We start from the raw sequence: 60,948 nt of genomic DNA on the forward strand, positions 1-60,948 counted from the left end.
GTGTGTTTCCACCTCTCCTTTCCCTGTTCCTGGACAGAGGACGTGGTGCCTGCTCTGAACTGCCAGCCCCAGTAATGCAAGGCTGAGTGCAGGGTACCCCAGTGTTGGTGGTGCAGATGCTGGGCTGCCCAGGGAAGGGAAAGGGCAGCAACAGCTCTCTGTCCTGGCACCTTTTGTGGGGGAGAAAGCACTGGAGACTGAATTTTGGAGGTGGGGTCCTGAGAGAGGGCAATAGTCACCCAGCAGCTTCCTGTAGTACCTCCAGCCCCTCCAGTTTTGCTCTTTTGCTGGAGCTGGTAAGGCAGCCACCTTTGGCAAGGCAGAGGCTGCACTAAACTGTTGTTTCTTCTGCTTCTCCTAAATATCACCAAAATGCCATGGGCTGTCCTCAGGCTCAGCCATGCCTGCTGCAGCTCAACCAGCCTTACCCCAAGGCAAGTGGCTGCTGCCATCTCTCAGCACCCAGAGCCTCCCAGGGTGAGGTGGGGCTCGGGGTGGGAGGTCTGTACCCCCACACCAAAGCACCTGTCCTTGCACAGAGCCAGGAAGGGAAAACAGAGTTCCCAATAATAAAGGACACAAGTCTGCCAGCCTGCTCCTGTGGTCATCACACATGAAGTCCCCCAGGACAGGGGTGATCAGGATGAGGCCCCACTTACACCAATTCAGCATTTGCTTTTCTCCTTGTTCTATCCTTCCCTGCATTTAACACGCTGCTGCACCAGAGCAGCAGGTGGGCTCGAGTGACCTGACATACGGCCATCTGGAGAATCTTTATTTATTACTCTCCATACACATCTCCTCTGTATCTTGACATCTGTGCTCCAGCACAGAGCTGGGCTGCCCGAGGAGGCGGCAGCTCCGTGTGCAGAAATGATGCTGCAAGGGAAGAGGTGCTTAGAGACCATCAAGACAAAAGTCTGCTCAGTAAAAAGGATGCAACCCAAGAGATCTGCACAGAGCAGGTTTTTCACCTTCTCCAGACCTGGTCACTCCCCTCCACAGGAGGTAAACACAAAGGCTGCCAGCACTGGAGTGAGTGCTGTGATTCAGCAGGGCAGCCCTGCTGCAGAACTTACAGGAGGGGAGGATGAAGGTCAAGCATCTTGGAGCCACAGCACCAGGAAATAATTTCCAGGACAGAGTGCTGGCTTATCTGGGAACAGCCAGCTGATTCCTATTCCTCCCGAGGGATCCCTTACTCCTCCAGGGAATCTGCTCAGACAGAAGGGGTGGGATGTCCCACACCTTTACAAACCATCTCCAATCTTCAGAGGGATTGTTACCCACCGCAGCACTGCTCAGCCACAGCGACAGCAGTGACCAAGCATGACCAACACAAGTCCATTTCTCACCTTTAGCCAGTGTCCTTCTGGCCCCTGACTTCATTGCAGAAAGCCACAAGAAGGGTGTCTCATCTCCTTTCCCAAAAGGGAGCAGATTTCCAGGCACAGGGAATAGCTGCAACTCCAAAATTGCAGCACGGGATTGCAGGGAAGAAGAAACAACCCCAAAATCCAAACAGCGCAGGGACTTTGTTAACATTCAGGAGACCTGAAGGAGACCCTGGAGAACCTGCAAGTCAGCAGGTGCTGAGACACAATCCTCTTCCACCTCAGCTCCATTTGCCCATGCTGCCTCTGAGTCCCCACTGGTACAAGCAAAGCTTTCTGCTTGTCCATGCAATTCCCCCAGACTTTGCTGGGTTTGGACTGCTGACACAAGAAAAGATTGAATAACCTAAGCCACACGATGAACCTCGAGTTCTGAAAAGTCTCCAATGCTCAGAAATCTGCTCTATCTGCTGTATTAAAAATAGCAGGACTTGAACTCAAGTGTGTGTTCCTGTCCCACTGGTTACAAGGCAAGGCTTTCCCTGCAGCCTCGTGGAGCAGGGCCCCTGGATCACCTGGGCACCCAGACTGGGACACACACCTCTGGCAGGTGCATCCACACCATTTTTAATACCCTCTGCTGTCCATTTCAGGTTTGAAATTGCTGACAGGCCTGCAACACCCCTATACCCAGTTAGAGCAGCCTACCACATGCTTTCCATTTATTGTTTGGAACAGTCTCTGCCATATTTACCAGGTCTGGCCTGTCACTCCTCCTCTGGGTCCTCCAGTTCTGACATCCTCCCCTGCCCCCCTCCAACACAATCTTTAATTCTTTAATTCTATTAATACCACCTAATAATTACTTTGTTCCAAGCCTGCTGAGTAATGACTGCCAACGCTTCTATTTCATTACTATTCCTGTAAAGAAACCAAGCTTTTAACACGCTGAATTTCTGCAGAGGAGTGACAAGAACTGTGCTCACTGTCCTCCTTGCCCACATCTTCCACAGGGCAGGAAAAGAACCAGGAACTTTATTCTCCATGCATCTACAACAGTCACAACTGTGTGATCTGGTTCAGAAGGATAACGAATTAAAATTTAAAAAATCAAACCCAGTTCAGAGAGCTCAGAAAAAAAATACAAGCGGGAGGAAAAGGCAGTGACCAAACAGCATCTACTACCTTCAGGTATTCTTTCTTATAAGCCACTACCTCATGTTCTCTGGCTCAAACCAACATTCACCTCAGTTCCTCCAGAGGTGCTGGGCTTTGGCTTTTCCTTCACTCATCAAAATAAAGTCTGGTTAACTTAGAATTCAACCTACACGGATGAGAGCAATTCAAAGCAGGAGCGTAAGCAGCGCAGAGCACGGAGGAAGAGTGAATTAATAGCTTCCTTCATTAAAGCTTACCTTCAAAGAAGTCAGCAACAGAACTCGTCATCACCATCTTCTCGCAGACATTTATTTTTATATTCACAAGAGGATGAATGTAAGAGAAATTTATGGAGATGCTAAATCAAGGCTTTTGTTCCTAACTAGAAAGAAGTTGCTCTCAGCAGTTTAATTATTGTCTTAGTGCAGGACTGACGTTTCAAACACTGTGCTCTTTCACTAACTCCTTTAAAATCAAATTACTTAAGAGATTAAGGTAACACAAGGTAACAGAGCTAATGCCTCCTCCAGAAAAAACACCTCTGGGATCATTTCACTCAGTTATCCCTTGTGCAGCCCCTACACCCATCTTGATCTGATCACACCTGGTTCCCAGAGGCTGTGCTGAACAAGGAGCACAAACCCAGGCAGCAGCAGAGCTGGGAGTAATCAGTTCACCCACTTTCCAAGGCTATTTCATCCCTGCTGAAGCCAATCACCTCTCAGAGACTTACAGCCTCCACTTTCCAAAGGACAAGCACATCAGGACAACTCCACAGGGTACACTGAAAAAATGAGGCTGTTTTATTGATTATTAGATTCTGCACTGGCAACAAGCATCAAGCTAATACAGACAGACTTCAATCAAAGCATGAGCTTTGAATCCGAAGTCGTAAAGTGACATGATGCCTTAATAAATTAAGGAAGTTAATTCCTCCCCATCATCAAGTCTTCACTTGAAGTTCTTTGCAAATTCCTCTCCTTTCTTAATAGAAGCCTTCAGCTCAGACATGGCCGCAGCAACCATCTTCTCTTCAAAGGGGGAGAGCTTGCCAAGGCCTAGGTTCTTCTCAACTCCTTTTTTCTGAGGGAAAGAGGATTTAAGGATTAACCATTCATTGAATGACCTAAAGAGTAGCTTAACAGCTCTAAGTATTATCCAGCTGAGACACAGACCCAGCCTGGGACCGGTGTCATCTCTAGTCTGCTAACCCTGTGCTTCCTGGAAAGCCTCAGAAGCCTCTTACTATCTGTGGCAACTTCTACAGCCCTCACAAACTTCTCATTCACTGTGCACAAGTGTGAAACCAGAAGCCAGCCCAGCAGCTCATTCAAGAGGAGACTGAACCAACTGATCCTTCCTAACTCCAGACCCACCATCTGGCAAGAAGATCTCCTCTGGTGTATGTCCTTTGCTTGCCATCTCAAACTGCCTCAGAGTGGCACTCCCAGGTTTTCAAGATGTCTACATTCCCTCTTAATATCCCTCTGCTTGCACCCCCTCACCAGCCTGCCCCTAAGACAGCACACACCACCCTTTGCATCCCAGCAGCCACGACAGGGCTGCAGCATCATTGTTTTCCACCACTCCACCAGGGTATGAGTGACAAAAGGAACACTTCTCTCAGAGTGCAGCAGAGGACCTGAAAGCAAGCTATTAATGCTAATCCCATGCTGTAGCTCCCCATGTGCCTCAGTTTCTGAAAGATTTGCTTGTAGCACATCAAGCTGAGGAGACAGGATTGCTGACTCTGGTTAATCATATGAAAGCCCAGAGTAAACAGGCCTGACTTGAGGCAAGCGTGACCTCTTAAGCCGAGTCTGAATCGCTGGTTATTCACTGATGTGCAGCCTAAGAGCTGATAAAAGCAGCAGCATCCTTGTCAAGCTGAGCTGTGTGCCCAAATACCACACCCAAATATTCCAGACTCTTAAAGGCACACTCAGGTGTTAACTCCAGCAAGAGCAGGCATTCAGCTAAACTGAAACTACTGAGTAAAACCCACATGACACAACCAGAAGGTGCTGTTTATAAGGCTCACGATGTAAAGTACATACCCCCAGCTGCAGAGGTGTAGAGAAGTATGGGCTCTCTGTCACGTCTGATCGAACAAAGGCACATTCAACAACCCCCTGCTTCCCATTCATGGCATCCAGCAGGGAGAACACAAACCGAGCACCAGCATAGGCCATAGACAAGGTGGCAGATCCTGGAAGAGTTAAACCACTTTCAGAACAGCTCACGTTGAAATTTGATACTTCCTTTAGCATCAAAGGTTTCCATACTGGTGTGTTTACAGAGCTGTAATAATGAAGTGTCATTGACCTCAAGCTCATGGCCAGTTGGATAAAGCAGCAGCTTTTGGCCAGCTACATTTATCTAATTGACCAGATTTATAAAAGAAACAGCTTAATTTGACAAAGAAGATTCTTTTTAAAGTCATAGGTGGTGTGGGATCAGTTAGTATTTAGTCTCACATACTGAGCTGTTTCTAGTAGCACAGCCCAGGCAGCAGCTCATAACCTGTAAATAAGATTACACTGCAGAGCACTGCACCCCTACAGACAGTCAACAAGAATTACTTGGAAGCTTTACTCAAGAACCCACCTGCTCCTGCTTTAGCCTGGACAACTTCAGTGCCAGCTTCTTGAATTCTTGCTGTAAGCTTCTCCAGCTGATCCTGAGGAAACTCCACTTTTGGTGTGCACTGGATGGGGAGAAAAAAAAAAGTTACCAATACCAGAACCCCTCCAGATTTAGCATAAAGCACACAATACTTTTTGTATCACTGCAGTTGTTACCAACAGTTCTCAACTGGGCAAATGGGCTTCCCCAGCTCACAGCTTGTGTGACACTGACCAGCTGCAAAAGTCATCAGGGCTGGGGTTACTGCATGTCCTGGAACAGGAACCCAGCCGTGCCCAGCTTCCTCAGGGACAAACCACAGCTTCACAGCCAAACCAGGGCTTGTCATGATTCCTCACTACTGTGTAGTCCTGTGCACTACAGATACCCTCCAAGCATTAGGAATTTCAGAAAGCCATCTTGTATTTATTCAGGTCACTGTGGCATTCTGGAAGTCAATCCAGCTTCCCAGCAGTATTTAGAAATTCACTGAACCTTCACATACAGCTGTGCCAGTAGCTTAAGCACAGTTGTGTCTGCCCCCATAGACTGTTTAACCAAAGCACCTCTCAGCATTCAGCTGCTCCAAAGCCCTTGCTCTTATTCCCTAAGAAAATCCTTCTGTGAAGGATACTTTACTCCCCACTTAGAGCACAGCTTTTCCCCCTTTGTTACAGATTGCTCCTTGGCCATATCCCAGCATCTCCCCATGAGACTGCACCTGCTTTAGAACTGCATTTCAGCCTGGCTGAGATGCTTGGACTGACTACCAGTCATGGCTGAACAGGCCTCCCTGCACAGCCTGAGCTGTGCCTTTCAATGCTGGAGGTTCAAGTGGTTTCCAGTCCATCACAGCAAAATCAAGTCAATTTTTCTGCTGAAGCCAGGTATTCCTGCCATGAGACACCTGCCACAAACAGTGCCAAGACACCTGAACACCCACACTCCCTCTCAGTTCTTATCCCAAACTCCTTTAGAGGAAAGCTGGAACTGTTTATACTACCCAGAGGGGCTCAGATTTCGATTGTTGCCTTCCACCTCATCCTGCACCCCATCCCAGAAGGAAAGCAGCCATGAGAGCAGCAAAGACTCTCTGTGCTCTATCCTAGCACATTACCTGCCATCACAAAGGCACTTTACATCAACCCTAACACGCTGACGAGTGTGCTGCCACACACAGCTGTCACCCTGACTTACCTGAGAGATCAGAGGGATGATGGTCTTCCCAGCATGGCCACCAATAACCGGAACAGTTACTCGAGCTGGATCCAAGCCCTAAAGGAAACATGAAACTTTCCAGCTTCTGAAGCACACAGGCAAGAAAAACAATTGAAAACACCACACTTCACTCTCTGCCCTGGATATCAGGACACACAGGGCAGGAGTTCCAGAGGCAGTTACACTCCATGGACAAAGCCTCATCTACAGAGTGGAACTCTAGGTTACTCTGATCACTTCATGCAGGCACAGGATATTACTACTGCAGGTTTGGATAAAGAGCAGCACAACATAAACACCACCAGGGCTATTAAGAGCAGTAAACTGTTACAGCTCCTGATACTTTGCAGAGTATCCTGTGACACACAGCACAGAGCTTGACTTGCAAACACACACTACAGCTCAACCCTCTCCTCTGGTTGCATGGCACAGTTGGGAATGCCAAGGGAATTAAGGCCAACATGTAGCTCACTTGCAGGGCACAGCTATGAAAAGGAAAGGTCAAAGTCTCTTGAACCACATTTTGCAAGAAACCTTATCTTCAGGCTCCTCTAAATAAGGGAGATAAGGAATCATTGCCTTTGCCTCTAGCTGCAAAGAAATCCGAGCTCCTTTGGCTCTCTGCAGTGATTTTGAAAGTGTTTCTTTATAGATCTGATGATCAAAGCAGGCAGTATCCCTCCCCCTGCATGTTAACCATGACCTGCCTTTAGTTCAGCCACAAAAGTATTCGCTCTGACGATGTCCAGTGTCGTAACACCAAAGATTTTGTTGGGATTATACACACCGTGCTTCTTGAAGACTTCTGAAGTTATTGGGATGGTAGAATTTACCTACAAGCAAGAAGAGGCAAGCACTGAATAAAAGCAGTTTAATAAACTTAGCATGAACTTAACAGGCCAATTAACAACCCGAACTATACTTCCAATTTGGAATCAACTGTAGCCAATTACTTTAATGCCTAAATTGAAGAGCAATTTACAGTCAGGCTGGAATAAAAATCATTAATTTTAAATAACCATTAAGACAATAAATTTGTTCATTCCCATTACAAAGGCTCCTCCCTTAGTGAGCTAAGGCTTTTATCCCAGCTAATACACCGGCTTGCATTATAACCAGTCACGCAGATTTGGAGATATTAAGCACTTTTATATCCAAGTTCCCTCTGAATTAAATACAGCCAAGAAAAATGGGTTAGTAGAACCAGGCTTTTAGTGCTTTTCTGCAAATACACTGCAGACCTTAAAGATGCTGGTGAAAATTAGTAGGAATTTGGATTACTCCTGTATTCTCAGTCTGGAATTTGATGAGGTTTTTCCTCTACATTCCAAGGTCTCCAGAAAACACTTACTGGGTTAGAAATAATACAGATCATGGCTTCTGGACAGTGCTTTGCACAGGCAGATGTCAAAGAGGCAACAATGCTGGCATTGGTGTTGAACAGGTCATCACGGGTCATACCTAAAACACAGCCAGGGCAGGATTGTAAGTTACCCACAGCTACCATCATGGGCAAGAAATCTAATCAAAACCCAATATTCTGCTCTGGACAGACATACATCAGCTTCTGGTTTCACAGATCAAGAACAAATTGTCCAGTTGCAGTAATGAACTGGCTCCAAATGTAACTCCTCTCACTAACAAAGAGATCAGCCCTTTTCAGGAGCAACCAGCCCAACTGCTCATTGTCAGAACTGGGTTCACTGAGGCTGCCTGAAGTACACTGTGACCACACAACCCACACCAGTGGTGCTCAGAGCAGCACAACTGCTCTCAAGATGAAGTCTCCTCCCTCTTTTAAGTCACTTCCACAACTACAGTTTAAATGCAAACTGCTGCGTGGAAAACATTGCTGGTTGTGTAAGTGCCACCCCCCATTTCTATTGCAGCAACTACTTTAACCATGAAAATGAAGATTCAGGAAGAGCTAGGCATTAAAGTCTAGAATTTTGTTATGTTCCTAATAGGATACTGGAAAGCAGAGTGGAAATGGAGCAGGTCAGAAACAATCTAGGAAGGCTAAACAGCATTTATTCAGCGATGCCCCGAGAAGTTGCTGTACAATTGACACAAAACAAAATGGATTCTTTCTCTTCTGCTGAAAAATGAAACAAAAGAACCAGTTTTTATGCCTTGAGCATTGCTCTGGGACTTAGGAGAGGGAGACTTAGGATCACTTGCATGAAAAATCTTTGCAGCTCAGCCCCAAGTAGGAACTCCAGAAATCAGTTCAGCCCATTTCACAGAGGACAGTCTAAGAGAGGCTGAATGAGCTGCCTGACACCACAAGGAGCTCTGGGGCAGGGGCATTAACAGACCACTTAGACCCCAAGAGACACAGCTCTATCTGAGTAGCAGAACTGCAGAGATCCACTTCAAAGCAGCCCTGGGGCTTTCCAACAAAGGGAACATACCTGGTTTTCTAGGAACTCCCGCAGGAATAACAACAACATCACAGCCCTTCAGACATTCTGGCAACTGCTCAGGTCCCATGAAGCCTGAAATGGAAGACAGTCAGGCATTATGTTTTCAACAGTTACTAAATAGCTGACACTTTGAAGTACAAAATCATGCCCAGAGGCATCCAAGTCCTTTTATTAATTTAACCTTCAATTCAGACTTAATGCTGAAAAGCAAAGAAATGCAATTATGGATGGATCCCATTTGATGTTTTATCCTTGTTTCAAAACTTACAGAAGGAGAGTGGTGAGAATCTCACATTCACCTGTTTTCCAAACTCCCAGTTCTTCCTGCTATGTGTATTTACTCTCCAAAAGCCTTGGCACTAGAGTCAGTGCCCCCAAAGAACTGCAGACAGGCACATTCATGTAAAATGTCACCTTTTGGTGATCTTCAGATAAAAGAAAGATGAGCAGGTTAAGTTTTGATTTCATCAGAATCCAAGAGAAAAGAAGCACATGGAATTCACGTGGACATCCAGGGAGTGTTAAATCTGTTTGTAGCCAAACTTTTAAATTCAACACTCTTGAGATAATTTCACTGAGTGTTTCCTGCCAGATATCACAAATTCCCCTTCAACAGTGCAACCACAGCCCATTTTCATCTCCATACACATCAATCTAATCAGCTAAACCTTAATTAATCATTCACTGCTTGAGGAAAAAGCTACTTAAATTGATACTAGGCTTCAGGATCAGTGGGTTAAAGATTTCCCCTCACAAGCAATGGGCATTCAGGGTCAGCCACCCCTTTGGGAGGATCCCTTTGGAACACAGGCCATTCCCATGGTACCTTTGACACTGGCTCTGGTCTCAATGTGGCTGAGGTCAGCTGCCACGCCGGGAGTGTGAGCGATGTCGTAGAGGCTGAGCTTGCTCACCAGAGGGCTGTTCTTCAGGAGCAGGGACAGGGGCTGCCCAATGCCCCCTGAGGCCCCCAGCACTGCCACCTTGGCATTGTTCTGTGCAAAAGAGACAACAAAGACGTTGTGGAGGTGTTCTGGCAGTTACCCCAACAGTGACCTTGGGGATTTCACCACTCCTTCTTTACTTTTAGTTCTATTTCTCAATTTTTTACCAAGCACTATGTAAACTTGATAGTCTAAGCCTACAGAAAATGACCCTCACAGCAGCCTCCCAGAGATCCTTCAGGTTTATTGGTAGGACAAGTTGGAGGAAATGGTTACTTGTGATCTGAAGCTCAAAAGGGAAGCAAGGCTAGCACAAAGGAACCCAAAGGATCTCCCTTCTCCCAAGGGAAATGCCTGCCTGAGACCAATACCTGCCACCCTGTGGGCCCACGCCTGATTTAGGGCAAATGTGGTCCATAGTTTTTCTAGTTTATGTTGCCAGTATCAAAAAAATATGCCTTCCATTTGGCAAATCAATGCATTTAATGGACTGCAGTAAATGTAATAACCACTGCATATTTTGTGCACATTGTGAAGAAAATGTTTACACCTGAAGTAAATTCAAAATAGCACCTGCAGGTGCCTCAACATTGAGGACTGAGAACTTTAAATGACTACAATTTCCAGCTTTAATCATGGCTGAGAATCAAGAAAAATCCACTCTACTTGGCTGCCTGGTGAACCAATTTTATCCTCACTCAGGTACTGGCAGGGTGTAATTTCTCTCAGAAATGCCTGTTTGCACAGTGTTGCTACACAAGAGGAAAGCTACTTCCAGGGGCCAGAACAACCTTAAAGTGCAACACTCTGCCAAGGTGATGGAAAACTCCTGTGGAGATCTAACAAGCAATTACTGCTGAGAAAGCCATTCTTTATCACCAGATAAAGCCATAATAAATAGCTCCACGTCCCTTCATGAACAGCTTAATTACTGTGCTATGATGGGAAATGATCTACCCAGCAACTGGACCAGACTAACCTCAGCCCAGTTTTCTTGCTATTGTAAGAAATATAATTTTGCATAAAAGTCCTTAAGAGGAAGCAAAGTCTGGCATGAGTCACTGCTGAGCCCCGTTTGTGACTGAGCTGACACCGTGGGGTCAAAACCTCACTGCTAATACATACAGTTCCCATTAAAAGACTTTGACAAGGCTCTCCTGTACAGTACATCTTCACAGCTGCAATAATCACTCTTTTACATCCCACCAGGACTATTAACATTGGCTAGAGGTCGGTCTCTATCCATGCAGCCACAGCAGCAGAGGTTTGGGGCCAGCACAGTGGATTTCAGCACAAGAAGGATTACTGCTAAACCCCAGCCAGTTTCAGTTCTTAACACCTTCGCAACGCAGGGGCATATTTGCACTAGAGGGAGGAAGCAGCAAACCCATCACCCTCTGCACACCATCAGAGAGAGGAGTTCATACAGGATTATCACACTCACAGCTGGCTGGAGCAGGGCGGGAGTTGTTGGGCCAAGACCCGCACGTCCCCGGCCCCAGAACGGCGGTGTCACCGGGCACAGCAGCACCGAGCCGCCCAGCCCAGCCCCGCTCCGCAACCTCCCCGCGCCCCCTCCCCTGCCTGAGGCAGCAGCACCGACACCGATACACACCCCCAACCCCTCTCCGAGGAGGGGGCTGGGCTCCACCCGAGCCCCGCAGCCCCTCACTGGGGAGGGCCCCGGCTCCACAGTCCCCTCACTGAGGCCCCTTCACCGAGGGTGTGCGGCCCTCACCGGGCTCCACCCGAGCCCTGCAGCCCCTCTCCGAGGAGGGGTCTGGGCTCCACTCGAGCCCTGCAGTCCGTCGCCGAGGAGACCCGGGGTTCCGCAGCCCCTCACCGAGGAGGGCCGGGACTCCCTCCCGGCCTCACAGTCCCTCACCGAGGGCCTGCGCTCCACCCGAGCCCTGCAGCCCCGCAGGAGGAGCTGCGTCCAACCTTGGCCCTGCAGGCCCAGAGCGGAGAACGACCGGGCCTGCATCCCCGCCCTGCACCCCTTCACCGGGCAGAGCCTGTGCTCCACAGCCCCTTCACCGAGCAGCACCGGGGCTCTTCCCGGGGCCCTCCCCGAGCTCCGCAGCAGCCCCAGAACCGAGGAGGAAGCGCGGGGCTTCCCCCCGAGCGGCGGGGAGCGGTGCCCGTGTGCGGGCGGGTACCTGTGCGGAGGTGGCGATGCCGCGGCGCAGGGCGGTGGCGGTGCTGAGGCGGGACAGCATGGCGGGCACGGCGGGCGCGAGCGGCGGCTGCGGCGGCACCGGTGACTCCAACGACCTCCACGGCCTGCGAGGCGCATGCGCGGCCCCGCCCTCAACTCTCGCGAGACTTCCTCCCGCGGCGGAAAGGGAAAGGGGGGAAAGTCTCGCGAGATCCCGCCTGAGGTAACCGTGGAGACCGGCGGGCGTCGCTGCCTGCGGCCGGGCGGGAAGGGGGGAGCGGGGTGTCGCGATAATCGGCGACAGCCGAGCGGATGGGGGATGGCGGGGGTGATGGTCTGCGAGCCCCGACACCTCTACAACATCATCAACCAGTACCGGTGGAGATCCCGGCTGACGGAGCCCAACTACCTGTGCCTGCTGGGTGAGGCCGCGGCGCAGGCCTGTCCCTGCTGCTGCTCCTGCCTCTGCCTAACCCTGTCCCTCCTCCTGCCTGCTCATGCCCCTCCCAGCCCCTGCCCTGCCTGCTGCTTCCCCTGCCTGCTTCTTGTGCCCCAGTTCCTGCTCTTGTCCCCGCCTCACCCCGCCTGCTGCTGTCTTCCCCTGCCTGTACCTGCCCCTGCCTGCAGCCAGCCACTGTGCTCAGCCCCGGCAGATATCCTGAGCCAACGGGGCTCGTGAGGAAAAGCACACACATCACTTCTTGTAATTTCTGGGACCTTGCACTTGGGGCCTTCCTCCCATCCCATTTCAGGTGCCATGACCTGGTGCTGCTTCGGCTTTCCTCAGGTCCAACTCTCCCTGCTCTGATCAGTCCCATGGATACACACTCTCCCCTGCTGCTCCCAGAGGTGCTAGAGCTGGACAAGATTTCTCAACGATTACACAAAGATTCCTGATAACCACTTCCATTTTGCATAGTGCCAATACCCCCAAAAGGGTGCCTGATGTTGCAATGTCATTAAATATTTTGGTAAGGGAGTCAGCCAGTTTGGGAGTGGTGGTGGGGTCTTTCCAGTGCCCCTCTCCCCAGAGCAGCAGAGGCAGAGCTGCTGGGCACAGGTCAGAGCAGGCACAGGGCAGAGCACAGGATTGATGCTGGGAATGCTGCAGGAGCACACTTGGGTCAGGACTAACAGTGCTGGTTATCACGTGGTGTTACACACAGACCCACATCAGCCCTGGAGTTTGTTATACCCACACCAGAAGGCCTCAGTTTCTAAAAAAAACCCAAATCACAGAATCATCAAGAGACTTTCAAGATCATCCAGTCCAACAGCTGACCCAGCAACACCATAACCACCCCTAAACCATATTGCCAAGTGCCACATCCCCAAATCTCTTCCTCTGAGTGATGCCAGTGCCTGAATTCCCCCTACCAAAATACAAACAGGATTCCACCTTTAAAAGCCAATTGCTCTGTCTTGGTTGGTTTTTTTTTTCAGATGCCCGTTCTCAGCGTGAATTCGATGCGAGCCACATTATTACAGCCCAAAGGATTGAGCGGGTGAGGGGCTTGCTGTTTGCGTGAACCGTCCTTGGATTTAGCAATTAGCAGGAAGCCAACAGTGGTTTGAAACCCACGGGAAATGTCCCAGCCCCTGCCCTGCCTCAGCCGTGCCCCGCGGCTGCCACTGGGGGGATGTATTCTGTCACTCCAGCAGCCCGAAGGATTGGCACATTAGGAGCTGAGTATCAGGAAAAACATTGCACAAGAACTCACACAGTGTAGCCTTGCCTCACAAGGACAGTGCTGGCATCTGCATCGCTGCTGCTGATGGAGCAATCAGCGTCATTTGCATCATTCCTGACTTCTAACCGAGGCTGTCAGTGTGGTGCCCACCCACAGGAACAAACCCAACACGTAGCTAGAGAGTTGTAACTTGCAAGATGTCAGGAGCGTTGATGCCACCAGAGAAGAGCGGAGCCGTGCTCCTGATGGAATTCCTCTGTGATTTTGGTAGAATCCTGCGGGGGAGTATCTGATCCCGAATCCTGAGGAGCTGGACTATGTCAGATACTGCGTGGTGTATGACCACGACACCGGCTTTTTGGGCTGCAGTGACAATCAGGAGGAGAAGAAGGAAACAGGTACGTGTGACCTATGTCAGTCAAGACCTCACTGCTTCATGGAGATTCTTCCCATTCCTCATTTAATTTTATGAGCTCATTGGAAGAGATGTAAATGTTCCCAGTTTTAGTGAAAAGCTGTGCTCTGCCTCTGTTTTTTCACTGTGTTGTGTATGTTCTCAGGCTTCAAAAATCCAGGTTTTATTTCAAAGCATGCTGGCAGCCCTGGTTTCCCTTCTGTGGATGATCCTCTGAAGCTCCTTGTTGTATGTGAGGAATCTTTTCTTGCCACATTTCCTTGAGATTTGGCTTGTCTAACGATTGCCTTTCAGGGAGCAGTGCTGCTTCAGAGCCTGAAACCATCGGCTCAGGTTCCATGTGTTCCCAGAGTGAGTATTTCCTTCTTTGAGGGTCACAAAAGGCTTTCACTTCATGATATTTAAAAAGACTTACCTTTGAGGGGGGTGGTCATTTGATGGAGTTCACCAAGAAATGTGAAGCACTGGAAACTTTTCCCTATCATTGTTCAGTCTTCCTTGAACCATGGAAGTGTTTGGCTTTCACACATCCTTTGGCAAGGAGTTCTGCTGTGGGCAGAACTACTTCTGTATGTTTGAGCTTTACAAAGGTACAGGAGTTTTAGCAAAGATTCACATCACTTTTTAAAGAAAAAAAAAAAGTGGGGGTGTAAGGGGTGATGAATAAAGCAAGCAGGTTCCTAAATGCTCAGTGGTGAGGCAGTAAAGGGAAGGTGTGAAGAATCAGAACTGGGTTTCTATTGTGCTGATCTATTTCTAAAGCAGACATAGCTAGAGGGAAGCAGGATGGATTCCTTGGGAGGAGGAGCAGCCATCTCACATAATTTACTTCACTGAGGGGAGTGTTTAAAACATTTGTGAAAAATTTAAGACACTTCCTTTTTTCCCTGTTTGCCTAAAGCAGACTAAAGAAAAGGGCCTCCATAAAATTAAGATTATTAAATTTAAATTAATAAAATTTCCCTATTATGGGAACTTATTACAAGCATTTCCCAAAGAAAAATGGGGAGAGGAAAAAAAAAAATCTAGACCTACAAAAGAAGCCAGAAGAGGAATAAAAGATCAGGATGAGAGGTGAAAAGCAGCACCACCTGTACCTGACCTGCAGCAACAAGTAAAGGATAAGTCGAGCTTTTAACAAAGTTTTCTTCAGAGCATTAGATGGAATTAAAAAGGATTTGCTGTGGGTGTCAGGGAGGCAGACAGAAACATTGAACCTGCCCTGGCAAACAGCTCTTGGTTCTCTTTAGATACTGGGGAAGGAGATGCCTTACACCATGCCAGAAACTTGCAGCGCTTCACTCGCCACCCCGTGCTCCTCCTGAAGGGAGGGTACAAGCGTTTTTCAGCTTGTTACCATTTCCTGAAGAGCCAGAAGACACTGTGGATGCCTCAGGTGAGATGATACTAATTTGCAAGTAGAAGACATTTGTATTCAACTGATGATGGCTGGTGAATTCAAGTTAGATGGTGTTGCAAACCTGATATCACAGTAATTTCAGACAAAGGAATTAAATGTAATTTGAGTTACTGTGCTTGCCCTGAGTCTCACCACTGGTTCTTTTACAGCCTCTTTTTCCTCTCCTGTTGTGTGAAAGGAAGCTCATGGAAACAACTTGGGAATGCTTCCCTGATAACCCTGAAACTGGCCTATGGAGAATACAGATAACTGAACAAACATTAGCAAATGATGAAAAGAAGCAGACTCCTCTCTTACACGTGGTTATCTGGCATAGTACACAGCAGATGTTTTCAAACAGAAGTACAATTCCTACCAAGCACTGTGATCCATGTCTTTTCATCGGGAAGGGTCACAAAGCAAGTGCTGGTGCCTTGTTTCAATAGGCCCAGGAAGAAAACAGCCATCCACTCACTGGTGTCCTAATTACTCGGTTTCACCTATAAACATCAATCTACTTAGCTTATGAGAAACAATTACCCTTTATTTCACATTTAGGACAGGCAGAGCAGGTTAAGAAGGTGCTGGACAACAGAGCATTTCATTCCAAGGTGCATTTTGTTCCCACTGTTCCCTTCGGGTTCCCAGGGAATAGCCCATGACACAGTGCTAACCTGCGGATGCTACAGCGCAGGAGAGAAAATCGATTCACTTTGTGCTGCTCTGTGAAGGGCAACTCACTGCTGAGCTTCCCCCTCAGACTCAGCTGGACACAGAGCACCTCCTTGCCTCTCAGTGGAAGCTGTTGGTGATGGTTTAAATGGTTCAGCTGCTCCTTTTTGCTCCTGGAGCAGTATCCAAGTATCCAAGCAACCCTTAGGGATGTCGCTGTTGGTTACTCGTGTGTTTTCCTTCTCAGCCTCCACACTGCCGACACTGGATGCAGCTGCAGATTTGTGCTGTGCTGCTCCAGGGCACCTGCAGCTCTGCAGGTGGCAGATGATTTCTTTTAGCCCTGCAAACAGTAACCAAGGGGAACATCAAATGAATCTGTCATGCTGCAGCCCCTCCAGACAATGGAAGGGATATATTCCACCTCCTGTTTAGTTAGGGTTTGCTTCAAGTAATGCTGCAACAACAGTGAGGCTGCTAATTATTCTCAGTAAAACTAGCAAAGACTTCAATACACAGCAAATCCAGGTGATTGAATGAATCATTACACTAAAATATGTCATGAGCTGCTGACTAAGTGCCTGTTCAATTCTTCACATGACTTCTGTTTAAGAACTTATCGAGCTAATGGGAGCAAAGACACTCTCTAACCTGAGCCTGTGGTTTCTTTCTGGCAGGAGCTAGACACCTTCCAGCCATACCCTGTAGAAATACTGCCTGAAAAGTTATATATGGGCAATTTCAAGCAGGCCAGTGACAAACAAATTCAGAGAGATCTGAAGATCAAAGCACTGGTCAACGTCTGTGAACAGCCTGTAACACTGTAAGTTAAACAGTTCAAGGCTTACCCTCACCAGTGTCTGTGGTGTGAGAAAATGAGATGACACAGAGTTTATTGGCAGAGGAGTCCGTGTCTGTGGCCTTCCAAGGAAACCTCTGTGCAGATTCCAGTGCCATTTCATGCTCATTCTTCTAATTTCTACTCCAGAGTTAGCACAACAGCAACACAGTCCTGCAGCCCTTGACCATGCCACGGGTGAATTGTGTAAGAGGAGGACTGGGAAGCCCTTGGTATTTCAAGTCTATCACATACCACCACTCTTCAGGAAAAACTTGTATCTCCAAATAGCTTTCAGAGCAAAATCTTACAAACACATCAGTGCAAAAGCTAAATCACCAACATGTCACATTTTTGGTCTTCCTTACCTACTGTGTCCGTGACCAGTCAGCTCAGTCTGCAGGCCTTGCTGGAAATGCAATTTCACACAGTGAAAAACCCAGTGACATTTCTCAAGGTGGTGACCCAAACAATGTAACAAATCCAGTTACCCACCCCAGGACAGGTGCACCAGCAGACATTTATCATGCCTTTGGCTCCAGAGGAGTGTTTCTGCACTGTGGCTAATATTCCCATGCCCTCTACATGATGTGCTTTCACATTTTGGAAATTCCTCACCAATTTTTTACCCTGTGAGCTCTCTGAGTCTGTGGAAGGAGATGCTGCCATAGAAAACCACATGAAGTGAACTGGGGGGCTCCACAAAACTGCCAACACACACTCTGAAAGCACACCTGCTTTCAGTTCATCTGTTTTCATTTATGTCTCAGCTGCAGGTTAAGACATCAATGCTGATACCACTGAAATGGAAAATCAGTGATTAAACTGGTTCTGTGTTACAAACATCTCTGTCTCACCATAACAAATCCCTTATCATGTTAATGATGACGATGATGAAAAACTCACACATGTAACAGCAAACAAAGTGATCACCTTGTCTCCAACAAACACATCTTGTCAAGGCTGCTTCTCTGCGCCATGTGGTCTGTGTGCTCTTTTTCCAGGTTTGCAGAAGAAGGCAAATCCCTCCATGTATCTGTTCCAGATTCACTCGAAGCAGATCTTTTTTCTTCCTTCCCCACCATTTCTCATTTCATAGGTGAGTGGATCGTGATCTGGAATTCCTGAGACCTTGCTCACTGTAGGATATTAGATGGGAGTGACAGGAAGCCCAGACAGGAGGGTAAGCAAGCCCACACCCTGATGGATACCAGAGCTGCCTCACTAACCAGCCTGATGGACAGACAGGAGATTTTACAGGGCATCTGACTCTGATGTCCCTGCTCACTTTAAAGGATACCTCACTCTGATAACAGGAAGCTTTCCACCCAATCTGAAAAGGCTTTGCTACCAGGGCTTCATTGAATTCCCTCTTGTTCCTTTGCAACAGCCCTTTGACTCTCACCAGCCCAAATCTTCAGCCACCAGAGCTTTATTTGAACCAGAGTGTGACACACATTAGAGAACTCAGCAGGAGGCATTGATAATCTTTGTGATTTCTGGCCCACCGTAGGGCCCAGGAAGACTTTCAGGTTGGACAGCATCAGCCTGCCTACATCAGATAGGACAAGAAAAAACACACTCTGCAGCTCAGTGCCTGCAGCTGCACGGCAGACACAGCTCCTGCAGCTCCATCCTGATGCTGTCCAACCATGTTATCTTCTATCATGCTTATCAAATAACACCTGCCACAGACCAAGGCCCTGCTGAGCTGTGTCGGACAGAGCCAGAAGCAAAAGACCACCCTGTCCCCACAGACCTTAATCCAAGTACAATATCAGACATGACAACTGCACACAAAGAAACAACATTCCAGGATATAATTTTGTAGTTCTGAACTGAATGTCATTATTTGGTGCACCTAAATGTTGACATTCACTTACTTGCCTTTCGTTGTGCCTCATGCTTTTTCCCAGTAGTATTTCAGAAGTTTCCTTCTCACATCACACCCAGTTTGTGGCTGTTTCCAAACCAGGCTACAAGAGTCTATTAGCTGCACTTGTGGAAGTGTTACAGTGTTTACCTGATAGTGGAACTGTTTACTTGGCAGTGGAGAGCAGATTACTCAAACTAGAACACGAGACTAAAGCTCTCCACATATGCCAAGAGGAGTGTGCATGTCCTCATGCCAAGCGTATGTTGGAGTGAGGCCAGTTCTACTCAGATCTTAGGACAGAACTAGTATCTCACAATAGAAATAAGTTTTAAAATGCTGGTTTAGTGCTTGAGGGAAAAAAAGAACAAACAAAACATCTTGACAATACTAAAAGAAAAGGCTTTGCTCTATGAATTCTGGAGTTCAGTTGCTAATATTTTAAAAACATCATTCTGTCTAGAGAGGGAGAGAAAGAATTAAAAGGTTATTAATTAAATATGCAACCTTCCAGGCAAAATAAAATTTCAATACCTTTAAACCTGTCTGGGGAGAGTTTGTGATGCTGACCACAGCTAATAGGTCATGAAAGGCCACTTTTCCTCAGATCCCTGATGTGAAGGTGACACTGATGTGTAATGAAGCACTGATGGATCATTGTCATTGGTGCTGTTCTTCGAGGCTGTGCTTTAACTGTGGATTTTTAAGAAAGGCAAATGCTTACAGAAATGGGAGCTGGCAGTGCCCATCTGCTGCTGTCAGGGTTCCTGAGGGCTCCTGTCGCTCAGGCTGCAGCCCCTCTTGTCAGCTGTCACCAAATTAGTGCTTGACTGTGCCACGGGAAGCTCCATTTCCCAGATCACTCATTTGTGATTGGCATTTCTTGCCTCAGATGCTCAGCTGGACGTGGGAGCAGTGCTGGTGTTCTCCAGCCTGGGGATAAGCCGGTGCAGCACAGTCACCATGGCCTATCTGATGCATTCCTGCCGCTTTTCCCTGCAGGTATGTCACTGCACAGTCCCCACAGAAACTGTCTCTGCACTTATTTCTCTTCCTGAAGCCCCATCACTGTAGTAATAAGACCTTCTCTGTGATTTCATGCACAGTATCCACCTGATAATGGAAGTGATTATTTGATTTGGGATTGCATCTTCTTTAGACCATTAAGGGGGTGGCTTGAGTGTGATTTTGGATCTGTGAGTCCTTACTCTAGAACCTGTGATATTTTTGTTTTCCCTACTTAGCTAAAGGGCTATAAAAGTAAAGCTGTGGGTACAGAACATGGTATTTCTCTCCTGGACTTGAGGAAAAGAGTGGTAGCTACTGCAGTTAATCCTATCTCTTAATTCCATGGCATTACAGGGAAGTTCAGAACCCAGTGTTTGCAGGGCTCTCATTTACCATTGACTTCAGCACTGACTTCTTCCAAAATCCTATTTTATTCCTCTAGAAGCAATCCCCTCCCACAGACACTCCTGTATAGAAATCTGGAATGGGATAATACTTGCCTGGGAGGGATGTACAGGTTAGATGGCCAGCACAGGCTGTTCCATAGCTCTGAATGATGAAAGAAATGAATGAAGAATGGCTGAGAATGGCCTGGCTGTGCAAGAGCCTGGTGGCCTCTGCCCTGGGTGCCAGGCCTTTCTCCCTTTGCATACCACACAGGCATCATCTCCTGGTGCTTCCCAACATGGAGCAGGAGAGTTCCCTTGGGAACCCAGCCTCTCCTTAAAAATCTCACCCTTGTTTGGGATGTTTGGGACGTTTGGGAGCTGAAAGGATTGATCCAAACTTCACTAAAGCTGGGTCTGTATCTAATAAGGTGATTGGTTTTGTGCAAACACATCCAATGTAAGAAGAAAGCTCTTTCCATGGCTGTGTGCCAGTGGGTAATTAGAGGCTGAGGGTGCCAGCAGGGCTCAGACACAGTTCAGTCCCTGCACTAACAGGGCTGTGATTGCTCCTGCAGGCTGATAACCAGCCGCTCACTCACTGAATCACAGAATGTGCTTCTAGTGGCAGTGCAAAAGTCAGAGGCTGAGCCCTGCCATTCCTCTCAGTTGGCATCAACAGGTTGGTCTCAGAGTTTTATTAAATGCTAAAAAAAAAAAAAAAAAAAAAAGGTTGGAAGGTTGACAGGGCAGTGCTTGCCCACTGTTGGCTGGGCAAAGCTTTCCTGGGGGATTACCGTTCCAGACAAGTTTGTTTCTTGCAGACAAAAGCAGTGCAACAGATTCCCATGTGATCCTCTAGCCAATCCAGGCAAAGATCTTTGAAAGCTTCCAAAAAGGCAAAAGCAAGGCAGATTTGGGATGTGCAGCCCCTGATTTTATTAGTGATCAACATGTGAGGAGATCTGTTGAGTCCAGGGGAACTAGAGACACCCACACTGTGGACCCAGAGGAGTAAATATTCTCAGAGCCTGCAGAATCAGCAAGATTAGAAGAACAAACCAACGGAGCACTATCTGCTGACCTTTGGTCTCATTACACTTACGCAAGCCCCCAAGTGCAGGGGGCAAGCTCCTTTACGAGCCCGAAGATGAGCACTGACAGGAAAAGCCAGGGATGCAGCTGGAGTAATGCTGGTGGATCTGCCCTGTGTGTGTCAGAGTTTCTAGGTGATTACTTGGAGCTAACAAATAATTAAGATGGCTGTAATTAATACAGTGGGATAACTGCAGGGTCATAACTGCTCTGCCACATCGGGTCACACCGATCTGAAAACGCGATAACCTTTGTTGCTTTATAACCTTTATAGCTGATACTTCACTGCTTTGCTTATCATCTGTGGAAGGAACAGCATTTTAGAGTAGAAAATCCAGGACTGCATTGCTCTGCTCCATCGGAGTAAAATAAGACAAGATACCTGACAGGTAGTGAAAGCAGCCTGAGATGTCCTCGTATCCAGGAGAGCAGAGCATGAAGGGGACAGGCTTCTCTCAAGTCCACATCTGGATCCAGCCTGTCCCCACTTTGGTAGCCAAACTCCTCTCAGCAGGTTCTTGCTGTCCAGCACAGGCAGCAAATACAAAGTGTTGACTGAAGCGTAGCTGCTTTGTGAAAATACCCGAGAGTCACTTTCTGTTCAATGCCTAACACTTCTTTATTTTCCTTCTGTTTACAGAGAGCTTGGAAATACCTTCTGAAATGCCAAATGAACATAAGACCACACCCGGGCTTTGTGGAACAGCTCTCAGCCTGGGAGACCCAAATCTATGGGGCCCCAGCCACAGACATCTCTGGACCAAATTACTGACAGAGAACATCCCACAAGGAAAGCCACTTCCCCTCTCTGGGGAGAAAGTTACTTGAATGCTGTGTGAAAAAAGACCCAAATGTAACAGAAAAGCTTTCCTCTTTAGCTCCATGTCATTTTGGGTCAAGATTTGGAGCCTTCTCGGGGACTCACCTGGGCTGTAGGAGGTGGCAGTTTGGGGGATTCAGGTGCTGCAGGATGTGGCCCATTAGCCACAGCTCGACTCTTTTGTAAGCAAAGGGGATTATGACTACAGCTGTGGGGCAGTCAGTAGGGTTATCTCTGTAAAGGTTTGTTATCCATGGTCTGGAATGTAAATTTGGAGTAAATTTGGAGCCTGTGCCCACTTCCAGCCCGGAGAGGTGACTGCAGAATGTCCCTGTTTCAGAAGTCCCTGTGCCCTGGGAGTGCCTTCTCAGCTACCCACAGATATGATGGCCTCTCACTGCTGGCTGGATTGTTGACACCACCACCCTTCCCATTTGTTGCCTTCTAATCCTATAACCAAACCTCTGGGCACAGCTGGTAATTTTAAAGCCTCAGTGCTGTCACATGAAACCTAAACTCAGCGCCGTCCTCTCTCTTACAGCACTCCGAATTCTGTTCTCTGACATCCCAAAATAAAACATGTCAGAAGAAACACTCCCGGGCTTTGCCGCACTCTGTGTTTGGGATTTAGTGATGGGTTCGGGTTCGGGTTCGTCATTCTGACACGCGCGGCCACGGCCGGGAATACACCCCGGGAGCCGCCCGAGCTGACAGCGAGCCCGGCGCACCTCACACAGCCCGCTACTGCCGGCGAAGGGCTGCGATTTACGGCAATTGGGCGTTTTCGGGCTCCGATGGAGGGGGAAGCAGGGAATAGAGCGGCCCCGCCCCGGGGCGTGTCCGGAAGGGGGCGGGCCCAGCGCCGCCGGTCGCCGCGGGCCGGGCCGGGCCGGTCGCCGCCGCCATCGCCGCCATGGCCTGGGGCGCCTCGCTCGCCGAGTGCCTGCGCGAGTGGGAGGAGCTGCAGGACGGCTACCAGCGCATCCAGGTACCACCGGGCCCGGGACACCCCCGGGCAGGGGCCGAGGGAGCGCTCCGGCCGAGCGGGGCACGCCGGGGTTAGCGGCAGCGGGGTGGGGGATCCCCCGCGGGTGTCCCGCAGCATCCCCAGCGGGTACCGCGGGCAGCCGGGCTCTCCCCTCTGGAGTCCGGGTGCTTTCCCCCCCCCCACCCCGTGTCCCAGCCCTCGGGTACGAGCCTTGTGCCTTGGGGCGAAGCGTTTCGGAGCAGGGCAGGGGTGCCAGGCTGTGCCAGGGCTCGGGGCTCGCTAAGAGCGGGTGCCCCGGTCTGATGCCCCAGCCCGCCGTGGACGTGGCGTGGAGACCTCAGATCTCCCGGTTTTCGAGCGGGGAGCGGCACTGCCTGGCGTGGCACGGCCGGACTGGGTGCGCAGATGCCGTTTCACTCCTTATCGCTCCTCTCAGCCCGGCTCCGGGCAGCCCGGAGCCGGCCAGCCCCGCAGGGAAAGCGGCCAGCGGAGCCCAGGTCTCCCGGAGTCCAGGCACGCTTCGGGCAGGCACCTTGTCCCCACTGCCATGCCCTGTCACCGCCGGGGCTGGCCGGGAGCTCCGTGCCAGGAAGGTGACTGGTATCAGAGGTGCTTCCATCTGCTTTGTGTAATCCCCAGGGCGCTGCCTGCCGGGGAAGGAGTGGGCAGGGTTCAGCTCATACAGGGTCACCCAAGGGAAAGGTTGGCCAACCATCTCCTGCTGCCGCTCAGGTCACTCGGCTGCAGCTGCACCCGTTCCCTTTCCCCCTCCTTCCCCCTCGGGAGCGGGGCGAAGCGGATGTTGTTGCGGACACGTCGCTGCTGTGCCCAGATCTGGGGCAAGGGAGGCTTTGAGAAACCTCCTCTTGCTCCATAAGGGTTGCGTGGATGTCTCGGGTCGCCCACTTCGAGCCCTGCGTGCAGCCACGCAGCGCCGGCCCTTCCCTTTGGAAACCTCTCCCGGGATGGCTCCTGACCCAGGCTGTCTCCGAGCGTGGAGCGCCGATGCTGGCACGGCTGAAGGACTTGTCACAAAAGCCACTTGCTCACAGTTAACTCCAGAGCCAGAAGGAGGTGGCTCTAGATGGCAGCGGGAAAGCTTGATGGTCAAGCAGGGAATGTCCTGGGATAAATCAGGGGCATAAATCACTGCTGTGGAGCTGGGACTATCTGGGATTCATTCCCTCCTTGCCGCTGCTTGTCACCAGAGGGGGAAGGTTTCCCTCCTCTGCTCTTGGTTTCACCTTTCTCCTTTGGGAACAACTTTAAGATCTGGTGATCGAGTGGTTGATAAGAGCTACAGAGGTTAAAACTTGTGTATGCCAAGGTCTAGTCCAAGGGTTGTTGTGAGCAGCATGTAGTTCCCTGCTGGAGGTGGTGTCCAGGCTGCTGTGGCCAAGGTGAGGCTGTTTTCCAGCTGACCTGGACAAGCAGCAGCATTGATCCAGCAGCTCTCCTCTTTCCTTACTAAATATAGTGGAGAAATGCATCCAGCCTTATCCAGGTGCGGTTGGGTTACGGGGCACTTGGCTGCAGCCCTGCTGGGAGCCCGTCCTCTTTGTCCAGCTCACTGACAGGCTCCTTCCAGCTTCCCAAGGGTGCTCAGGTAGAGCCCCAAGGCCACGAGCTGGGGCTGAGAGACCTGGAGGCACGAAGAGCTGCTTGTCCTGTCCCAGCACTCAGAGGCACTGCTCTTGCCACAGTTGTACCCTGGCCCAAACAGCATTTATTCCCAAATCTTTCCTATCTGCTGTGTGCAGTCATTGGTGTCCCAAACATGGGAACATCCTGTGGATAGCCTGCTTGGGATTGGGGATGGGCATCCCCATGGAAGCAGGGCTGGCTGCAGGCTGTCCCCAAACACACCTGGCCTTCTTCAGCCACCCCTCCTCTCCCCCAGCAGCTGCACAGGTGAAATGAAGGATGTTTTTTAACAGAAGCATCATAGAGGACCCAAGGACAGGGGTGTCTGGGCAGGCAGCTCTAATGCATGATGGTCTCTCCTTCCCAGGACAACCACAAGCTGTACAAGCAGAAACTCGAGGAGCTGACCAAGCTCCAGGATGGGATCTCCAGCTCCATCGCCCGGCAGAAGAAGCGGCTGAAGGAGCTGTCGCTCTCCCTCAAAAAGTGAGTCAGTGCTCTGTGACAGCACAGGAGGGGAGAGCAGCAAGGACGGGGCTGCTGAGCTCACCTCATGTCTCAAAGGCTGATCTTCCCCAGCCCCCCTTTCCTCTGCCCTGATTTGTGCCCCGTTTGCAGTTCAGAGCTTGCGAGGGCTTTGCAGGTACCATGAAGCGCTCCCCTCCTGCACAAAGCTCTCCCCATCCTTCCTGAGGGTGAGAGACCCACCTGGCCTCACCTTGCTCCCTTCTCTTGGGCAACACCCCAGCCTGACAGAGGAGCTCGCCCTGCAGATGGAGTTGTGGACTTGCCTCCCATCCACCCTCCCTGTCCTTGGGGTGTCCTTGCCCGAGCCAGTCACCTGTGGAGTGCCAGCACGTGCCGATCACATTACAGAGGCTCTCCTGATGCCAGTGCCTGTGTTGCCTCCCCAGATGCAAAGGCCAAGCGACTCCCGAGCAGGAAGCATCCATCCAAGAGACCCAGAACCTGATTAAAGAGAGGCAGAACGTGTTCTTTGAGATGGAGGCCTATCTGCCAAAGAAGAACGGGTGAGAGGCACCTCAGCTCCACGTGGGATACCACGGTCACCCTCCACATCCCCGTGGCTGTAACGCCGCAGGCACAGACCCCAGAGCTGTCACCCTGCTCCTGGCGGTGTCACAGCTGTGCTGCTCCACTTGGGCTCCCCAAGGATGCCTGGGCAGGAGCCAGCAGTGCTGCCCCTCACTCCTCTTCCTGCTCATGGCCTTCACCCCCCCTGGGGCAGTGGTTGTGCTTGAGGGGAAGCCCCAGTGAACACCCCAGTGCCTGTGGGAGGTGGGGTGTGTGCTCCCCCACCCATCCCCCTGCCCATGGGAGGGGATTCCAGAGGGTTTGTGCCTGGCAGCTCTGAGTGGAAACACCTGGGGGCTCATTCCTGGCTCATCCCTGGCCCTGCTGATGGCACAAGAGGGGACAGCTCCACAGGCAGGTCCCCGTCCCAACGCTCTGCTCTCTCCCCAGGTTGTACCTGAGTCTGGTGCTCGGCAACGTGAACGTGACACTGCTCAGCAAACAGGCCAAGTACGGCCCCTCCTCGCTGCACCTCTGATTTTCCTGGCTTGGGATCCCTTTGGCACCAGGAACAACAGCTCCTCCTGGGCAGACACGGGGCTGGCTTGGCTCACCTGGTGTAGATTCCCTTCCCGAGCTGTTTTCTCCATCGTTTCCCAAGAATCAGCCAAATTCTGGGCTCCCCCTCACGTTGCTGCCACTGGGCTGGGATGGACCATTAGTGCTGACAAGTTAATAGGATCCTTCACCTAAGCTGTGTCCACGTTTCCACCCTGTTAGGGACTTCCAGGACAGACAGAAAGTGTAGTCCCCTCCTCTTCCCTTGGGGAAACACCAGAAGTTGGGTTGGGCCCGTGAGAGCCTTTCCCGTGGCAGAGGTGCCCAGCCAGGAGCCTGTGTCCCCTCTGTTCCCCAGTCCTCCCCCTGGAGACCTGTGCAGATCCCAGTCTGCCCAGCTTCCCCACCAGGGCCACCCACTGGGGTGCTCAAAGGTATCCCAGCTGTGTGGAAACGGCCTGGTGCTCTCTGGTCTCAGAAATGCCCCCAAGGCAAGGCTTTTCCCGAGTGTGTCCCAGAAGTTCCCAACAGAACATCGCTTCTCCCCAGCCAGGTGGGATGGGAGGACACAAACTTCCAGCAGCCCCCTTGCTCCAAGGCTGTCCTTGTGCTTCCCTGCAGGTTTGCATATAAAGATGAGTACGAGAAGTTCAAACTCTACCTCACCATCATCCTACTCATTGTCTCCTTCTCCTGTCGGTTCCTCCTCAACTCCAGGTGAGTCTGGCTTGGTGCTGGGCAGAGATGTCCTCCCAGAGCCCCCTTGTCCTTTTCTCCCATCCTGGAATGTCCAGAGCTGAACAGGAGATCCTGATAAAGCATCTGGACACTGCTCTGGAGGTGAGGTGGCCTTTGTGGCCATGGTGGGTGGTGAGGAGCAGGTCTCTGCCCTGGGGGGTGGGTGTCCCACGGGCTGTCACGGCGCCTGTGTCCCCAGCACGTGCCTTTACACCCTGCTCTGTGTGACCCAGGGTGACAGACGCCGTCTTTAACTTCCTCCTGGTGTGGTACTACTGCACCCTCACCATCCGCGAGAGCATCTTGATCAACAACGGCTCCAAGTGAGTCCCCTGGGCCCGGGGAGGGGCGTGCAGCGGGCTGGGCCTTCTCTGCAGGGCTGGGGGAGTTGGGACCTGTCACAGGGGAGCAGCTCCCTCCTACTCAGGGTGTGTGGCAAACCCTGCTGGGAGCTGCAGGAGGGGGCAGGAGGAACCTCCCGTGTGGAGGTGGTGCAGGAGGGTGGAGCTGGAAGGGCCCTGGTGCTGCCTGGCCCTGAGGCCCTGGGTCCTGCTCCATTTCCTAACCAGCCCTGGGAGCTGTGGGGTGGCTGCAGCTGGGCTGCTGCACTCTCCTGGGGTGCTTTTGGCTCTGGATTCATGCTCCAGACCTGACACCACTTCTGTATCCACCCTCCAGGATCAAAGGCTGGTGGGTTTTCCATCACTACATCTCCACTTTCCTCTCAGGTGTCATGCTGACGTGGTAAGTCTGTGTCCCCTGTCCCGTGGGGGGCTGCCTGGGCTATGGGCAGCTCTGGCCAAGGGGCCATAGGGGCTGTGGAACAGGCAGGGCTGGCTGTCCCCTCCCTGCCCCACGGTCCCCAGCCAGCACCTTCTCTCCACAGGCCAGATGGGCTCATGTACCAGATGTTCAGGAACCAGTTTCTCTCCTTCTCCATGTACCAGAGTAAGTGCTGCCACGTGTGTTGGGACAGGCACTGAGCCCCAGGTACTGAGCACCTGCAGAGCTCTGCAGCACGCAGAGACCCGGCTGCAGCTGCTCACAGCTCCCAGCTCACCTGGCGGTTCCCTTGGCCTCAGGTGGCCTTTGTGGGATGATGCTGAGGCTGAAGGTGATCCCTGGGCAGCTGCTGACAGCAGCCATGCTCTCCTTGCAGGCTTTGTGCAGTTCCTGCAGTATTACTACCAGAGCGGGTGCTTGTACCGGCTGCGAGCACTGGGGGAGAGGCACAACATGGATCTGACCGTGGGTAAGTGGGATGTCCCCTTGCTGGTGGTCTCAGGCTGCCAGCAGCCTCCTCCCAGCTCCAGGCCAGTGCTCAGCTCTCTGGGATCTGTGGGTTCCACTAAAGGAAACGGTGACACTTTGGTTTGAGGTCACTTTTATCAGTGGCAGGAACAGTAAAAGCTACAAGTCAAACCAAAGCTCCCTAAGCAGCATCTCCCACGGGGCAGCACCACCCCACAGGCTGACTGTCCCCCTCCTCCTGCTCTGCTGGCACCACCAGCCCAGAGCTGGCTCCCTCAGGATGTGAGGTGGCTGTGGATGTGGCTCTGGGCATCCAAGCTTTCCCCAGGAAGCTCCTTCAGACATGAGCCATCCTCCAACACCCCATGCACTGAGGGCTGCCACCTCCCCGGCCCCTGTGACACTGAGGGCCGGCTCACTGGAGCCCAGAGGCCTGTGTTGGATGAGGAGTCCCTGCCACTGTCCCCCCCACCAGTGCCCACAATGAGGCTGGAATGGCAGGAACGTCCCAGCCAGGCCCAGTGTGGGCACCGAGCCTCCCTTTCCTCCACCTCTGGAGGAGCTGGGCTCCATCCCCTCTCCACCAGCCCATCCCAGGTCCTCACAAAAACCTTCATCCTTTGCAGAGGGCTTCCAGTCCTGGATGTGGAGAGGCCTCACGTTCCTGCTTCCCTTCCTCTTCTTTGGGCAGGTGAGGCTGCACCTGTCCTTGCATGATGCCAGAGCCTCGGGTGGCACCGGGATGTGCCACATTCCAGCTGTGCTCGGTGGCCTGGACGTGGCACAGGCGCCACAGGCTGCCACAGCCCTGTGACACGGGATGGTGGGGCAGGGAAACGCTTCCAGCAAGTGCTGAGCCTTTCCCTCCCAGGCACCCACCACCTCCACAGCTGGGGAGATGAGACAGGGAGGAGCTGGGGTGGTTCTGCTGCGTGCTCAAGTGCAGAGGGGCTGAGCTGAGAACCCTTCCAAGGCCTTTCCAAAGCCCTTCTGAGCTCCAGCTTGGAGCTGCTGCTGCGAAGGATCAAGTCCTTCCTCAGCCAGATGGTTGAGGTCGATGGCCAAAGGCTGGTCTGAGGCTTCCTCATGGCCCTTGGGCTCCAGCTGGCCTGAAACAGGGGAGATGTTCCAGGGCTGGGGTCCTCTGGGAATGAGCCCCTCTGGCCCTGAGCCTGGGTGGGGTTTCACTGTCCTCACACAGGGTCAGTGTGGGGTTTACACTCAGAGGTAGCAGCTGGGTGAGCGTCAGCCTGGGATTGAGCCCCTGAAAGCAGCAAGGCCCCTGAATCCCCTCTCTCCTGCAGTTCTGGCAGCTCTACAACGCCATCACCCTCTTCCGCATGATCCAGCACCCCGAGTGCAAGGAGTGGCAGGTAAGGAGGCTCCTGGGAATGCCCTGGGAGGAGGTGGCCCCAGGCAGGTCCCTCCTGCTGACTCCTGCCTGTCCTCCCACAGGTCCTCATGTGCGGCCTCCCCTTCTTCATCCTCTTCCTGGGCAACTTCTTCACCACCCTCCGCGTCGTCCACCAGAAGATTCAGAACAAGAACAAGGACACGAAGGAGAATTGAAGTGGGGCAGTGTGGGGGCCTGGACTGTTTCTCCCCACTGGCTCCATCCCCTATCCCCATCTCCTTGATTCCGTCCGGACTCTGGTGTCTCATCCCATTCCTTCGAGGCCTGGGTGTGGGACAGAGCTTGGGGCCTGCTCCTGGACAGTCCATGTGCTCACCATGGGGCTGGATCCGTGCTGGAGTCACTCACCTGGAGTCAGTAGCACCCTGCACCTGCTGTCCTGGCTGCCTTCCACACCCAAAGAGCAGGATTGCTTGGGACAGCCACTCCCCTCCCTTGTACTGGGATGTTCTCTGGACACTGGTGCTCCCCACGCCACTGGGACAAGGCAGCATCCAGGCACTGCCTCATGTGGCTCCTGGGGTGCTCGAGGCTGCCCCTTTCCCCCCAGCCCTGCACCCAGGGCAGCCCCTGGCAGTTGAAGGCAGAGTTCCTGGGGCAGCCTTGTCATTCCCAGGGCACTGGGGCTGTGCACAGCCCTGGATTCCAGCTGTGCCCCAGTTCTTCCCTCGCCTCCAATCCGCAGGGAAGGGGCGGCTGGGGCATGGGAGGGGTGGGAGCAGCAGGAGCCTGGTCCAGGCCTCCTGCTGGAGCTGTGCAAGCAGCACCCCGGGCTGGCATGTCCTGAGGGTGCACATGTGAAAATAAAGGGAAGGAGCTGCCCCGGGGCACCGGGACAGTCTGGGAACAGCTTCCACACTCTGCGGCTTTGGTTCATCGGGAGGTGGGTCCTGGCACAACCTCCCTGGAAGGAAGGTGGAGGTGGGGGTCAATAGGACAAGAGGAGCCTCAAGTTCCACCAGGGGAGGTTTAGATCGGATATTAAGGAAAATGTCACATAAAAGGGTTGTCCAGCCCTGGCAGAGGCAGCTGTGGAGTCACCATCCCTGCAGGGATTTAAAAGCCACGTAGATGTGGCACTTGGGGACATGGTTGAGTGGTGGGTTTGGCAGTGCTGGGTTAAGGGTTGGACTCCATGATTTGGAGGGGTTTTCCAGCCTAAACGAACCCATGATTCTATGAAAAGTCATCTCCCTGTGCCCTTCCACCAGCCTGGGGTGCAGGTGGGGGCTCCGTCCTGTGGCACCCCAGCCTGCACAAGCTGTGGCCACCTAAGGAGCCCAGCAGGACCTGCAGGTGGGGAAGAGACACCCTGTACCAGCTGTACCAGCACTGGGAGCTCTGGAAGAACCAAAGCACAGGTCGGGCACAGCTGTATCCCAGTCCAGAGCCCCCCACTGCCATCCTCCCTCCCCTCCCAGAGCCCAGCACTCATGGGAGGGGCTGCCCCAGCTCAGTTATCATCCACTGCTCCTCCTGCCTCCCTCTTCCCTCTGGCTGAGCAGAGAGAAGGCAGGAAGCAAACTCCAGACACAGTATTTTTATTCCAAGGGCAAATGTATTTAAATAATTTACAATCATTGGAGAGCCTGAAAGTCTAGGTTTTTTGTTGGTGTCCCCCCCCCATGCTTAAATCACAAAGATGTTCAAAATAAAAACAGTATTTAAAAAATGACCGTACACGGCGTGAGGGAGGGGCTGGGCTCAGGGGAGCGAGCAGGGCCCGATGGAGACCCCGCCTCCCAAACCGGGCGTGTTCCCGAGGGAAAAGGAGCCACCCCCTTCCCGCTGCTGCTGGAGCGGGAATGGAGCGGGATGTGGTGGGGCCATGGGACAGCTCTGTGCCCAGAGCCAGCTGCCAGCCCCACACCCTACAGCCGGGCACACAGGGGTGGCAGGAAGGAGGCAAAGCCTCAAGCGCAGCCCGAGCACAGCCCCCGCGCCCCTCTGCTGTCCCTGCAGGCCAGGCTGGGCTCCAGCCCAACAGCCGTGTTCAGGGAAGGAGCCCGGAGCTCCCTGGCAGTGTGTCCATCCCTCCTGCCCCACAGCGGCTGTGTCCCTGATGTCCCTGGCCTCAAGGCAAACGCTGGTGCCACGGGGCGCACGCTGAGGTGCTGGTGGCACCCAGACAGCAGCCGGAGCTACCCCCCTGCCCCTCTCAACCTTTTCCACCCCCTGGCTCCACAGCCTGCCCCGAGGGGCTGCTGAGGCCCAGGAGGGGTTGGGAGCGACACCGGGGTAGCTGCGGGCTGGGGACGACACCGTCAGCCCCAGCAGCCGTGGGCGAGCAGGCACTTCCAGCTCCCCCGGCCCGCGCCTGGGGACCCGTTCTCTGCCCGGCCCCGCCAGCCCCGCTCTTAGCTCCACACATCCAGGGAGTAGCGGCCCTTTGTCATCAGTTTCTTTACATAGTCCACGGCCTGGGGCTGGCTCATGCTCCCGAACTCGGACACGATCTCGTAGAAGGCATTCTGCACGTCCCGGGCCATGTTCCGGGCGTCGCTGCAAACGGGGAGCGCGAGTGAGACACCACGGCAGAGCCACAGAGCCCTGGCACCTCCCCCCCTGCACGGGGCTGTGCTCACCCCAGCCCCCCACCCTCCTCTCAACCAGGACAGCGTAACCCTCCCAGGGCTTGCAAGGCACAGCTGGGGAAACTGAGTCACGCTCCTTTTCCTGAGAATAGGAACATTGTCCTCAAATCCCTGTTCGGCCTCCAGACCTACCCACACACATAGATATGAGCCATTCCCTCGTCAATCAGCTTCCAGACGTTTTCCTTGTTCTTCTTCAGTAAGTGCTGGACGTAAACCTGGCAGGAAACAAGGTGGGAGTGAGGAGAGAGGAGCAGAGCCCTCACACCACAGGCTGTGGAGAGGGAGGGAAGCCAAGGTTGTGCTCAGGGCTCTGGGAAACAGAGGAAGTGCTGGGTGCTCCCGCCTGCCACGGGATGGGATGGGATGGGCAGCAGGAAGAAGTGGCAGGGGGAACAGCGTGGTACCTTCTCAGCCTGGTCCCTGGAGAAGGCCACGTTGAGCTGGGTGAGGACTCCCTCCTTCTGGAAGCGGGCCAGCTCCTCCCGGTACAGGTAGTCCTCGTGCTCGTGGCGGCAGCCGTAGTACAGCACCGTCTCACCCACCTCTTTGCCTGCAGGGTCACACAGCCCCTGTCAGCTGGGCCCTGCCAGCCCCAGGCCCTGTCCCCTCCCCACCTCCCCCCTTGTCCTGCCACTCCCAGCAGCCCCCAGCCCTGTTGCTCTCCCCTCCCCTGGGCTCACAGAGCTGCATGATGGCTTCTGCTTATAAGGGGAAGCTCCAGACCGATTCCCAGAAGTGGCCACAGGCTTTAGAATTGAGTCTGAGTGACTTGACTGTGGTTATTCGGAGGTGTGGTGGTGGCAGATGTCACAGAACTGTCTCAGCTCTATCCACCCCCAAGCATCCTCCAAGGCCAAGAGAAGGACCAAGCATCCTCCTGTGGGCAAAACCACTCGGCTGCTGTTCACCCTGCCCCACTTCTCTGCTTTTGGCTGGGCCCACCAGCAACAGGAGCAGCAAAGCTGCACCTTGGAGGCACCCACTGAGTCCTGCAGCAGCTCCAGCCCCCCAGGGGAGCTCCTGGGCACTCACCTTGCTGCTTCAGCCAGGCCCGCTCCTGGATGAAGCCGATGAAGGGGGCGATGCCAGTGCCCGGCCCAATCATGATCACGGGCGTGCTGGGCTTGAAGGGCAGCCGGAACTGCGACTTTCGGACGTACATGGGCACCAGGGAGCTGCTCCCGTTCTGGTCAGGCACCTTGTTCTTGAGCCAGTTGGTGGCCACCCCTTTGTTCAGGCGGCCTGTCTTGGTCTCGTACTCCACCGTCACGGCACAGATGTGGATGGAGTTGGGATGAACCTGCAGGGAAGAGATGCTGGCACCAGGCAGAGAAGGAGCCCTGGCAACCCCACACTGCTTCCTTGTGCTCAGGAATGGGGAGAAGTTTATCCTAGCATTAACACTGGGACAGCTATTCCTCCCTGCATGCCCCTCAGGGGGCTTCTGTCTTGTCCTCAACTCATCACGGGGCCACTGAGCTTCCCTGGATATTGCCAACAACCTCAGGGCTTCAGGCACAAGGAGTGACTTTTGACCAGCCCCTAAAATGCCACCTTGCCAGGCAAACGGGCAAAGAGGAGCAGGGCTGCAGGGAATGTGATGGTACCAGAGCACAGCTGGTGCAGCGTGGGACTCTCCACAGACCCTGTGGAAGCTGGGATAACTCCATGCACGGGCATCACTAAACCTGCCCCTCTCACAGCAAATGTCACCAGGAGAAGCTCGCCGTGCCCACACCCCAGCTGAGGGGAGCTGCAGCTGAAGCGGTCCCTCCACAGCCACATTCCCTGCTGGAAGCACACCCACCTTGGAGGAGGAGGCAATGGAGTAGTAGCGGGCCTGCAGGCGGGGCAGGAGCTCGCACAGGTGGTCGATGGGGGGGCGCAGGGAGGGCATGTCCTGCAGGATGGCCAGGATGTTCCTGCGGGCCTCCACCACCCAGCTGAGGTACAGCGCCTGCGGGCAAACAGGGCATGACAACCTCCCCACACGGCTGGCAAACACCCCCTCGGCTCTCTGGGTGCCTTTTGGGGATCCCCCAGCGCCCAGCTCAGCCTGGCTGGGGAGGGCAGTGCTCCCACCTTGCCCTCGGCAGCGGACGAGGCCATTTTGCGGAGGCGCTCCTGCTCGCTGGCGTCCGTGGCGTACTGGGCCAGCTCGTACAGGACGTTGGTGCGGGGAGGGTTGGTGATGTCCAGGTAGTAAGTCAGGGCTGTCCGGTACGACGTGGGGCAAGGGAAGGGATGCTTCTTGTTGGATTCCTCTGGGGAAGTGGGAGAGAAAGAAAAATTTAAAATCATCCACCTCACGCTGTTATGTTAAGAGGTTTTGTGCCGGCTGCGACAGAGCAAAGCGGGCTTCAGGGAAGAGAGAGCAGCCTGTGGGTCAGAGCCCCAGCTCCACACTGAATCACCTCCCTCCCCAGGCAGCTGCATCTCCCAGTAGACCATTTTGTGTTTCACAAATGCTGCCTGACAGAGTTCAGCAGCAAAAAATATGCCCTGTGTTCCTCAATGGGCTCCGTGCCCCGAGATGTCCATGCACAGCCCAGCAAACCCCCAGGCTAAGCAGGGGCTGCCCTCCATGGCTAATTTGGCCTCAGGCACTTACACCTCCATCAGATCTGGCCTCAAAAGTGTCCTTAGGCTCTGTCAGCCACGTACAGCTGTGCCAGCAGTCAAGGCTGGAGCCATTCTGCTCAGCCTTGAGAGGTCCGTAAGGGACAGGAACGACAGCGTGAGGCTGCACAGCACAGGACACTGCACAGGGGGCCATAGGCTCCAGCAGTGCATTAAATCCACTTCCTCTCTAGAAACCCAGAGCTCTCTCAAGCTTCTGGGCCAGCTCATCTGATGCCTCAGGTTGGGCTGTGCTGCTCCAGGAGTGCGATGGGCAGCAGCTGCCATCTCCCTCCTGCCAGAGGCTGGGTCTGCTGGGAATGCTGCCCAGGAAGAGCTCTTTGGATCAGCACAAGTGCTCCCTCCTGGCAGTTCAGCCCCCAAGCCTGTGCCTCCTCCCAGCACTGAACAAGAACATCTCACTCAGGGCTCTGAGGAGCTCTGGGGCTGCTGAAGGATGCTCTGGTGGGCTGATGCTCCGTAATTAGGAGTGTGCTGTTACATAATTTGTTGTTGAATGGGCTCACTAAGCACATTTCACAACTGACCCACTTCAGCTGCTCCCAGCAAGCAGGCTCTGATCCCCTGCTAAAACAGCACAGCAGTGAGAGTGGCCACAGGACATCTGGAGGTGCCCCATGGGATCTGAGGGTGAAGGACAGAGGCCACAGCTGAAGGAGAACTGCTGACCCTCAGGGGTCATCCATACTCACCGTCCAAGTTGTTTAGGGACATGACAGTGTCCAGATCTGTGCCCAGGATCTCACCAATCTGGCTCACCAGGGAGGAGTCGTTGGCTGGGTACACGGCCACGTGGTCCCCGGACTCGTACCTGGCAGAGAGCAGGAGAGCACGTGCAACACCTGCACCACTTCTTGACCACCCCCAGCAGCTCAGCCAGAAGACAAGGCAGCTGGTGCAAGAGGCAGCAGGACAACACTGAGGTCTGATGCCCAGGACCTGCACCATCAGGATCCACAGAGCCAGCAGTGACACAGTGGGATCATGGTTTCCCAGGGTTTTTACAAGGGACCTCCCAGGTGACAGCAGTTTTGCCAGAGTTCCAGTAAGGACAGGTCAATTTCCTGACAAAACAGAGCAAAGCTCCTCAAAACCTCTGCAGCTGTTATGTTAAGCCACCTGGATTCACAACTGCCTAACAATTTAAGGAATTTAAGCCAGTGAGAGGGTTTTAAGAACAAGGCTTTATTCCCCCATGCTTGTACACCTAAGCCAGGCAAACACAGGCAAGAGCAATGCCCAGCTCTCCCTTCTCTCACAGCTCTGCTGCCCTCTCATTTATTGAGTGACTCCTAGAGAATTCTTACAACTGAGACTGCTCAGGTAGGACAGGGACATGGGGTGGGATGGACCCAAAGCAGTGCAAAAGGTGGGAGCAAATCCTGACAGGGGGTGCCTGCTACAGAAGCCCAGAGGGGCAGTTTAAAGGAGCAAGGTCCCCTTCTGAAGTGCTGGATGAGGCTGGTGCCACATCCTTGTTCTTTGCTCCTGACAAAACAGAGGAGTAGTCTCCTCCAGGGAACTACCTGATTTTGGAATTGGAGATATCCAGCTCCAGGTGCATCAAGTGTCGCTCTCCACCCTCGTTCAGCTTGCGGTTCTCCGTAACCTGAGCCAGGAAGGGGTTCTTGGCATCAAACGGGCTGGAAGGAAAGACAAAGGGCCTCTGGTTACTCTCCTGCAGGCTCATGGAGCTCCTTGTATCCAGGCACGTTCCCTCTGCCTCCAGAGCAGGCTCCCATGATGTGGTTCCTGTTCCAAAGCACACTGCACCACAGCACACACCAAATTATGATCTGCTGCTCCCCACACTGGCACAGAAAACAGATCCTTTTCCTTCTCAGCACAGCCCAGCAGTCAACAGCTTCTGTCCCATTAAGAACACATGACACAGAACTGGATTGGAGGGACTGTCACAACATCTCAAAGGAATATTTCAGATATTTCAGGCTGGAATTAATTTTTAAAGCTCATCTCCCCACAGCAATACTGCCAGCAGCCATCATGCACTAGCCACTCCAGGCAAGGAAAGGCTCAGGACAGATGCTGTGGATGTAGCAGCCAAACAGCACATTGAGCCACCTCCTCACCACGAAAGATTCATTAATTGGGGAATCTCAGAGTCCCACTGGAGATCTGAGCCCATTTCTCTTGGGCAGAGACCTGCTGTACTGCAGAAATGGCACTTGATTGTTAGAAACACATCAAGGAGCCATCAGCCAAGACCTGCCCCAAGTACACCCTGCCCAGGGGGGTGTGGCACTCACGGCTTCTGGTTCTCGTAGCTCTTGAGCCGGCCCATCTCCCCCGTGTAGACTTTGTTCATGTTCACATCTGTGTGCACCACCAGCTCGTACTGCCGGATGCTGGAGGGGGAAAGGGGAGAGAAAAAAGTCAAACTGGAACCCACAAGGTACAGCTGGAACCATCATCTCCTTTGCTGGATTTGCTGCAGGTCAAAAACAAATGCAAATCCCAGCCCTTTGCCCCTCTCGAGACATGAGGGACCAGGCAGACTGCAGAAAGCCCAAAGCAAGGGGAACCCTCAGCCTCCCTGGAGCCTCACAACCAGCACAGCCATCCCCAGAGGAACCAAACCCATCACCTCCCCACTCAGAACAGGAACCCAGAGCTGGGCTCAAACTCACACCAGGATGGGCTCAGGCCAAACATCCCTGTTCTACTTCACTCATGCCCTCCTCAAGTCTGGAAGGGGAGGCAATGCAGAGGAAAGGGAACAGCAGCCCAGGGCTGACAGCACAGCCACCAGAGGTGGCCAGTCTCCGACACCCCAAAGGAGCTGCTCCCAAACCCACCTGGACTCTTCTCCTGTAGCCTCCACCCCGAAATGCTCACACACTGCTGGCCAGAACTGCTCTCTCCAGGTGATGAAGTCTTCTTCCAGGCTAGCCAGGGCAGAAGAGAGAGTCAATAACCCAGCCCCACTCCCAGAGGAGCCATCTGAGATCCCTTTGGTCTTCCTCCCATCACTGTGGGAAAAGGCATTTGCCTTAGACCCAGGCACCTTTGGTCATGCCCACAGATCACCAGGAAAGCGCCAGCAGAGCACTGAGTGGGAACTGTTGCTACACCAGACACCCCTCCCTTCACCAGGTCTGCCAAGGAAGGCTTTGATATTTAGGCTCAGTCTTTAAAAAACTCAGCTCCCTCTTGTCCACCCATCAGGTGACCTTCCTAAAAGGTCATGATTCCACCATGGCACTGCTAATTTTTCTGGGCTCAGAGCTTTCCACACACGGCATATCCCTCCCAGAAGGCCTTGAAGACCTCAAAGGTAGAGCCACAGGTTGATGTAATGTCCCAAGGTGCTCAAGTGAGCACAAAGAGGTAAAAAAAAGAATATTATTGTCTGAGATGGAAAATTGCTGCCTCCCACCATAAAACGCTTCCCAAGGAGATTAATCTGCCTCCTTCACTGGGATGGGTGAGTTTATCCACACAGGCTGGGTTAGCCATGGAGCTGCAGCAGGGCAAGGGCAGAGGAGACTGTGTACCCACGGGCATAGGCATTTAAAGCTGATGTGGGATTTCCCAGACACAGGATCCCTTAGGATACTCCCTGTGCACAGGGATCTGACTGTGGGAGAGACAGCAGACACACACGCTCAAAAACGTGTCAACCCTAACAAGGAGCCCTGTGGAGTTTATTTCTGCCTTGGTAGTAGAACCAATTCCCTGCCAAGGCCCCTTCCAAGATGCTTTCAGCCAGCTCTGAGCAGCCCCTCACCCCAAGGCACTCACTTGCCATCGTCATCTCCCAGCCCAAGCTCGAAGATGCGCTGGGCTCCGAGCTCCTCCAGTCTCTTGTCCACGTACTTCCCCATGGCATTGAAGTGCTCATAAGTCTTGTTCCCCAGCCCAAAGACCTGGTAGAGAACACTCATGAGCACAGAGAAACAGGAGGTGGACTTTCCTCATCCAGTATCACCCAGCCAAGTAGCACCCAGCAAAGGATGCTGAAGAAAGACAGCGAGACCTCTCCCAGCTCCCCATCAGCTCTCGAGTAAGAATCTACCACTGCAGAGTGTGTGGTTAGGAAGCACCAGCACTTCCCCTGAGGCTGGATGCTCTTCCAAGAGCTCCTGCACATCTCCTCGTGGGACCAGTAAGAACCGGGACAGCCTGGAGAGCCACTGCTGGCCTTTGCCTCCCACAAACCACGCAGTAAATGTCTGCTCACTGCTTCACACAGAGCAGCTTCACATCTCCACCAGTGGATTTTATTCTCATTTGCAATTATTATGCTGCCTAAGGAATTTGGCCAGGGTTTAGGTGAGGTGGTTGTTTCTCAGCCAGTTATTCAGCTCTGCACAGGAAGAGAGCTACACACTCCTCCAAGTGACTTAATCTGTGGGAGAAGATCTGGCCCTGGGCTGCTCAATTAGCTTCTGAAGAGCAGCAGCAGCCTGTAGCTCATTTAGACTTGTATTCGGTGCCTGCAGGGCTGTTTGGGGCTGTTTATACCAGGAAACCCTCATGATTTAGGGAGTGGAGAGAGAACTCTGACATTTGCATTTAAAGCCTCCAGATGTACATTTGCAAGTGTCCACAAAGCCTGGGCAGGAAGATAGCAGGGACCTCATCCCAGACAAGGTGTACAAGGCACAGACATCATGTTGGGCCTCTCCCCAGGCCACACTGGAGGGCTCTTGGCCTTTCTGCCCAAATGCAACACAAAAGCTGGAATGGGGCCACTTACTGCAAACCGGAGACCCGACAGGTCAGCATCAGCCTCCTGCAGCCAGTCGTAGAAATCCTGGGCATTGTCTGTGGGATCCCCCTCTCCATAGGTGGCCATGCAGAACACAGCCAAGGATTTGTCAATCTCAGAGAGGCGACTCAGGTCTGACTGCAACCAGAGGAAAGAAGGAATCTTCAAGGATCCCACAATGCGGCTGTTGGGCAATTCCTATTCCCTCAGCGTAGGTGTGTGAACAGCACCACACGTTTACAGAAGGGGCTGGGAAAGGCCAAACCCACCCAAAATGGCAGAGAAAATAAAGCCAACCACCCTCACTGGACTGCAAGTCAGTATATCTACCCCACCAGAAAAGCAATGGGATTTTCCATGCAAGGCTTTAAGGGAACAGGAGAACGTAGAATGGCAAGGACCGAGCCTGTATCTGCATCTCTCAGGCTGATCCTTTCTCCCCTAGACGACACTACTAAAAAGCCAATTATCCTTTGGCCAAGGTCATTGTTATTTTTTTTAGAGGGCATTAAAAGGTTGTTACTATCCCAAGGCTGCTCAGGGCTAAATTACCAGGTCATACTCCTCTGGATCTGCTGCCATGCCCCGGAGGCCATAACGATGGGCATCTTTGGAGAGGCGATTGGCAAACTCCTCTGCTGTGCCTGTCTGGGAACCGTAGAAAACCACTATATTTCGGCCCTGGAGAGAAAGAAAAATCCTTTTAAAATGGTGATTAGTCATTTGGCAAATGCGTGGATGAAGTACAGACAAAGGAAATGCCTGGGATCAGGAATCCTGGACTGCAACCTAAAGGCAACCAAGAGTCTGAGCCTGTGCAGGACTCCAAGGGTTTGGCAGAAAACTCAAGGCTGAACTGTTCATGAGAACATGACTCAGAGGGGAGGCTCAGGTCAGACTAAAACCCAAAGCAAAGAATAAACCTTCCAGATTTATTCTCAACTTCGGGGCTGTGGAGTGACTCCTGGAAACAGGGGACACCCTGGATGAGAAGGCAGAACTTGCCAAAGGCTCTGGGCAAGTGCCTAAGCACCAGAGCTCCTGCTCTGCTGCAAGCCAGCTACTTTGAAGTCCAACAGAAAATGCATCCAGCCATTGCTTCTTCCTCTGCTTCCTCATATGTCCAGACCAGCAGAGTCAAAAGCTGACAGTTCTGTGTACCACAATTCCCATTCCACAGCCAGCCAGTTTGGGAACCAACCACACAGATAAACAACTGCCAGCCAATGACTTTAAAGTCTCTGCCATTTCCCTCCTGACTTTGATCTCATATTACATTATTTTTTTCCACCGAATTTTCACTTTAATTTCTTCTCTTAAGAACAACTCTCAGGCACAGACTAAAAGAGCTATTCCTGGCTGCTCACACAGATTTCCTCTGGATGCTCTCTGCAGCAGGCATGTGTCTGTATCCAAACCAACTCCTTCTGCTGACAGTCTCCAGAGGAAACTGGCATGGGCATGAGCTCCCCCACTTTCCCAGAACAAGCAGCTTACCGTCTTCTTCATCTTCTCGATGAAGCTGCTGTCTCTCACTGGAGCTGCTCTGAAAGACAAGAGGAACCTCTTTTCAGATAAGCACATTCATTTTTGATGTCAGGAATAAGCAAGTGGGGAAAAAGCGGCCTCCAGACCTCAGGAAAGCTGCCCAAAAGGGTGTGAATCTCCACTGACCACTGTTACTCACCCTGCCCCAGGGATAGCCATCACTCAACCACAGGGCTTCTGCACACAACCACGGAGCAGGGACTCAGAGCAGAGGGGAAAAGCTGAGCCCCTGCCTGACCCCCATCAGTGAGTCTTCCCACAGGAAAAGCCCAGGCACTCAGTCCTGCCCACCAAGAAACCTTTATCAACTGCTCTGAAAGGTTTCACAGCTGAGCAGGTTAAAGGATCTCACAGGAGCAGGTCTCTAAATAAGTCTCAGGGGCTAAGATATGATATGAGAGAAGGGAAGGGATTGCTCCCTGCTTCCCACACCCCCATGGGCATGCAGGATCAGTCCTGAGCCATGCTCCCCTAGGACACATTCCCCAAACCTGAAGTCAAACAGGACTAAAAAACTGCTGTTTCAACCTCAAAACAGCATGCCCGACATGAGCCCCAGAGCTGGAGAGCCCTGTGGAGTAGACACATGCAGCTGATCAGACCCACAGAGCTCCTGGCAAGGCAACCACTGCCAGCTGAGGTCCTGTGGAGGCAGGTTCCCATTCCCAGGACAGATTTCCTGTACAGAACATTTGCATTACTGTATGGACATGGCTTTCCCTAGCTTGGAAAGGGGGACAAACCACAGCAGAGCCACAAACATGGAGGTAGGGATTCCCACTGCTGTGGCTGCCCTGTTAGGGAGGGAGCAGGAAGAGCTTTGCTATCCTTAGCACATCTTTGGATTTTCAGTGTCATGGAGTCAAAACAACCCAGGCCTGGGGACCCTCACAAGCAGAGGTGACCATAGCTACAGTCAGATTAGGTGCTGGGAGCTTTTCACAGCAGGCAAGGCCAGGAGCTTCTTTGTTGTCCTCCCCACCAAAACTTCGGTAGCAGGGAAGAGGAACGTGGGACCCATTCCCGTTTCACAATGGAAGAATGCAAGGCCGGGTCTCCTGTGGGAAGAGAGAAGCCTCCAGGCAAAAAACAAATGGTTTTGGCTCCAGCCCATGTGAGAATATGAAGAGCTTGCTAACAGTTTCCTCAACTCTGTAGCCCAGAGGGAGGGATCCTGCAGATGGTGCTGAGAGGCATTTACAGAGAGCACACACACGCAGAGCACCAGGGTGGGGGACGATCATAAAACATCCCTTCGAGCACCCCTTCCTACCCAAAGGGATCAAGGAGCTCCATAACTGGGCCTGACAGCTCTGAGCACCAACAGTCTCAAACAAAAGACAAAAGCAAACACAAAGGACAAGCAAAGCCGACCCCGAAAAGCTCCCTGAGGCAGCTGTGCTCCCAAGAGAGCAGCTGTGCTCCCAAGAGAGCAGCTTCACGCCCCTGCTTGGCTCTCTCAGCAGGTAACAGTCTCCCCGTGTTGTCATTTGTCCCCTCTTGGGAACTGGGATATCACAAATATCTTAAGGGAGCAGCCCCAGCCCTGCCCACGCTGCAGCCAAGGACAGGGACTCGGGAGAGCTCTCAAGACAAGGCTCTCACTTAGTTTTTGGCTCCTTGGTGAACTTCTTTAGTTCCTGCCCTCTGCAAATGAGATCCAATTAAAACAACTGCTGGGTCAACTACTAAACAAAAAGCTTTTAAAGGAGGAGAAAAAGAAAAGTTTTTAGATCCTTTCAGCAAGCTCCCTTTGGAAGAGAAAAGGGTGCAGCACATGGAGCTCGCCTATTTTCAAAGGAGGCAACCCCACACCAAAGTGAGTGGTGGAGAAAAGGCTGTGGCTCAGATACAGAAGAAATAATGAGCCTGGCTTTGGAAAAAGGACTACACAACTCCCTGAAATTGCTTCATCAGGGTGGCCTGAAAATCTGAGCAGCGAAAACGCACAGGCACTAAAGGCACTAAACGACACTCATTTTCACTGCTCTGCCAGGGAAACTTGGAAGAGAAAGTTTGTCCTCAGCAAGGACTGCTCTTACAGCTTAGACAGCTCAGGGTAGCAGCTACAAGCACTAGAAGAAGCATTGGGTGGAGGGAAGGGGATTAACCCCATTGTCAGAGTGAGTCTGCAGCTTGTACAGCTCTCCCACCCTTGGTGAGGGCCCACAGCACAAGTGACTCCCAAGGCTCTCTGTCACTTTAGTTTCAGGAGAAAGAAAAAAAAGACAGGGGAGGGAGCTCCCAACACCAGTCTGTCTCAGCTGAACACCCCTCCTTCAGAAAGCTCCTGTTCTCATGGCTTTCCTGCTGAAAGCACAGATCCATCCAGAAGTGAGGATGCAGTCTGGATGCTGCAGAGAAACCGAGCACCGACAGCAGGGTCTCCTCTGGAGCAGCCTGCTTCCAAGCAGAGCCTCTCCCTTTCCTTCTCCTCCTGTTGCAGAGGGAGGAGGCACCCACTCCACCCAGCTTTGGAGCTGGAAGGATCCCGCCAGCCCATCGGGCAGAGTAACTCACCTGGCCATGGCCGGCTCTTCCCGCGGGGCCGAGTACACACAGCCCATGGCCGGGCAGGGAGGAGGCAGACAAAGAGTCCAGGGCAGCCGTGTGTCTGCAAGGGGAGCTGTGGGGGGACGGATCTAACTTAGCTCTGGAGCCACACGCACACAAGCCTTTCCATTCTGCTCCTCCTGGGCGTTAAAACCGAGCGTCAGCCTTTTGTTGAGAAGAAGAGAGCCAGCACAAAAGGTCCCAGCACAGGTCATAGCAGGAGTGGTCCTGTCCACTCCAATCCTCGTGGTGGGGCTTTGGAAGTTACTGAGTGGATCTGTGCAGTCCTGAGAAACTGCAACATCTGGCAGCAGTGGCAGAAAGGAATTAGGAGTGGAGAATGAAACCTCCCAGGATCCTCCGCAGCACACGTCCCTCTCCCATCCGTGCGGAGCAGGGGGACGGGACACAAAACCCTCCCCCAGCCTTGTTCCCTTGGAAACTGTTTATATCACAGCTGCTTTTATACATATTCTTAAAAAAAAAAAAAAAAGCTTGATGCTATAGCTGAATGAAACGATTCCAGACACTGTGTGAGCAATGCTTCGGGTAACTATGGCAGTGCCATTACGGAGGCAGCTCAAAGGAGTTTGTTTTCCACAGGATCCCATTAAATTAAATTAGAGATGGTCTCTCTCTCACACACACAGGCAGCAGAGAGCTAATCAGGCTAAGGACTTGGAGCAATTCCTGCCACAGGAAGCCCTACAAGTACCAGGGAATGGATTTCTGCATAGCTGCAGAATAGAGATAAGCCAGTTTCTGTCCCAAACAATGCTAAAGAGGGGGGAGAAGGGAGAGGGTGACACCCAGCATACCAATGACTGTCCCGCCTGCATCTCCCCCAGATGACTGTCTGCAGAGTGGGGACATTAGAAGGGAAAGAAATCTGTGATTGAGAAACTTGCAGAGGAGGAGCAGCCAAAGAATAAAAATAAATTCCTGCATTCCCCGGCACTGGCCCTGTGAGGAAGCGCGGTGGCCGTGGCTGCATGGCGATCCAGAGCTGCTCTCCCTAATGACATCTGCAGAGCAGGCTGCAGGGAGGGCTGCTCTGGTGGTTTTAATTAAGTCTGAAAACGGTCAAAACACAAGCAATGCTCAGTCAGTGGGATCCCAACCTGGCCCACACACATGTGTTACAAGTCACAGGTCCAGGACACCTCATATGTGGGAAGCCATGGCATGCGCTGGCTTCTGTCCCTTCTGTGGGGACTTCGGGCAGGAAAACAGCTCCACTTGGCTTAAGGGTGAAGATCAGCAGCCTGACCCCTTCACTGAGCTGTGGCTGAACCTGGAGAGGCATTGCTGGGACAAGATCATGACCATTCCCAGGCCACACAGAGAGAACCCAGCCCAGAACAGGGCATTTTAACCACGCATCTGCTCTACCACGATCAAGGGCAGCAACAACAGTGGCATTTCCTCTGCAGACCCTGCTGAGCTGATGTGGTTTTATCAAGGTGTGCTGCTCCCAAAAACCCCAGAAGGGCACTGAGGTGCTGGATGCTGTGTTTAGGTCAGAGACTCTGCTTGCACTCTTCAGCACTGCAAACAAATCACTAAAGCAGCAGCCATTGTGATGTGTCTGAATTGTTATTGAGCACCTTCATCCTCCAGTATTGAGGCTGAAGCTGAGGGGCCAAAGTGACACAACACAAACCATCACCCAATGCCATCAGATAAAGCAGTTCAGGACACCTTGGGAAGGCAGTTTGGTTCAGGCAGAGCTGAAGAAACACTTCCTCTAAAGGTCAAGGCTCTCCATTCCAGCCAGAGACAGCCCCACCAAGGCCCCTCTGCCTTCATGGGTCTGGGTCAGCTTCCCTGCCTGCCCAGGGGCCCACCTGCCATATCCAGCCAGCCACAGGCAGAGGTTGGCAGTGTGATCCTGTGTCTTGTCGATTTGCTTGTTCATCAGAAAGGAAACTCTACCCCAGATTCAAGGATTACAGGAGGGAAGGAAACCCAAGGCTGACCAAGCTTGTTTTCCCACTCATTTTCCTCCCAGTTCCAGGCATCCCATAAAATCCGACTGCAAAAGCTGCAGGAAGTCACTGTCTCAGCCCTGAAGGATGGATGTGCCCTGAGCCACAGCCTTGGCTGTTAGGGTCACACTGCCCTTGGACCAGCTTGATACAATGACCACAGCAGGGCTGCAGCAGGACACAGGGAAAAACCACTTCACACTCTCCACCTGCCTGGCTGACACTTTTCCAAAGTGAAATTGTGACAGACAACTTGCAGAACAACCTCACCTCTCTGGTTATGAGTGACAGGAGGTGCTGCTGTTCCACATCTCCCACAAGGAGCAGTTGCTCCCTCCCAGCCGCTGCTCACAGGGACAGAAAAGGCAGCACAGACCCCACAGAGGAAACAAAGTGCCTGTGAGGCAGCTCAGAGCCAGGACCTGCAGCCAGGCTGGGATGGAGGCCCACATGCTGAGGCCCTGCAGCAGAGCAAGGTGGTAACACACACCACAAGTCAAAGTTTCTCTGCAAGGTCACCACGGCCTCTGGAAGAGCTGCACATGATGGGCTGTAGGTGCAGTCAGTCACAAGGATGGGGAGCATGGGAGCCCAGGCTGTGCCATGCCAGGATCTAATTTCAGACAGACTGTGCCCTTTCCCCAGCCGGCTCAGCTCTCACTGCAGCACAGCCCTTCTTAAAATCTCTGGAGGTCACCACGTGCACTCACACACACAGCCCTGTCTGGCAGGCATGAGAGAGAAAGCATCCCAGCAATCCAACAGAACACATTCCCAAGGTAAGGCTGAGCAGGCACAGGCAGCTGGGCTGCTGCCAGCCATGTGTGCACCCATCTGCACAAGGTACCACAGCCAGGGACACTGCTGCCCTTTAAAACCCTCCCAGCCAGAAAATACACTTTCCAAACTCCTGCAACGCCAGAAACAAAGAATGAGCTAAGAAGTCCAGCAGAAAACTGATGTTAAGTTTGGAATGTGACTGAGACAAGGAACCAAGTGCACCCAGATCTCCACCTGCATGGCTCGTTCCTAGCCCCAAGCCCTTTGCAGAAGACAGGGTGGAACAAAGCTCTCCCTCTCCAAATCCAGCCTCCCACTGCTGTGGTAACCTGGCATCAAAAGCCAATCAAGTTTTACAGGAGCTGCCAAGCAGCTCATCCCAGGAACTATCTCCCAGCTCCCCAAGACTATTCCTTTCCTTCATAGCTAGGGGTGGATAAGGCTTCCAACATGAAACCTGCTTCAGAGCAAGTCCACCTTTCTCCAGATTTACCTAAACGTGACTTTTATCAGAAAACACCAAGAACAGCCAACGCAATCCTTAAGAGTTTTGAAGTACAGCCAGAGGCTTTCCGGCCTGACCTTTTCCTGCCTTGCTCGGGAAAGGCCAATTCCCGATTTGGGCCACACGGTGGGGTAAGGCAGAACTGCAGCCTGCCTCTTCCACCGGCATTTCTGCATCGTGAGCAGAACACACAGCAGCTGAGGGCAGAGAAACGCCCCCTCACCGACCTCCCACAACCCAGCGGAGCCTCCCAGAACCCACCACAAACAAGAGAGAAAAGCTCCACTGGTCCCACCCAGCCTGAGAGTTGTTACTTACACTGATTGCATTTTGGGGAGCTCAGGCACTTCCTCCTTTTTCTTGCGGAAGAAGAACCAGTAGGTAAAAAGGCCGGTGATGAGGGAGATGAGGAACACATCCATCATGCTGAAGAGAGAGTCCTGCTGTGAAGTGCTGTCGGGAGAGGAGATGGTTGGGTCCATGCTGGGTTCCCCCATGGCAGTCAGAGGCACTGCAAGCAAGGAAAAACAGTGAGCACCAGCAGCCACATGGGACAGCATCGAAGGACATCCAGAAAATGCTTTTTGCTTTACACTTAGGCGCACAAGGCCACCCAACAAGTCTTTGGATCAAACACACTAAGATTCTTTTGTGCCCCAAAGTGTCCCACCAAGCTTTTCCCTTCCTTCTGCATCCACACTGATCCATCTGAAGTGATTTCTGCTCTCCCTCTGCCAGCAGCATCGGAGCAACCCCACACTCCAGCCAAGGAGCCCAACCCGGGTCCTACTGATGCCCCAGCAATACTCAGTAGGCATTCATGGCCAGCCTTTACTAAAGCCCTTACTCACCACAGAGCCCCTGAGGTGTTACTAGGGGATGACCCCACTCTTCCAGCCACCCCACAGATCTGGGGCTTCCTCCCTCCTTCCCACAAGGTGACAGGATGCCCTGGCCCCACTGCTGTGCTGATAAACCACAGAGCAGGACTGTGGCACGAACTCCCGTGAGCATCCCCACAATAGGTTGTTGTTACAACACAAATGATGAATATTTCTGATTTACTCCCCTGCAGACTGGATTCATCATCCATCTCTTTCTGGGCCTCTGGCTTCCCAGTCCCCTCCATGATTTTCCCCAGTTTAACTTCCATCTCCTTGAATTACTCCTTTCCACTTACCAAGGCAGAGTTTAAGTGACTTGGGACTTGCCCACAACCACTCCCAGAGTCTGTGGTAGCACAAGGACAAACACACAGCCCTCAAATACCCAACCAGCCCTATGGCCCCTGTCCTTCCCCTGGGGAGCCACCCATCACTCCCTCCCTCCCACTGCTGTGCCAAAGTTCTGAACTCCTCCGACCCTAATCCAGATTGCAAGATTATCTTCCCTGCATACAAGGACACACTCTGACCAAGTAAACAGATAATTAACTCAAAACTTGATTTGGAAGGGCAAAGTGACTCTCTTCTCGTACTTGGGCATCCTGCCAAGCCAGGAGACCATGGACATTTGAACTTGCACCCAGAAAAGTGACTCAGAGCCAAGGTGGTGCCGCAGGAAGGAAAGGATACGTGCCATGGCTGAGAAATAAAAGTGACTGAAGCTGAAGGTTATGCCAACACATTCAGGAGCTGGGAAGAAAATGGAAGGTGGAGCTCAGGGAGCACTAATGAGGGACACCAGCTACAACCTTCAGCAAAGAACAACCCCTTGTTGTTACCCCCACAAGGGAAGTGCAGCTCCAGACAACACACAGCCCCGTGCCACAGGGCACCAGCTATAAAAAGCACTCTGGAGCACAGGGAGAAGTCCACAGCCACCTGGCAGTGACCCTAGACGGGTACTCTGGCAACCCAACTAGTGCTCAACCCCACAAGAAGTTTCATTTGGTGGAGAAGTTGGCAAGTACCTGCATTACAAGGGGCACTAAAACACCACTGCAAAGCTTCCCTTAGGTTCCCAGAGAAGGCACCAAGGCAGGGTGTTGGAAGAAAAATAAGAGTGATGTGACACAAGTAAATTGCACATTCCTCTCCATCAGGCAGGTCACCCTGTCCTCCCTCCTTGCTAACAGGCTTTCCATTGCTGGGTCTTGGAGCCAAGCAAGAGCTGGATGTTACTTCTGTACAACTGTAGACTAAACTTAGTTAAAGCCTCCACAACTGGGGCTTAGTTGCCAAAAAGGCACAGCTCCCAGGAGGATCCCTCTCCTCCTCCTTGTCTGGTTCCAGTAAATCACCAAGGAGCTGGTCTGGCAACCAACACCAGAGGAATATGCTGATGGGGGAAAAACATTGCTGGTTTATTGCTTTTATTCCTGATGAAAGCCCAGAAATTTTAATTACAAGCTCTTCTCCTCTTCCCCTCTGCCACCCCACCTCATCTGTAGGAATCTCAGCCAATCTCAGCCAAAATTTGCCAGGCAACCCATCCTTTCACAGAGTTTTGGGGTTTTGGTTCTTGCCATCTCACTCATCACTTAAACTGCTCTTTACATCTCAGGGAAAAAGAGCCCTGAGGGCCAGTGGTCCATGGTTCCCAGGGAGCCTCAGCTGCTGCCTGTGCACAGCATGGCCCAACTCTGCAAAGAGGTGGAGGAATCAGTGCCCAGACACAGGCAGGAGTAAATATCTCCAACTCTGCAAGGTGGGTTGGTTTTTTCAGTAGCAGTTTCATTGCCCAAACTACACAAGGGTGGACAATTCCCCTCATACAGGGCAATGATGGCCATGTCAGTGGGTCTTTCACCCACTTTCCCTGAAAACCCCAAGGCACATAAAGCAGTGACAAATCTTTGCTCAGAGGAAGCCATGAATAAAAACAAGGCTGATGGAGACCACGCTGAGCTGGTTTGGGGCAGAAGCTACAGCTCCTTCCCTTCTGAGCACCGAACCCAGCAGCAGCTGAGCCCTGGGGAAGGCTCCTTGCACAGGACAGCAGCCCTCCTTGTCACCAACTACAGGTGGAGGAGAGTTCCAAACCAGACAGGAGAGCAGCACGCAGCCCACAGCAACTCCCAGCTCCAGACAGCTCAGACATGGATACTCATGAGCTGCCCTGGGTGGGCAAAGAATAGGGCAAGAATGAGCCTGTGCTCTCCTCAGCCAGGTGAGGGGTTTGTCTCCAGCTGAAATTCATCACTGTGCTCAAAGCAGCAGAGCTTCAGCTCCCAGAGTAGAGGGGTTTGGCTTTCTCGAGCCTCCAGAGGAGGTCTGCTCTCCCAAGCAGTGCTGCCTTGGAAAGAGGAATCCTCGGGGAGGCAGCTCCCAGGAATGCTGCCTGGGTGGATGTGGGGGTGGAAGCTGTGCTATCTCCTTGCCTTGACCACGCTGGAGCTCCCCACTGCTTCAAAGGGGAATGGTGCAGCTGCAGCCAGGCCACCCACTCACTGCCCACAGCCAGGGAAGGGAACATTCCAGGTTTATGGCTCTGGTTTGCTCTCCTCTCTTCATTCCCAATCTCCACAGCACAAAGTTTCCACGCTGATCTCTAACCCTGGGAGGAATCATGGTCACGGCCTGATGATGGAACACAGCACAAAAGCTGCTTTAATTCTGATGGCGGGCTCCCTCTGGTCCTGGACATTTGGTTATTCAAGCCTTACATCCCAGCTACAGATTCTTCTTTTTACTTTCCCTACCCTCAGGAAAAGATTTGCTTAAACACAGCAAGAGAAAGGCAAAGGATGTGAAATTAGACCTCATTTCTCTTTTTTAAAGGGTTCTCATAACTCAGGAACTATTGAACTCGCTTCACCCAGCACAGGAAGATTATCCCTCAATTTATCCCAGTCTCACAGTTGGCTGTAACAATTATTTTCCAGAAGTTCCCAGCAACTCATTTTCAAATACCTGTCCTTTTCTAACTTCCAGTGAAAAGAAACCTGATTCTTACTCGAAATTTCGCTATGCTGGGAATCCTGCAGTCTCAGGAAGGGCCTTGGTAGAATCAAACTAGGTTTTTCAAAGGAAAAGGAAATTTATGATACAGAAGTAAAACTTTCCCTGACAACAGTTTCAACGGTGGTCATTTTATCCACAGTGTTTATTACATCTTCAATCAAGGTCAGACAAGATGTCCATATCCCTGGAGGTTTTTTTTAATGGTAGCTCCAGTTCCTGGATCCCTGTTTATGCACACAGCAATCAGTCTCATCGAGATGTGAGCATTTACATCACACAGAAAAGTCACAACACTTTGAAAGATTGCAATCAAACAATGCTGTGTTTCAGCACAGCTTTTCAGCCCCTGAATGTGTGAATTTGCTTGATGCACAGCAGCTCACAATCATTCAAATCATCAGGGACCTTCTCTGCACATCTCCCTGCTAGCAAACAGATGTACTTCATCCTCATATTAAATGAAATGTATTCCTCATTCTCATGCACACCTTGGAAAAAAAGGACAGGAAGCACTCTCAGTGCCAGGCATCCTCAAATCCCCCCTGATTTCCAGACAGACTAAAGGTGCTATAAGGCCACGGGGTTAAAAAGTAATTAAATATATATATATAAACAGTATTACAGCAAACAAGACAGGATGGGGAGTGATGAAAGTCAAGTGGTCAGCAATGAGAAAAGATCTATTCTCCTTCCTTGCATCAGATGCCCCCCAAAAGCAGTCTGGGACACGGCACCACAATCACAAAATGTGGCTGGGAGGTTTCCCCTTCTGGAAGTCACATTGTGGTGTCTCCTAGTGACCAAAAGGCCTTGGCTCTGAAGCCAAGTTGGCAATCTGGGCAGGAAGTTGTCTCTTTGTGAGACTGAAGTAGCCTGTTTTTTAATGTAATATCTGCAATGAGTTCCAAGTACCTCAGACCAGTTGAACTTCCCAGCCCCAAACCAGGACTGCAGCCTGTGACTCTTGCCCCAAAAACGAGCGGCCGAGTTCTGTGCTTGACTCTGCCCTGTGCCACCATCAGCACGCCCTGACCTGCAGCGTCAGCCTCGTCCAGAGGGGAAGGAGAAGGAAAACTGCTGAGTGAGCACAGCCTGGAGGCTGCTCACTGCTCCCACCTCTGATAACAGATCCCCAGCACCAGCCAGAGCACCAAAGAGCCCCTGATTCCAGCCCAAGACACCAGAGAGGGACCTCCACGATCCTCACACACCCTACAGACACTGCCTGCCCTGGCACGGCTGGCACAGGGGCTGCACCCCCAGAGCTGCCCCTGAGCTATCAAAACACCCAGAATTTTCCCAGGCATCCGCACCCTTTGGACACCTGCAGATAAGCACAGGGGCTGCAGGTGGAACCTCTGTTCTGCAGTACGTGCAGAAAAAGAGTCGGCGGTGACGGAGTCAGAGGGACTGCGTGACAAACGTGCGTGCAGTGCCATCAGTCACCCTCTGCCCGACACTGGCACCGGCGCCAGGCTCCGGCCAAAGGGAGCTCAGCAGGGTGCAGGCAGAGAAGCCTTCCCAGCCCACAGCAAGGTCCAGGCTGTCTCAGCTGAACACCAGCAAGGACAGCAGGTAGTGCTTTGGAGCCAAACCACCCCTGCAGCAATGAGATCCCCTCATTTCTCACAACAATACCACCACGGTGCCAACTCAAGCCCTGGAGCACCTATTCCCTCTCCACCAGCCCACCCATCCCATCCAGCAACACTTACCAAAGGACTGCTTTCCAGCTTCTCATAAACAGGAATCCATGCAAGTCTAACAGCAAATACAACAGCAATACACCCTCAAAAAGCTCCTTCAGAGCAGCTGTCTCCAGCTCAGACTCCCAGTGAAAGCCCCACACAGGGCAGGGGACAAGGGGGCACCGCTGGCAGAGAGAGCACCCCTCGTGCTCCCTGCAGCCATGTGACAGTGGCCCTCATGTCCCTGACTCAGCACAGGCAGCACATAGTGAGCAGAGAGGAAGTGCAGCTGTCACGATTTCCAGTGCTGGGAGCTCTGCGTGGCTGGGGATGTCACCGCTGCCACCAGATCTGCCAGACCCCTCTTTCTGACCAGGAAGGACCATCCTGAATTCCCAAGGCAGAGGCAGGTGGTGTGGCCAGACCTCCCTTCCCACCTTGTCTGCCCCAGGGGTTGCCCTTTCTCTTGTGCTGACCATGGCACAACACAAATTAACCTTAGAAAAGCCCAGTTTTAAATCAGGGATCAATTATTTCCACCAGCGTCATGGCACAGCCCCAAAATTCAACCTCAGAACAGACACATAAATGATAAGGAGAGATAAGCAACCAAACCAGGTGAAAACTCCAATTCTTTGTACAGCAGTGACCTGCAGCCCGAGCTGCAGACACAATGGCAAAACAGGAGGACTGTAAACAGAAATTAAACAACTGAAACATCTGGGAGGAAAAAAGAAAGACCTCTCACAGGTCTGCAGAGTTTGTGGAGAGCTCACAGAGATGGCAGCACCAAAAGGAAGTTGCATTGAGACCCCATCACTCCTCACAGCAGCAGCAGTGGAGGAGAAGGAAGAGACTTGCCCACAAACAGGAATGCAGTCTTGTGACCAGCCAAGGGCTTTCTTCTTTCACCCACTAATGACACAAGACAGGCAGGTTACTGATGGCTGTCAGGAAAAGGAGCCCCACACACACAAGCCCAAGAGGAAGGAGGAGAGGCAGCAGCAGCAGCAGCAAGAGCAGGGCTGTGGCTGAGGTGGCATTTCTGCCCAGGCTCCTGTGCCTGGTCTCCTCTGAACCCCAGTGCAGCCAGGACTTCCTGCATGTTACTGTGTGGGATTGGGCCAAGAGACCCTCAGGGCAAAACCAGATCTTCTCTTATTCCTCTTCGGAATGCAACCAATTAGACTAAGGAATTTTACATCAGCCTGTGCCAATCTCAAATTAGCTCTTTTTACTTTCCTTTTTACTAAAAGGAGACCTGGCAGGAAAAGAAGTCCTTTCCAAAACAAAAGCAGCTCATGGAAGCAGGTGCTCAGATCCAGGTTCTTTAACAATTGCCTTGGCTCAGCCTTTTCTCCACAGCTCTGCCACACGGAGATTGCATTTCCCATCAACAAGAGGATGCTGATCTGGCCAGACAAGTGGCCCTGTTTGGTCTGGTCTGCACAGGCTCCCTGCTTTAAGTGGGAATCATCACACAGGGGAGTCCCTGGGCCCCTGGGGAAGGAAAGCACAGTGGGAAACCTCACAGCTTTCCTTGTCCCTTCAGCCTCTGTTGGATCACACATGCTGGGGTGAAGGCTTGCTACACCTAGAGTTTCCCTATCACTTTCTTCCCACGTATTTCCCACAGCTTCCCATTAACCAGCTCAATAAAGAAGGGCAGAAAGCAGCAGAGCCTCACACAAAAACGGGAAAGTGCTTCTGCACACTGCCACCAGCTCAGAAATCCCAATCCAAACTGAGGAGTTGGCTGCAGCAGCACCTCAAACAGGGAAAGGAACACAAAAGCTGTTGGGTTTTTTTTGTGAAACAAAAGTTACTCTCACTGTGAAAGGTCTCTTCTACCCAGACCCTGAGACACCAGCTCAGACATCAGCAAAACTTCTATTTTAGACACAGGACAGACACAGAGTGTGCATCAGTCTGGATCTTGAAATACTGCATATTTGAGCTTCTACTGTGTCACACTTGCATGTTTTCTGGCCCCTGGGTCTTATTCAAGGACAGCAGAGCAGCTGCAAAAGCAAGGAAGAGAACAAGAACTGCTTTAGTGAGGCAGAAAGGAACTCTATGCTATGGGTGTGCTGAGGTGGGGCTGTGCAGCAAGCTCAATGCACTGAACCAAAGGATTCAAGGCATTATCCCACACAAATTAATTCAAACTTGCCAAGCTGCCTTAAAGCAAGCTAGAATTACTGAACTTGCACACCTCCTTTCACCAGATAAAAGCCTGACTCTCAGCCTTTAAACATGGGGCATCTCCCTGGCTTAGGCACCTGGGCACCTTCCTTCACACACATCACAGAGCCAGCACAGAAAAACAAGAGTTCAGGGTTACAGGATAAACAAAATCTGAGAATGGCAGATAAATTGAGCCCCTGGGAACCAACACTGTTCTCCAGCCTCTCCTCCCAGCGAGGGACAAATCCAGAGCAGCACTCCTCAGGCATCACTTGGAAGAGGAACAGGGGTCTCACCACCAACAATGTTCAGGAGCAGGGACAGGTCTGCAGGAGTTGTAAACCTCCCTGTTGGCAACTCCATGGGCACCCCTCAGGCAAACAACTGCTCAGAGTGCTGTGAAACCTCAGGAGCAACCCATCCAGGCATGGGCATCCCAAAAAATGGATTTTTTTGGTTCAAATCCTGCTGAAGATGTTTTTCTAAGATCAAGAGGGAAGATGACATTTTTTCAGGAGCCCCTTCTGCGAGTTCTGTACCCTGTGGTGCCACAGCCACAGCTGGAAGTTCTTCTCCTCCCCACAGGCTGTTTGTTCACCCTGTGCCTGAGTTTGCTGAGGGTTGGTGTGACAGGCTGTGGCTTTGCCTGCAGCCACCACTGGGAAAGGAGCCCTATGGATGAGGTCAGGAGCCACAGACTTTGACCTCTTCCACCAGGAAAAGTTTGGACAGCAAAACCCTCCAGTGCTGGTCTCTTTTGAGAGGTTTCCTTTAAAATCAACAGCTGGAAGAGCACCAGAGGGACAGGGTTAAACAGATCTTGCAAAGTTTTAGGAATTGTCAAGACTTTTGAGCAGAACAGTGCGTTTTGGGGATTTATTTATTTATTTCAAAGAACCAAGAGCTGTTTGTGAGGAGCCAGGACATTTTGTATTTATAAGCCCACCTTCCTCTTGAGGATGCAAGAGCTTTTCAGCCATTACAAGCCCATCTCCTACGCTTCTGTAGGGAATGGAGGTGTTACTGCATGATCCTTGCATCTCTTGGTAACTCAGCAGTAGAGCTGTCCTGCCCTATTAGAAGGGTGTGCAATCAATCACCCTACAAACCTCCCTGCCTGCCACAGGTCAGCAATCTGACCTGGACCTCACCTTTCTGAAATGATTTGGGAAATACAGGCAACTTCCCAGTCCCTTGCAATCACACACAACCACGGCCACAGCAGACCTCAGAACATCAATTCCACACCCAAAACATGACATAGGCCACAGGGCATCACACAGCTCAGGGGCCCCAGGCTGAAGGGCTGGTCCCAAGCTACAAAAAACAAAGCTCTCCAACTCCCCAGCACAATCAACACAAAGAGAAGAGATATTTGACACAGGAGTTTTTTGTTCCTTGGTAACAGGAGCTGCTCCTCTTACCTCCAGCAGTTATGCATGGAACCCTGTTACACAACCAGGGCTTGCACAATCCTTACAGGTATTTTATCAACTTGCTCCTTCAAAGCTTGGAGTTAAGAGAGGAGGCACAGCAGTGACCCGTAAAAGAGAGTCCATTGATGTGTTTCACAAACAACCATGCAGCAAGACCCAGGGTACTTGCCAGCACTACAAAGCCAGACCTACCAACTCCCCAAGCTGGTTGCTAAACCTCCCCAGCAGACTTCCCATGCACTGCCAGAGACAGATTTTCCCAAGGAGAAAAATCCAACCCCATCTCTAACTCTAAACCTCGCCATGTCCTACTCCACACAGCAAGAAAGGAAGGTAAATTAATCAATACCTCCATTCCTTGCAAAGGAGTAACTGGAGGCATGGACATGGCTGATTGCTAAGCAAAAATACTATAATAATCTGCCACTGTGGGTCAAACTCGGCCACAATTTGGACTTGTGGCCCTCCAGAAGCCACCAGAGATGGCTTCTGGTCTTTCTGGATTCCATGGGTGATAGCAGCCTACAATTAACTTTGAACATTTACTTGGGGATCAACAGCAAGAGATTATGAGCAGCCTGTAATTATTTGTTCTGATCTGCTTAATTTCAAAGCCTAATAAAAAGCAATCTTGGCAGAGGTGCACCTGTCACTGCAGGGCTGGTGACTCACTCCCACAACAGCGTGTACAAAGTCATCTCATCCCTGGGATCAAATGATCACATTGGGAAAGCAAATTATGCAAGTTCTACGAATTGTGTTTTTAGAGGCAGGAGAGCCCACGTCAGGAAACAGAACAAAGTTCAGTGGCCACAGAGGTAACTGAAGGTGGTTTTCTTTTATACCAGGGGAAGAGATGGCAGGAGCACAGACCTGAGCAGGGAAGCTTTTTCCCCAGTCCTTCAGAACTGAGCAAACACAAACTTTGCTGCATCACAACAAGCAAAGGACAGAGAAAAGACCAAATGGGATTTCAGTCAGACAGTTCCACACACTGCTCTTGCTGCAGGTAAAGAAACCAGCACCCACTGCCAGCCACCCTCCCCAAACCCAACTGCACCCAGAGGTGCTCCACAACCTGCGACACTCAAAAGAAAGGGGTTACCTTGCACCTATGGGTCTGCAAACAAGTGCTGGTGGGGGCTGTGAGCTCCAGCACGGAGGGTGGTGAGCAGCAGGGAAAGTCTCCCTGGAGACAGTTCAAGGAGTTTTGGTTGTATGGCCCTGTCAAGCTCCTCCAGCTGCTCTGCAAGGAACAAAATAAAAGTTGCAGAAGGCACTTGGCTGTCCAGGAGGCACCAATCCAGAAATTACTGACTGAACAGGAGGCAACTGCAAGGTGGTGACAAGCAAGAGGTTCTTCTCTGTCACAATTAGAGCAGGACTAATTAACAGGGGGTTAAGCCAGATTTGTGACACTACCCCCCTCCTTCCTGCCCACTCTTCACCTCACTTTCCAAGGCTTTCACACTCGAAGATTAAAAGAAAGCACTCATTAGTGTTTCTTCCTGTAGCTCCATATTCTCCCTGCTCTGTGTTCTGCAAATACAGTTCTTGTGCACAAATCACATCCACGGGCAAAACTAAGACACACTCCATGCCATGCACACCCTGGTTCACTGCTGTCAACCAGCCCAAGAAAAACCTGTACTGAGACAATGCTGGGTTTTTCAGGAAGGGTCTGGCTCACCAGCCCTCCCCAAAACACCGATTTCCTCATTTGCAGTAGATTAATCAGCCGCTTTGCGTGTGTGCAACAGCTCCTCAGGATTTCTCAGAGAATTACAGAAATATTGGAAGAAAGCCCATTCCCTCCTATCTAGCAAAAGGGATGTGTGCATCACTGCACCCCACTAAGCAAAAGAAATTGTGAAACCCCAGAGCTCCTCACGACAGCCCACACAAAGTGTAGAGCTCTGTTGTGAAGGGGATGTCCCCACCAACGCTACTGATTCACTTCCACAACTCAGAGACAGAGACCTAACTCTTTCCTCCTTGCACTTTTCCAGCTTCTCAGCTGGATATGTTTCTACTTTCTAAAAAGAGCTGTAAAAGTACAAACCCATTTCACCTCTTCAGACTCACATCAGACAGCCTCAGTGACCCCTCTTCTCTGTACACATTCCACTAAGCATTCCCATTTCCTTTCACACTCCAAAAGCTAACCCAGGCTTACCCAAGGTCTAAGCACTGGCAGAACAAAGCACACTCCAAGCTGTTCCAGCAGTGCTTACTCCTGCAACTAAGACAACTCCCCAAGAACCAATTCCATGCTGATGACTGTCTCCCAACACCATAATCCAGATGTCTTCACCCCCTCCAGCCTTAATATTTCCAAAATGAGGGGGTTCCCATTATTTCCTTTGACAAGCACACTCCCTAGGTGAGTAATTTCACTCTTTGAAGAAACTCCATCAGGAAAAGTCAGGAGCAAACAGCCTTCCCACACCCCAGCAGTTTATAAAGTGAAATAGATGGAACAACAGCGGAACAGCCCAGCCTGCAGCAAAGGTGTCAATTAAATACTGGGAATAACATTCTGCGGGGAAGTGCCAGAAAATTAAGCTCATTAAAGGCTTTTAACCAGCAAGAGCCTGGGATGGGGTAAGTCTGAGCAACGCTTCAGCGCTGTGGTAGCAAGGCAGGGCAGGCATCACCCCGTGTCCAGGCTGCCCACCCTTCCTTAGCCCTGCCAAGGGTGCTGGTCAGTCCCCCACCCCACAGTCCCCGGGGGACAGGCATGATAGGGGTACCCCCAAATAACAGGGGGGGCACTCATGCCAGCCCCCCATACAAGGCACACTGGTCACAGCAGTCTCCCCAGTAACAGGGTGCTCAGCAACACCAGATGCTCCCAAATAAGAAGGGCTCTGGTCATACCAATTCCTGCCACTTAACAGAGGAGCAGTCACATCAGACTCTGCAGGTAACAGGGAGCTCTGGTCATCCCGGTCCCCCCCAAATAACAGGGAACCGGTCACAGCACACTCCCCAGGTAACAGGGGTCATCCCAGTCCTCCCCGACCTCTCGAATAAGAAGGATCTCTAAACACCTCAGTAACTCCCAGTAACAGGACGCCCACTCACTCCAGACCTCCCAGTGAACAGGGGGCTCTCGTCCTCCCAGTCCTCCCCCAAAAAGAGGTCTATTCACATCGACCTCCCCGCCAATAACAGCGGGGTTACTTACAACAGCCGGCCCATAACAGGGGATCCCAATCATCCCCGCAACAGGGAGCCAATCACACCAGTCCTCCCAATACAATAAGAGCTCCCCATCCCATGCCAACCCCACCACGGGGTGCCGGACCGCCCCTCCCCAGCACAGAGGACCCCAAAGGCGGAGCTCAGCCCCCCCCTTCAGCCACAGAGGACCCCCAGACCCACCCCTCCTCAGCCACATGTCCCCAGTGCCCGGGACCCCGCACCCACCGCCGGCCCGGCCCGTCTGGCGCTGGCGACTCCCGCGGCCCCGGCGCGGCCGGCACGTACAGCGGACCGCACCACCCAGGCACACGCGCGGGGGAACACGCTCCGCCCTCACCGCCCGCCAATAGGCGGCGAGCGCGCCTGCCCGTGAAGATCCCCCCTCTGCGGCGGCGCATGGTACAGCCCCAGGACGGGGGTCTTAAAGGGATAGGAGCGCCGGGAGGGGCCGGGGGTAAAGTCGGGGTCAGGGGTGAGTCAGAATTGGGGTGGTCAAGGCTGAGGTCAGGGTGCAGAGGAACGGGGTCCAGAGGTCACAGTGGGTGTAAGCAGGGGGTCAGTGTGGGGAGCAGGCTTGGGTCAAGGAGGGGGGAGGCAGGGTTGGGGTCAACATTGTAGTTCGGGGGTGAGTGTGGGGGCCAGCATTGGAGTCATGGTGGGGTCAGAGTTGGGGTTACAGTGGGAGCAGGGCTTGGGTCACTGTGGGGTCATGTTTGGGGTCATGGGCTGGAGTTAGGGTGCTGAGGTCAGTTTTGGACACTAACTGGGCTGAGCCAGGACCCGCAGAGGCAGGACCGCTGTCTGTGGCCACTCCTGGGTGCACATGGTGCTGCTGTGGGACTCCCAGTTCCCCCCAAGGTCACTGCCCAGACCAGGGCCCCATAGGGGGTCAGGGGGACCCCAGGGTGGAGGCTGGCACCCAGTCACTGCCACCCTCCCTGGGAGCCAGGGGACTGCTCCACCCGGCAGGAGCACGTGCTCCTGATTTAAACACAACCCAGACGATTCTGGTGTTTCCACAACCCAGACGATTCTGGTGTTTTGGGGTGGTCTGTCTCTCGCTGCCACACCAGGAAGTTGCACAAGCAGCTCTGGAAACATCTCCAGCAGCGCCAGTGGGAGATTTCATAACCCAGACTTCCAGACCCACAGGGACTGCTGCTCTCATCTCTTTTTTGGGAGGGGGGAAGCTGAGTTACAACTCTGCTGTTTCCAGCTTGGCCAAAGCCAGAGGCACAGCTTACCCCGACCCCAGTGAGCCAGCCCCACGGTTGAGTGGGGTCACCCTGGGGCTGGGTCCCCTCCCTTCACCAGCCAGACACTGGCACATCCAAAGTCACCATCCTAACGCTATCATGGTGTTGACGCTGGCTCCAGAGTCAGTAAAGACTTGGGGAAGGTCCAAAGTTCAAGCTGGGCCTGGCAGGCACCAGAAGAGGTGTGAGGAGGGGGTAAAGACCCGGAAAACACCAGGCCAGGGCTGCAGGGACACCC

General features: G+C 52.3%; 4 protein-coding genes across 10 annotated transcripts; 2 read left to right on the forward strand and 2 right to left on the reverse strand.

The window, feature by feature from the left end:
- Positions 1–3,272: 3,272 nt before the first annotated feature.
- MDH2 (malate dehydrogenase 2) lies at positions 3,273–12,003 on the reverse strand. The gene is made up of 9 exons (XM_069033349.1): positions 11,865–12,003; positions 9,588–9,756; positions 8,750–8,833; positions 7,687–7,796; positions 7,043–7,168; positions 6,315–6,392; positions 5,100–5,199; positions 4,550–4,701; positions 3,273–3,575 (listed from the first exon to the last, which is right to left on the reverse strand). The coding sequence occupies exons 1-9, from the start codon at positions 11,922–11,924 to the stop codon at positions 3,444–3,446; spliced, it is 1,011 nt and encodes a 336-aa protein (XP_068889450.1). The 5' UTR covers positions 11,925–12,003; the 3' UTR covers positions 3,273–3,443.
- Positions 12,004–12,131: 128 nt separating this feature from the next.
- STYXL1 (serine/threonine/tyrosine interacting like 1) lies at positions 12,132–22,633 on the forward strand. Of its 3 annotated transcripts, XM_069033493.1 has the most exons (9): positions 12,133–12,285; positions 13,307–13,368; positions 13,826–13,952; positions 14,264–14,320; positions 15,220–15,365; positions 16,718–16,863; positions 17,883–17,977; positions 19,644–19,753; positions 21,881–22,633. In XM_069033493.1, the coding sequence occupies exons 1-9, from the start codon at positions 12,183–12,185 to the stop codon at positions 22,010–22,012; spliced, it is 978 nt and encodes a 325-aa protein (XP_068889594.1). In that variant the 5' UTR covers positions 12,133–12,182; the 3' UTR covers positions 22,013–22,633. The 3 variants fall into 3 exon arrangements, with proteins under 3 accessions (XP_068889596.1, XP_068889594.1, XP_068889597.1); XM_069033495.1 differs by lacking the exon at positions 14,264–14,320 and having other exon boundaries at positions 12,132–12,285; XM_069033496.1 differs by lacking the exon at positions 16,718–16,863 and having other exon boundaries at positions 12,135–12,285.
- A 288-nt stretch (positions 22,634–22,921) lies between these two features.
- TMEM120A (transmembrane protein 120A) lies at positions 22,922–30,542 on the forward strand. Its single transcript, XM_069033584.1, has 12 exons — positions 22,922–23,048; positions 25,060–25,178; positions 25,607–25,723; positions 26,178–26,237; positions 26,907–27,002; positions 27,257–27,346; positions 27,702–27,767; positions 27,910–27,971; positions 28,183–28,275; positions 28,901–28,965; positions 29,579–29,647; positions 29,730–30,542. Exons 1-12 carry the CDS (start codon positions 22,974–22,976, stop codon positions 29,841–29,843), a joined length of 1,026 nt encoding a protein of 341 aa, XP_068889685.1. The 5' UTR covers positions 22,922–22,973; the 3' UTR covers positions 29,844–30,542.
- A 671-nt stretch (positions 30,543–31,213) lies between these two features.
- Positions 31,214–59,765, reverse strand: POR (cytochrome p450 oxidoreductase). Of its 5 annotated transcripts, none has more exons than XM_069033579.1 (17): positions 59,680–59,762; positions 57,353–57,488; positions 47,350–47,542; positions 41,155–41,203; positions 40,210–40,338; positions 39,646–39,795; positions 38,688–38,812; positions 37,742–37,831; positions 37,193–37,291; positions 36,452–36,568; positions 35,618–35,736; positions 34,368–34,549; positions 34,093–34,242; positions 33,318–33,585; positions 32,690–32,835; positions 32,415–32,500; positions 31,214–32,190 (listed from the first exon to the last, which is right to left on the reverse strand). In XM_069033579.1, exons 3-17 carry the CDS (start codon positions 47,526–47,528, stop codon positions 32,046–32,048), a joined length of 2,034 nt encoding a protein of 677 aa, XP_068889680.1. In that variant the 5' UTR covers positions 47,529–47,542; positions 57,353–57,488; positions 59,680–59,762; the 3' UTR covers positions 31,214–32,045. The 5 variants fall into 5 exon arrangements, with proteins under 5 accessions (XP_068889680.1, XP_068889679.1, XP_068889681.1 ...); XM_069033578.1 differs by having other exon boundaries at positions 57,353–57,493; positions 59,680–59,756; XM_069033580.1 differs by lacking the exon at positions 57,353–57,488 and having other exon boundaries at positions 59,680–59,765.
- Positions 59,766–60,948: the final 1,183 nt, after the last annotated feature.

This window comes from Aphelocoma coerulescens, chromosome 19 (genome assembly GCF_041296385.1).
Source record: "Aphelocoma coerulescens isolate FSJ_1873_10779 chromosome 19, UR_Acoe_1.0, whole genome shotgun sequence".
Taxonomy (NCBI): Eukaryota; Metazoa; Chordata; class Aves; order Passeriformes; family Corvidae; genus Aphelocoma; species Aphelocoma coerulescens.

Coding starts and splice junctions, on each gene's coding strand:
- MDH2 (XM_069033349.1), bottom strand. CDS start 11,924: ATGCTGTCCCGCCTCAGCACCGCCACCGCCCTGCGCCGCGGCATCGCC. Junction 6,393..7,042: donor CTTTTGTGGCTGAACTAAAG/GCAGGTCATGGT, acceptor TGTTTCCTTTAG/GGCTTGGATCCAGCTCGAGT. Junction 5,200..6,314: donor TCATCCCTCTGATCTCTCAG/GTAAGTCAGGGT, acceptor CTCCCCATCCAG/TGCACACCAAAAGTGGAGTT.
- STYXL1 (XM_069033493.1), top strand. CDS start 12,183: ATGGCGGGGGTGATGGTCTGCGAGCCCCGACACCTCTACAACATCATC. Junction 12,286..13,306: donor CAACTACCTGTGCCTGCTGG/GTGAGGCCGCGG, acceptor TTTTTTTTTCAG/ATGCCCGTTCTCAGCGTGAA. Junction 13,369..13,825: donor CAGCCCAAAGGATTGAGCGG/GTGAGGGGCTTG, acceptor TGATTTTGGTAG/AATCCTGCGGGGGAGTATCT.
- TMEM120A (XM_069033584.1), top strand. CDS start 22,974: ATGGCCTGGGGCGCCTCGCTCGCCGAGTGCCTGCGCGAGTGGGAGGAG. Junction 27,347..27,701: donor TTGATCAACAACGGCTCCAA/GTGAGTCCCCTG, acceptor TCCACCCTCCAG/GATCAAAGGCTGGTGGGTTT. Junction 29,648..29,729: donor CCGAGTGCAAGGAGTGGCAG/GTAAGGAGGCTC, acceptor GTCCTCCCACAG/GTCCTCATGTGCGGCCTCCC.
- POR (XM_069033580.1), bottom strand. CDS start 47,528: ATGGGGGAACCCAGCATGGACCCAACCATCTCCTCTCCCGACAGCACT. Junction 36,569..37,192: donor AGCTACGAGAACCAGAAGCC/GTGAGTGCCACA, acceptor CTTTCCTTCCAG/CCCGTTTGATGCCAAGAACC. Junction 33,586..34,092: donor CCATTGCCTCCTCCTCCAAG/GTGGGTGTGCTT, acceptor TCTTCCCTGCAG/GTTCATCCCAACTCCATCCA.